Source organism: Ischnura elegans, chromosome 10 (genome assembly GCF_921293095.1).
Source record: "Ischnura elegans chromosome 10, ioIscEleg1.1, whole genome shotgun sequence".
NCBI lineage: Eukaryota > Metazoa > Arthropoda > Insecta > Odonata > Coenagrionidae > Ischnura > Ischnura elegans.
The window spans coordinates 39,096,065-39,168,153 of NC_060255.1; the positions used below are offsets into that span (position 1 = coordinate 39,096,065).

At 38.0% G+C, this 72,089-nt stretch overlaps 2 protein-coding genes and 1 non-coding gene across 4 annotated transcripts; all 3 read right to left on the reverse strand.

The window, feature by feature from the left end:
- Window positions 1–17,210: 17,210 nt before the first annotated feature.
- On the reverse strand, window positions 17,211–17,283 carry Trnap-ggg. Its single transcript has one exon. It is a non-coding gene; the product is annotated as a tRNA-Pro (tRNA).
- Window positions 17,284–33,544: 16,261 nt separating this feature from the next.
- Window positions 33,545–43,413, reverse strand: LOC124166742 (glycine-rich cell wall structural protein 1.8-like). 2 transcript variants are annotated; one of them, XM_046544411.1, is made up of 3 exons: window positions 43,271–43,413; window positions 39,262–40,158; window positions 33,545–35,253 (listed from the first exon to the last, which is right to left on the reverse strand). In XM_046544411.1, exons 1-3 carry the CDS (start codon window positions 43,286–43,288, stop codon window positions 34,255–34,257), a joined length of 1,914 nt encoding a protein of 637 aa, XP_046400367.1. In that variant the 5' UTR covers window positions 43,289–43,413; the 3' UTR covers window positions 33,545–34,254. The 2 variants fall into 2 exon arrangements, with proteins under 2 accessions (XP_046400367.1, XP_046400366.1); XM_046544410.1 differs by having other exon boundaries at window positions 33,545–35,469.
- Window positions 43,414–47,365: 3,952 nt separating this feature from the next.
- LOC124166419 (uncharacterized protein K02A2.6-like) lies at window positions 47,366–51,565 on the reverse strand. Its single transcript, XM_046543951.1, has one exon. The coding sequence runs from the start codon at window positions 51,563–51,565 to the stop codon at window positions 47,366–47,368; it is 4,200 nt and encodes a 1,399-aa protein (XP_046399907.1).
- Window positions 51,566–72,089: the final 20,524 nt, after the last annotated feature.

Sequence of the window (72,089 nt, forward strand, 5' to 3'; positions counted from 1 at the left end):
ATTATTATTCTGTGTCGAGAAATTTATGGTTGAGTTTTGTATCTAGTATTTTCTTCTACTTCAACTCTTGAGTGATAACTTATAGCGTTATATTTCCATGCAAACATTTTTGAATGATAAATAATCAGCGTTGCTAAAGAGTATACTTACTTACGCTCACCTGCGGCCTTTTCCAGTCCCTCTCTATGACAGAACACCGTACATCCCTCCGCTGATGAGTAAATAATTCACAAAATTGTAATGGAGATATTGCACGGTTTGCTCAAAATTAACGGTTTGCTTCGATCGGTCAGAAAAATTTTTTCTCGGCGTATCGCGTGGTCTAGATTCGAAAAATGACATTGAAAAATCGAACAAAGAAATAAGTCATGTTCCTGCGCGGTAAACTTATATCTTCTCCATGAACACCCCTTGATATTAAGAAATCTTCAGCCTTCACAATCGGAATCATGAAATTACTCATCTACGAACTGCAACTTTTTCATGATCGGAGGTGACTCATTTAAAAATGACAACAGAGGCTTTTTTCATTTAGCATTCATGCATTTGAGCATGCGTTCGTGCTATTCATATGATGGCAAAATGCACTATAATATGCTTATTCGCACTTCTTGGTCCGATGTCCTTTACATTTGACTAGCCCTGTAGGCCGGCCATTTTTTAAATTTTTACTCAGAAACTACAAGTATGCCATTTAAATCACACAACTCGAGAACTTAGGCATGTTTTTGGCATAAAAATATACACGTTTTTATAATGAACATATATTTTAATGCATATGTTTGTATTTATTCTATGCAAGAACAATAACTTGGTCAAACAGTGAAAATAATTCCGAAGAGGAGAGTGACAAATCATGGTACAAAAACACGTAAAAATACGTGATCGCACCACTACCGCTGGATGAGGAAACACGTAATTTTACGTGAACTGACCACAATGTTTTAAAACGTTGCATACGGATGGCGAGAATTTTCGCCATTTTTTTCCCGAGTGTTAAGGACGGTTGAAAAATATTTTTGTCATTTAGACGCGTCAACTTGAACAATTTTAAAGCATACTAAAAGTATTTGTTAGTGCGTTTTAGTAGTTTTTTGTTTAGTAGTTGCTCGTTACGTATTAAAATTGACCAATGGTACTGTTATTTCAGATAAATTATATTTTAAATTTTAGCTTTTTAACTATGTTTAGAGCAAAGGCAGTTTTCCCAAATCGACACATATTTTCAATCTCAACACTTCTACCCGGGTGCGTCGTTACTCTACATTTAAATGCCCCGGTACGGAATGTGTTAAGTGGCGTAATTTCGTGCTTCGTTTGATACGGGCTTTAGGAGGGAGCTAACGAATAGGGCATCTTATACATGCAACGTCGGCCGTTGAAGTCTTTTCCCTGGAGACTCCAACGCCTGAGGTGGTGACGGGTGCGCCCCCCTCGGCCGCCTCGTGGAATAATAGCGCGAACTCATCACGTAACAAGGAAGTGAAAGTGGATTACATTGTATTCCGGCGACCGCGGACAGCCTTGAGACTCTTCTTGAGGCAGCCACGGGGGCGGGGGAAGTGATGGGTGAGGTAGTGTGTTGAAGAGGCCCTTCCTCCGCGGCAGGAATGTGGGCGCCGCGAGTGGGGATCTAGCGGGCGGGACTTGTGCGTGGTGTAACTGCCAGGGCGGTCCGCTTTTCCGCTCTCCTCACGTGTGTAAGGACGCGAAGGAACGAGTCATACATTTGAAAGACACATTTCAGTCGAAAGTAATGATGCATCACCCACGTGTCACGTGAACACCATCCCATAGCGTGTAGGAAAGTAATACTTCGCAGAGTGAGATGAGGTATTAAGACTTGGTTACGCTGTATATTACTCCATACAAGCTAGTGTGTAAATGCGTCTAAAAGTCAAAAGAATAACGTCAAAAAGCACCGTGTAACCACTCTATTTAACAAAGTGCTTGAGCAGAAGATACCACTGTCCAAATTTAGTTCACACATCTGTGCCTCTAGGAGACCTTCAGGGAGACTATCATGGAATGACGTAAAGTTAAAAAGGGATCAACTCGTCAGAAAACTCAACATTTCAAGCGTTTCAGACGATTTTTGGCCTATTATCTGAAAAGGCGGCCTTCAATATGACCCATTTAAGTCGCTGATGTGTCAGGATCAAGTACTACGTTTAAAAGGCTATGTTTTCATCAGTTCGGTATATTAATGTTTAATACATCCTGATATATTTGATAGAATCAGCAACTTCAGTTCCTTATTAAATTCTATTCTGCGAAAAGGTCATTTTTCCATCTTTCTCCTTGACTACATTTGGAAATGAAGAGTTAAACAGTTTCATCTTTTTTTAAATCAGAATGCATAATTTTATGATTTAAATACAATTAGGTGACAAATAATTTTTATACAGCAAAAAGGTTTTGTTACGGTAATGCCTGACAAACTCTACATATTAAATTCTATACAAAATGTCTGTTTACATCACTACTGTCCAGTAGTATGCACAAAACTGGCAGAATGCATAATGATTTGCTAATAATGCAAAGGAAAATTTAAAGTACCTTAAAAACAGGCATTATGTTTTGAACGGCTAATTTTAATTCAATAAAGATTTCATGGGCTTTAATTAGGGCAGTGGTTCGATGAGTGTAAAATTTTCTTCAAGATATGACAAAGTCTTCAAGATATGACAAAGTCTTCAACACATATTTTATCACCTTGAACGCATTTTTCATCCCAAATTTACCCTTCAATACTTGGTGAGGACGAGTGGAAGGTGATGACGGGATGAAACCAATAATTTTGCAATTATTGATAAATGTAACTTCTCAAGAGGCTGCCTGGATTCTAAATTACACCCTAGGAATTATTGCTCTTGGCTCTCCAAGAACACAGAAACGAGGTGGCTCGAATTTATGGCCCTATAAATGCTAAGGCTCATTTCCCTTAAATTGTGAGGAAGATCTGCATTACCATGATTGCATATCGGGAAGCTGTAAAGCTATTACTGCCTCGTTAAAGCTTACCAGGTAAATGGAAGCACCCGAAGCCATGGTCACCCGAAACTTTCTAAATATTCCAATAACGCATTATTTCTCTCTCGGTTAGTTTATGTCGATTTCGTCGTCAATTACGCATGTGCCACATATTTTTCTCTCTAAAATGGCTATTTAAGGGATTTTACTCTTCAATCCATGTCTGTCTTATATAATGAGTTTAACAATGATAGCATGCCACAATGATTAATTATTATGAATAGAGGGAATGCAAAAATAGAAATTTATTAAGAGAGAAGTTTTTAAAGTGCAAAGAATAAACGAAAAAATGTCAGTTAAAATCACTATACGTTGAAAGGGGCTATTTTGTCATGATTCAGAGTGAGAAATTTGAGGAAAAATGAATAATCTGAATGAAAACTTTAGCATGTAACTACGTAAGAATAAAGAATTATGCAATGTTGCACATTACATCACTTGTTTTAAAACTAGATGTTAATTATGTTAACACGAAGGTTCCCGCGGTGATGGTTTGATCTCTGCAATTTCTCGGGTTTTCTTCCGCATCAGTCGGTTTGTGGGCAACAGCTTTATATCTGAACAATTTCCTTTATCTTAAAGGATGCTGATTAGGTCCTATTCTATTGTTTATTAGTACATTTTCAATTGGTGATTCTTTTGAGATATATATTTCATTAATTAAAACCCTGGTTGCATCAAAATTCGACAGGAAGAAAATATTTGCGCTTTCGGGATTCATCCACCTTTTGAATTGTGAAATTGTTATTTTTATCAATAATAAGTTCTTATAAAAAATTTTTTTTTTTAAACCAGCCTTTATATTTAGATTACAGGGGATGAGCAACGTTTATATATGACACAAAGCAAAAAAACTCAGTGACCCCGAAAAACCAAAAGTGACGTATTAAAAAAGTCACTATATTTATTACTACGAATCTGCAGGCGCTCGAAGGGAAGAAAAATTTTTTGACAATTTTCGAAAAAAATCTAAGTGCCGAAAAATTTCAGTCCAGAGTCCGGACCTGGGACGACGGAATTCGGACGAAATTTTTCCAAGTCCGAAGCCGGACCCGAGACGACGGAGGGACTTTGAAAAATTTTCGAAACCGGGGGTCTCGCCGAGTAAAGCAAGACGAATCCCCCAAGCTAGGGCTGAGTCGATGGGAAATTTTATGGTGGATAACTTTTACTGTGGTCGCAAAACACGAAAATCGACCATTTGGAACTTCTTTGATCAAAAACATGTTTTGGGTGGCTATAGGTTGAGTGGGGGGTGGTTAAAGGGGGGTTGGAGAGAAAAAGTTATATTTTCATGTATTGTCATCGGAAATGAAGAAGTGTGCAAAATTTCAGCGTTTTTGCTTCACAGGAAGTGAGTCAAATTTGAGTTACAAGATTTGTACCAGACAAACAGACAGGTTGGTGAGTTGATATAAAGGCTGGAAAAATAGGAAAGAATCTGTCTCATTATTATAATTCATTTTCGGGAATACGTCTGCGTGCTATTAATATTTAACTCAACGTTTCGTTCCACTTACTGGGAACGTCGTCAGGAGAATGAAAATATAAACACCTATCATACCGTTGGAAAAACTGGTCCATTGTTGTTAAGGTATTTAAAAAAGTAAATAAAAATAAAAATGAAATAAAAGCCAACTTCTTTAAAACATCTAATATAAAAAAAAAGGAAGATGAAAGGTGGAATATTGTAATTAATCTGTCTCATTACTTAATTTACACACCTCGTATTACCAGGGATGGCAAGGGAAACTAAACGAAAGCCAAAACAAGTAAAATTTCAATAGTTTCCGGGAGCGAATTGTATAATAGAAACTCTGGGATGAAACGAAACGCAGATAATCTTTTGCGCCGCAGGGAACACGTGCTTCACCTTCGTAATGATTAGTTTCGACCCACGCACCGAGTACTAGGTATGGTTGAATGAAGAAGAGGTTCACCCTACCGCCATTAGATGCAAGGGGCACTCATATTTTCTCATTAACCGGAGAATTGCGAGCGAAAACTGACCATTCAATTTTTAAGCTCAGTGTTTTAACCTCTCTAGATGCATACGTTGCAGTTGAAACTATTCCCTCTATTCCCCCTCCGGTCAACTTCTGCGTTCGAAACTTCACTATGAGCAGCGGAGCAGCACTCGATTAATTTCGTTCCGTTCCCGGGAATAAAGATTCGTCCCGGGCGACACTAAACTTCTTGATGATTTTAATTTCGTGCAGAAACGAAACTAAACCTAGTATTTTCGTATCCCTCCGGGTCGAAACGAAGTATTTTCGTTCGTTTCACTTGCCAACCCTGCGTAAATCAAGCTTTCACGTTACGAAATGAAGCATTCTTTATGTCGTTCCCTTGGTTTCTGTTTTCGGGTACTTCAAAGCCTTTTTGGGTGTGATTACTTTGTTGTTTCAATACGTTGATTTGCGGTGACTAATATAAATGGTGCGGAGGGTAGCATTTGGACGGTCAAACGACGATCTGAACGCACGACATCCCGGATTCTGCCAGTATCTGTTCCGCGACGAGTGGCTTCTAAAGGTAGTTAATTTGAAGTAAGCAATGTGAAAATGTAATTTTTTCAATAAAAAATTTGAAAAAATATTCTCATTACTTAATTTACACACCTTTTACGGGAGGTACTAGTTGTATACCTTAATTTCGTCCCCTTGGGCAGATTTTGGGGACTTTCGGACCCCCGTAAGTGAGAAATCGTGAGATTTCGCTCGACCCCCTAACCCTAATCTCACATGTGACTGTTCAAAATGCGTACGTATTTTCAGTTTAAATACGTACGCATTGGATTAACAAAAAGAAAACAATTGTTTAATTATTTAACATTTTCTTAAAAATAGATAACTAATATCGTAGTCTAGAATTATATTTTACCATAGAGTAAGAATTATAGAGAGAATTATATTTTACCATATACTTACTCTATGATTTTACATTGTTTCTTATGGAAAAAAATTACATGATTCTTGCCCCCTCCTCCACGTAAGATTAGGCGAGAGTCTACTTGACCCCATCGCTACACTCCCCCCCCCCCCTAAATGCCTCACGTAATTGATGGAAGTCTTGGTCTCGGTTTTTGGGTACTGCGAAGCCTCTTTGGATATGTTTACTTTGTTTCTTCAATACGTTGGTGTGCGGTGAGTAATGCAAGTGGCGCGGACGGTGGGCGACGGTTGAGTTACGGGTGACGCAACAGGGTGGAGGCGGTTGACGAACTGGGAAAGAGGAGAAGGATGTCAGCGAGGTACGAACGCCTTGAGCACCTCATCTTCTCATCAAACGCCTCAATGTCAAATTGCGGGTGACACCCGAGGTAATTTATCACCGATTGCTATTGAATTTTTTCGCGAGTGAACGAGAGGCATGGCTCACTTTCGATTCAAAGTACGACCGTCAAATGACGTCGGTGATCAAATCGGTAGTGCACAGGATGGGATTAACACCGCTGCTGGCATTAATATTTCATCGCTTCGAAAAAGGCGTGCGTAACATCCGTTTCGTCATGCAATAAAGGCAAATGTATGCTGGATTCGAAATAGGAGTGTTTATGAATCGTTTAGTGAGTGAATTAATGCCTCACTACCTATCATCAGCGTCTTCCCTGTAACTACATGCTGCAAGCGTGTGGGACTCTAATGAAGTACGGCAATGGAAAACGGCACAAGGCGGCCAGATTCGTGACGAGTTGTTATGAAAAAAGTGTGGTGTTTCCAATATTTTAAGCGAGTTAGGATGGGAATCTTTACAGGAGCTTAGAGCTAAGTATAGGCTAAATTAACTTAGTAAATTCGGAAAAGATTTTTTCTCGGATGACGTAGACGTGATCACTAGAAGATAAAAAAGAAAATATACTGAAAAACAGAGATTCGATGTATAGTTACTTCCTCGTAATATGAGAAAATTATTGAAAAATATGAGAAAAGTAATGATAGAAACGAGACCACGATTAATAATCCCAAAATAGGCGCAATCGTATTGCTGATACTCGCTCAAACCTCTCGTTTAATTAAGCCCAAAGATTAATTGCTTCAGACAATATTATAATCGCACATTTTCGCCCAACCATAATTATTTAATGCTCTTAAAAAGCTAGAGTATTCAATGTAATGTTAAAAAGGGCTGGATACCCATGAAAAACCGTTTCCATGGTAAGTGCAAAGTGCATACCAAAAATGTTAGCGCTGCCTTAGCTCAGTTGCTAAGGAGTTGCATTCCAATATTTATGGTCAAATAAATGCTAAAAATTGTCTCTCCAACAACCTCCTTAAGTAGTGCAAATTCCTCTTAAAACACCCTATATTCTTAACTACCATCTAATAGAAAATGAATGTTTATATGACTTAAATGAACCCATTTCAGCCCAGAAAACTTTCTACTTGCGATTTTGAAGATATATAGGCCCGTTTCTCATGCTCACGTGAGGCTAGGCCGAATATCACCATTCATTTAACGAATTCTTCAATGATTTCAGATAGCATTCCTTACTGCTCGCTTCCCCCTTTGCTGTTTCTGGATCATAGCACCGACACAAAATGCAGGATCAGATCTTACCCCAGCAATTTTAACCTTGCGCCTCCCACGGTGATATTTATTAATGCAGTGAAACACAAAACACATCAACTTGTTTCTTGGGGAACATCATGTTGCTACAGTGGGTTGTAACGAGGTCAGGATGTAATTTTGTTCAATTTCAAGGAGTAACCTTGATAGATAGGAAGAATCATCAGGGTAAGCATATTTTTCGTTCAACAAAAGTAAAAATAATCTATACGATGCCATCTCCTGTTTACTATTATGATACTTAGCATGTAATTTACAGGCAGTGAGCGTCCATTTTGAATTTTCGTTTCGCAGTCGTCTCTTTCCATCAGTGGGCTTATTTCTACCGGCTTAAAAAATAAATTAATTGTTGGATTAAGTTATTGCCAGCATCAACGACACATTTACGACAGATCGACGACAAAAAGGAGTCCGAGTTTTCTTCAAGAGCCTCATATGATCAGAATGGCAGGATGTAACCATATGCCTACGGTGGGCGGGAATGGGTTGAATAAATTCTTCAAAAAAACGCTATCTAGTAGTGCTCAGCACATACCATTCCTTAAGCCGGGTTTCTCTCAGCCTTTCCCGCATTGCCCAACAATTCTTCCCTTCCACGCCCCTAACCTTCCTTCCATGGAACAAATGAACTCAGATGTTAATAGCATTCCTCCATTCTCCAGTCAGCCAGCGAAGGTGGAGTCGCTTCACTCCTTTTGTAAACACATTCCAGAACGAATATTGTCAAATAAATTGAAAACATTACTGCATTCCTTATGCGCATTCTAATCATGATGTTCCAGTGATGATAGTTTATTTGAAAAAAGGGCCGTGTTGATAACAAAGACTGCGATGCATTCAGCCCAAGAGTGGAATTTATTTAACTCGACTATGTATTCATAGGTGTTGCCAGCCTTTTTCTTAGTTTCCTCTTTTCCTTATTGTATCTCTACCCAGGAAGGCAGTGGAATAGAAATTTATAAGCTAGAGTAATGGATTAAGAAAAAAATTGGTATGAATAGCTTCGCCACATTTTTCTAGCTGGGACATCTCAGTTTGTTTCCCATACAATAGCGCCATCTTCCTGCACAGCTTTGCTTCCCACCGAGCACAATTGGGGATGATTTCTTCTCTAAGAACACGGTTAATTATATCGTGCTTATAATTTATTCTTATTTGGTGAACTTTTTTGTCCTTGAAGTGTCTTAAAAAAGGAACTATTAAGATTCCTGTACAATCACTGGAGTCCGAATGCCCTAAGAGGATTTCTCACCTATATATCAACCAATTTGGAATTGTAATTTGAAAAACGTAGAGGAATTTAAACTAGGTATGAGATATATAACCTCAACTGGGACCCGAGATTCAACGTGGGCCAGAACTGGATATCTAAACTCTGGCAAATCGGAGAGGGAAGAAGCCGATAAAATAGCTCCTGACTCTGACGAAGGGATGTCGAGGAGTAGACGTCATGGAAACCTTAATCATTGGCCCTGTTGATGCTGGCAGATGTAGCCAGGTGTGATCCACGGAGTGATTTAACGTGCTATTTAGGCTATCAAGTATTATTACATGATTGTTATTTTACGAATGGATTTTCTAAGATCAGTGTTCTTCATTTTGATGAGTCATTTTGAAAATTATGCCATTGTTTTGCTTTATTATGTCATATAATCCTCCACTGATCAGTCGCCATAAATGCAAAAGCGGAAAGGCTGCATAGAGAGTCTCTAAACAAACAGCTACTGTGAACGTCAAGGATCCATGCTATTGGTGCGGGGAAATCAAAAAACACTCACGCTGTGCCTGTCAGACCATCAGGTTAATTTGTCGACAACAACAGGTTAATTTGTCCCCTACATTACATAGAATTACCTTCCTCAGCATAATATGAATAACTTAACATGCTCATCACGATGTGTCGCAATAAGATAAACATGAAATAGCAAAAACTATAGTGGATCCAAACTATTTTCAGATTTTTTGCAAACCCTTGGGGTATGTATATGCAGGCTACAGTCTTGGAATTATACCCCTAAAATTTACCTCTATGTAGACCTTATACTTGCATCGTCAGTCCAAGGGTGACGCAGTGGTTATATTGTGGAGAAGACTCAGCGACTGACGTGAATCATTTGGTCTGAATTGGAAGCGCCGGGAAGGTTCCCCAGCAGATAATTGCGAGTGAGAGGTCTGGAGCGAACTAGCAGCACCACTCTCTTCTCAGTAATTCGCGCCCCGTTAAAGTTCGAGGACGAACATCATCTCAATAGTGCATCCGGCATCATCCCAAACGGCCCTGTGACAGGTCCAATCGTCCTTCTAATGTCGCCCACCAAGGGCGCAAAAAGACGATGCGTTTGCTATCGAAAGTGTCAGTCAAACGCCCATGCTTTTTTATGCATCCCCAACACAACGCGATTGATTCGTCACGAAAGGAACAATGGTTCTAGCGCAAAGCTATTCGGAGTAGAACTGCTGAATTGAATAAGTCGACTCGAATTTGCTAACTTGAATGTCGAAGGTCGTTACGGTTTGACAGAATGATTGAGACCACGTACATGTCATCCACTGATCTAACGTGAATCTATTATTCTTTGGAAATCTTTGTATCTAATCTCATTGTCCCGTCTAGTCCCGGCATTCTCAAATTATTAATCTCTTTGTTGACGGGTTCGAAAATAGACCTCCACCATTTACAGCTGAATTGAGCCGAAGGATGTAGAAGGTTGACTTTTCCCCATCATGCATGTAGAGCAGTGTTTTCTGTTTGTTGCTGCTTCTTGAGTGGTTTGTTAGGTTTCAACTCTCTGAAAATAGTTTGATTTCTCTATTTTTTTTATTATTTCATGTTTAAATGCATCTTCCTATCGTATTACGAATCATTCCGGTGAGCAGGTAAAATTATTAAAAGTTATGACGAAAGGCAATTATATGCGATTTGGGGCAGGTGAGCAACAGATGGTAACATTTGCACTATGATTTCAAGGTGGAGAGGGAAATATGGTGCTTTGTTAAGTCTGATTTTAAAGAAAAAGTCTAACATGACGACGGGCTAAGGTTCCGACCGACGGACTGTACACTAGTGCCGTCCTGAAAGCGCAGGAGTAACAGTCTACAATTCCATCCTTCATTTTATTTCCTTTTTTATTTAACATGGCAGGGTAGTTGCCCGTCTTTGTATGCATGGAACAATTTTATAGTTGAAAATGTTCTGGGACAAGAATATACAAATGCCAATAAAAGTTCAAATATCTTTAATGATAATACTCCATTGATTTGGCTCGACTTCGACTTGAAAATAGGTGTTCGCCATCATCGCTAATCATTCGCCTCGGTGCTTAAACACCAATGTTTTTCCTCGTAGATGATTTCTAAGTCAATCAACATACCGGCTTCGGAGAAATATCTTTTTGCTATCTTTATTTTACACAAAAATTTTCCTGTCTCAACCTAGTAGTAGTTTAATTATTCTGGTTTTCTTATTGGTAAAAAAGATAATGCTTGTTTTTTTTTGCAAGGACGAGTTGGAATGTTGAATCCTCCTGGAGCTAATTCCACCTACTTGATACTCTAATAATGCTGGACTATCCTTCCAAATCTCGGATAATGGCCAAAGCTTTTAATAAAATATCCTTATGAAATACAGGGAAATACATTACTCATGTACTTATTAACAGTGATTCGCAGAGACCACTTTTGCTCCTTTCGAATCAGAGAAATGGACGTATTTTTTCATGGTCATTACAGCATAAATACTAAGGAATTTGTCTAATTGATGTGAACCTTTTTCAGCCAATCTCTAAGTAATACACTCTTTCCTAATAATAATAATAATAATTGTTAATTCATCCATCAAATAATGTACACAACTTCATTTACATCGAATATGAAAGATTTAGGAAGTCAGACCCAGACAAAAAATTGTGAAAAACACCATGCATACATGATATTATATAATACAGTCTCTCATGGACAGCAACATAAGATAAAAGTGCCACTATGCGTATAGCAGATTATATAATAGTCTTTAATGACAGAAGCAATTAATTTTCTTTTCTCCTTTTCTTAATTCTTTGGATATTAATATTTTTTGTTCAAACAGCCAAGTTTTAATTTTCAAAATTATACCGTTGATTACCTAGGTATACTCTTTTCCATGGATGCCATCTCAGCAAAATCAATCGTGATGAAGAGAAAAGTGCTTCTGTAGGGTAGTAGAATGTGCCACTTCATACAATTTTTAATGCTAAATACATTTTGAGATTTTTGGGAATTTATTCGGTAATTCTTTGCGAAATTAAGTTATTTAAAATTTATTTTCCACTATCTAATATTATTTACTTACCTTCTTACCTTATTCATGAAATTAAACGCTCAAATGTATTGGAACCTCCAGGTACCTTAGAAATTTTTTATGGGTTATTGTAATAGAATACTCATGGAGTGGCCTTCAGGATACCATTTACATACTAGTTATACAATTAAACTTAATTATATTCTGCATCGTAAACCTTAATTGCTAACTGCAGCATGAAATTCGATATTCCTGACCTATCGTTGTGATATTATCTCATGAATCCTTGTCCACTGTCATTAAAACAAGATGACTGCCTTAATTTCCATAATACTTAAGTCTGTAAGTGAAAGGTCTAGCTGTGTTTGATCGCGGTGCATTGCAATTACCACTGTATCGAACTTCCTCATAAATACCCCAGGAAGATCTTCATTAGAATAAACAACATTGTTTCGGTCTCATTTCCTCTCTCAATCTTGGCTCATATTTTCCATTGATGGATGCCATGTGATATTTATCTTAAGTTACATATTACTTTTTCCGTGGGTTAGGGTTAGTTATCTAGGAATAGTTCAGCTTAAGGTTGGAAGGTGATATTTGGTGGAACTTGTTGACAGGAAGCATAATGAAGATACACTTTTTTATGTTCCACAAGAGTTTTTAATACCTGTCATTATCAACCTTGATAATGACAGTGTGTACTGCCGAAACCTGGGTCGGTATTAAAAACTCTTGTGGAACATACAAAAGTGTATCTTCATTGTTTCCTATCTAGGAATAGGTTGCTTCTTTTTCCATTCCCGTAATTTTATTCCAAAATTGACTTCCCACGTAGTTTTTTTGTTGAATTCCGCAATTGTGATAGTAGTTATTATAATTCAATAATAACTTATATAAGAACTTAAGATCTCATATACCTCTGGTTAAAAACGGTAGCACATAAAGGAATTTTTTTAAATTTACTATTTAAACTGCATGGATTATGGCCATGAGGACAATAATATGTAAATGCAACAAAAACAGAGTAGCACTGCATGAAATTAGAATAAAATGAAAATGAACATTCTTACTTCTTCATTTTCCCCATTGATGGATATCAATCAGAAAAAAAATATATTTGATACATCGACTAAGAATCTCTCTAGCTTATGTTTATTATAAAAATACGGAGTCAAATGCTTGGTTAACATAGCCTTGCAAGGCATCCAAGCCATTAAGTAAACATAATATTATTATTATAAAATTTAAAAATGCAGTGTAACTTTATGTGAGGATAAACTTTATTTCTCTCATCTATATTGAGTGGAAATCAACTAACCATATTGAAATATGGCTTTCAATTTCAATGCATTATCAAACAGTGTAACAAGAGAGTGTTGCCAAAATGTATCATTTTTTATTTCGCCGCTCCATGTCACTTCCTAAAATCTTTTGCTTTCATGTCGCACATTTTGATCACGGTTTTTGAATGAATATAGTGTGGAAATCCAACCTTTATCCATCGTTAGTTGAACTGCAATAAGGCGAGCACACTTAAAAAATGGTCGGACTTATATTTCCTTAGATTCCATACAGTATATTTTTAGCAATTACGTTTAGTGAATTTTTGAGACATACCGACCATCTCAGTCATCTTTAGGAGGTACTTTTCCCAGGAACATTTGCATTCACGCATGTCAACTTTCGACTGAATATTTTTAGACTAGTATATTTAATCTATTTTTACGATGCATCGACCATCTACGCCATTTTTAGGTGGTACCTTTCCCAGGAACATTTGAATGCACATATCTTTGCCCATGTCCTTGAACTTTTCAGTGTTTTTTCACCTTTTCTTTCACATGGCTAAAGCCCTGATGTGCCTTTCTATTCGCTCCTGCACCATCACAAAAGATATCGCGCATGGCCAGTGAATCATCTTTTGGAGACGCAGTGGCGAATCGCATACAAAGGGACTTTATCTTGTGATTTCCATCTCCCTAAAGCCTCCCTATTCCAAGCGCGTAAGATCCAGAATTTTATATTCTATTGTTTCCCTGAAATCTGGTAGAGTTTCTGCGCTCCATAGACACTGCGAGCTACGGCAAAGCCTTGATTTTTATTGTCTTGTTTCCAAACGTTACTCTTTTGTAACCATGGTTCTATTAAATAATTCCTTTCATTTACGTCATTGGTTACGGCTCAAAAGTATCCTTACTCCATAGGTATTCAAAGACTAGCCTACAAGTCAACACTCGCAGTCCAGCATTCCGATTGGTTCCTACGGGCAAGAAACTAAGGATGCGGCACATGCATTTTGTTTGTAAAATAATAAAAATTTTCTTCGTAAAATTGTTTATTACTATGATAAAATTGCTTCCAACTCTCATGTTTGGTGGCACTTTCAAGGGTTTCACTCTAAGTCCAGTACAATTTCTTAATGATCTATGAGATCGTCAAGCATGAATAATGACTCTTTTATTTTAATACTGCATATAACGAAGATTATGTAAAGGATTAGTAGAGAAGGCACATAAGTTGCTAAGGGAAAAGGGATGATGCAATGTACACCAAATAAACGATATTTCAGCACTCTTTACCATAAAGACGATATTTAAATTGCGTTTCCTTAGATTTGCGTTGTATTGTAATTTATGTTATGTCCAATTATAATCATGCGTTGATGCAAGAAATGGAAAATATAAGTGGATATTATAACCGATGGCATCTATCTACTTTCTATATACTTAGATAGTAAGTATAGAAGGTAAATAATCTTAAGTAAAACGGCAAAATTTGTCCAATAGACAGACATTCGTTCTTGATCCTCCGCTTGAATTGCTGCTGTACATAACCTAAATTTGTGAAAAACACTTGCTCATGATAGGAGAGAATGCTTCAAAATCAAATAACATTTGGCAAAAACCCTATAAGAAAAATGAAAGGATGAGGAAAACAAATCAAATTAAATAGATGCATTTAATATAGTCCATACAAGGAGGTGCTGATCCATAAGAGCAGAGAAGGCGCAAAACGATTTTAAAAGTTAAGGATAAAATTGATCTGGTCGGGATCATTGAAATGTGTCAGCAGAGATAAAATTATGAGAATAAAATAAAATGGTAAATTTCATGAGAATAAAATAAAAATAAAATGGTAAACACACAATTTTATTTACAAAATACCGACCCGGTTTCGACACGTAGTGTATTTATCAAGGTGATAACCTTGATAATGTTACCAATTTATTTTATTCTCATGGATATAAAACATTTCCGCCAGATATCGCCGGACACTGTGAATTAGAGATAAAAGCCTGAGTAAAGTTGTACTATTATCTCTTCAAACTAATCGATGAGTTGAATCACTCACTCTATGAGTGGCTAGGGCTGGTGTGAGCTCTACCATGACATGCGTATTGTCTAAGCCATCCTTCGGATAGAATTCCCGGTGGGAGGATCAGAGATGATATCTATCATGCAATAAAAATATACACCTGTTTGATGTGTATATTTAAAAGATACCTCCCAAGTATTTAATGTGCTTGCTCAAGTAGGTTTCTGTTACAACAAATGAGGGAGTGAGAATACAAGGCGGCCAAGTGATATTTTTTCTAAACAGAGTTAGGTACAGAAAATATTTGAAGGAATATACGAAACTTTGCTGGCCAAGGGATACGAGTGAGTCTCTGTTCTGTGCTGACATCGAGTGATAAATCAGAAGCACTACTAAATGTCAAGTTGATCTCGTTAATCGATCTCTTAGCCTAATGTCAGTAGCTAACTCCGTTTTGAAAAATAATCACTTATACCCCCTGGCTTCTCAACCCCTCATATGTATAACTACCCGCTATGAGCTATGAAACAGAAAATAGGTTACCGTATAAGTAGCGATCCTCCGCACTTCACAAGCAGTCAACGAAAAGTTTATCCCGTTGTTTTATGCCTTCACCGCTAGATGTCGCATGCCTCACCGCTTCAAAGGCTGCCCAAGATATTTCCGATGCTTCTTTCTACGAATATTACGAAAGAGGATCCTCAAGTGTGCCTCTAAAAGTTTTGTCACCCACCGCCCATTTAAATGTGTTTACAAAAGTCGCCACTCGTGTCGCTGACGGACAGATTTATCCGATTTTGACGGGGAAATAAGGTATAACTTGGGGTCTTAACCGAAATGTATACGCTTGATGAAATATATCAATTTCATTACTTTTCCATGCTATTATATCCAATGACGAACATTTTACTGCAAAATATTGGGAAAAAATTGGATCACATTGCACTCATCACCGCGCCGTGGTCATTTTTGAAAACCGATTAAAATGAGACCGCAGTGGCAGTAGAAATCAGCCTTTTATGGGATGGAATTGGACCTCCTCTATGCAATCCCCTTGCTTCTCATAAGGAGCTTCTTTAGTTCGTGAATTTTTGTGGCCGTTGAAGGGGAAAACGTAGCCACAACCTTCTCCCATCCATGAATAACACACCCCGGTTATGCAATTCAATCTCCCTGGCACATTTCACGGGCAAAAAATTTGAACTTTATTTTTGCAAATCATTTCACGACTGAATTCTCGGTCGAACTTATTGAGCAAGTTTGATGCGAAATATTTTTCGCATGACATCAGGCCCGTTCAAAAGGGGTTTGATGCTGGGGCAAAAGGGGCCTGAGAGTTGATATGCTTCGGAAAGAACGTAGACGTCATCTGTGTGGTCCCAGATGAAAATTCGGGAATTCTTCGTGCCTTAGAGCAAAGGCCTGGTAATACGATGCAAACAGCTGTTGCAAGGGCGTAGCCAGGATAAAAACTAGAGAGGGGGCAAGCCGTGGTCGTTCAAGTGGTTACACAGAAATGGTTGTGAAAAAACGATTTTTTTTGTTACTATGCTATAAGTGCCGAGGCTGATTTAGGAAAAAAAAATTAGGTCTCATAAACAACTATAGGTATATATTCAAAAACTTCAGGAAATCTTTCTTATATGTGGTTTCATGGCTTTTTATGTATTATTTGACGAATTTTTGTTAGTTAATTTTAAGGAAATAGTCAACGTTAAAATGACATGAATATTGACTATATAATGATTAGTGAGCTATCAGCATCTAACATTAAGAGTGATATTGCAGGAGTGCTATCGCGCTTCTGGTACTTTCCGCGAAACATATCAAAAGTGCGATAGGAAAAGAGACGGCACTCTAAGGGTTAAAATTATTTGCTCGGAAAAATATTTTTATTTTAATTTACAAATAAATTCACAGGCAAGGAAGGAAAGGGATAGGAACATATAATGGAAAAAGGGCGAGGACAACGGTGCTGTGGCAGATGGAAAAAAGCCAGAAATCAGAGGGTAAAATGCGGCCTGGCTGGGACTCGAACCCAGAACCTTCTGGTTCCCGGCCAGGTGCACTACCAGTTGCGCTACCAGGACACTTAGATTTACTTTATTTATTTTAATTTATTATTTTATACTAATATCACTTTTCTTGGATTTAAAGAATATTTGTTCAATGATATCGTTTTGAACTATATTTACTTTTGCTTCTGGGATGGGCAGCTGCATTTTCTGCCCCCTGCTGGGTACGCCCATGAGCTGTGGTTATTTTTCACAATATTTTATTCTCCCTTATTAGATCGAATAAAATGGTGTGGAACATTACTACAGCTGCTTGTATCTTATTACTAACGGTAAATTTCCACAAAGTGAACTCGTCAACAATCGATATAGGTAAGGACCTGGTTTCACGGTATGTGCGAGTTGTTGTCTAAATGCATCTGAACACGTGAGTGAAGGAAAAATGCACCGTATAACCACCATAACATTTGCGAATAAATAAACAGTGAAAAGAACTGTTGAAATTTGATTAATTTAATCTTATATTTTCCGCTCCGGTTCACTAAAATCGTTCATGCATTTAGTCGTTAACTCTAACGGGTTAGTGAGTTGTGTAACCAGGACTTAAGAAAAGTTTTGTCCATAATAATTTATGATAATATTTCCACAATTACTTTTCGAATCACACTATGATTGCCAGATTGAGAGTCTTGTGCATTTTTCAATATTTTAGAGTTATTTTTTCTCAATGTAGGGGAAATGTGCTACGACAACTCTTTCGTGAGATTTAAATCTTGACGCATTTACAATCAGCCACTTTTAATTAGGTTTCCCCACGTCACTTAGCCACGTTAAATTTACCCTTTGAATCGACAATAAGCAAACGACCTGATAATCGTCTTTGGTGTGCCTGAACATAGCTGATAGACCAGCGCCTATTGTTGCAGACTGTTCGCTTGGGCGGGGACTTAGAGAGGAGGAACCAAGGTGGGTCATTCTCCCGTAATCGTACAAAATTAGGTCCATGGACTGCCATATAAATCAAAAACAGTTACATCAAGACTAAACTGGCGTATTATTTCATGTAGCACCCTTTTACTAATTTTAGTGACAAATTAGTCAAGATAAAAAAATTATATTCCCCAAATTTAATCTCCACAGACTATGATTCTTTACGTCCGTGGACAGTCCCACATAGATTTTTGAAGAGGTTTATTAACAAACTTTACTAAATAACTTATTATAAAATCTACCATTGAACAAGTTAAAACAATATAAACATTCCAAAATAGCCTTTTTGGGTTGGCTTTATTTCATAATATTTATTATAATATGAAAGAGCATTTGTCCTACCCATAAAAGCAATGCCTGTGAACATACAGGAAAAAGGATAAATTATTCATAGGAGATGTTGGCAGCCGTGAACAACCAGTGCGTAGAGAAAGATAATGTGAGCTATATCCAGTTTTTTGAGTTTACACTTGATTTAGTGAATGTTTTAACGATGGAAGAAAAATGTCAGTTGAGTTTTTTGAAAGAGCCAAGATCATCTGTCATGTCCGTAGACAAGTAAAAATTATTAAAAGTAAAATCTTTTACTAATTTTTGTCAGATGTCTTACGAATTTTTACGCATGTCTTTTACAGTTATAAGATGCAAGTACAATTTAGTAAGGACAGTGTCCTAAATTATTGTCAGTGCCAGCTATAACTTAATTTAGAGAAAAAAGATGTGTTCGTGAAAAGTCCGTGGACATGACAGATGGTAACGGACATGATGGCACTCTATGACTAGTTACAGAATGTCCAATGACAAATAAAACAAACTTTTTCTCGTGATTAAACGCAGCATTCCTCTCCTCCTTTATCCGTGTATCATGTCCGTAGAAAGCGCAAATAAAAATTTAAAAAAGTGTAAATATTACTAAAGATCTCTGCCACTTACGTCAATTTTGGTTATTATATAAACAAAATATAATTTATTTTTAATTTTCCAATAGAAAATGTGCGTTATTTGGAGATTGACCGAGGTACGCCAGATTCCGCGTATCATCTTTCCTCGCTGCTCTATGGGAAACTGATTTTACGAAGAGCCCTCCCATTTCGGTAGCTAAGTATTGGCGGTTTCCGCCGCTGCCCAGAGAAATGGGTCAAGTCAGAACAAAATTGTTATTACAAAATGTTCACCCGCGGTGACCCTTGCAATCCCTCAACGTGCGGTATCCGTCATCCATGTGGCGAAGTGAATCTGCGAAAGAGAAGGGCCTCCCACGAAGCAACAAGTCCATTTTTCATCCGTCGCGATGGAAATAATGCGATAATGCGGGAGGAGGCCTTCCCTTTCCCACTTATTATTTAAAAATCCTCCTTGAAGAAGTTCCATTGGAAGATACCCTCACCGATGAATCGTAGGCACGTAGAATTAGAGGTGTGTGTGTCACAGTGGTCTAGAATACTACTATCAGCGCAATAAAAGGTAGAACGCTGAACTTTAAGCTTTTGTGGGAAATTCTGCCGAAGCTCCACAGGGTTAAGTAATATATCGCTTTACTCATTGTTTATTTGACTACAACAATGATTCATTAAACATTGTTTTAAGGTAAAATTTTAGCTGCTACGGCCGAAAGAGTGAAGAAGAACACGCGAAAAACTACGAGAACGGCGAAACGGTCATCATCTTCATCTCGTAACGGGCAAAATGTTTGGTTCATGCAGTTATTTGTTTTTTTATTGAGAGAGCGACATCTTTGCATTAAGAATTGTTATTAAATATTAGAGTTTAAAATTAAATTTTACCCATTCTTTCATTTTTTAAATAGCCGAAAGGTATATTTCAATTCCCGAGGTGTAGAAAATTACATGAATATGAAGTTACGCATGCTGTATGGAAAATATATTTCCAAGCTTTTCATGCAGGGAAATGTTGGTGTTGCTCCTCTTACTTACGAAAATTGTCCCGCGGAAAGCACACTACCATAATGGCGATTTTCGTTGTTACTAAAATATTTAACTGAATGTAAATTTTAAAAACTCTCATAAAAAAAACTCTCTGGTCATATTGGCTACTAAGAAGCTACTTCAGGGACCGACAAGACTACTTCAGGGTTAACATACAATAATATCGCAATTTTTATTTCACTTTCAAAAATATTAATTCTTTTGCTTTCAGTTTACAGAACTCAAATACGCATTACGGCAGTAGCGATATAACCTCGATTACGCTCACTTTCAGACTCGCCTGTCTCAACTAGTGTATTCCCAGGCTTCTACTAGTATCATTAATGGAATTTGCAGGCATATTCATGATGCGCCTTACCCGACAATTTGTTCCTAAAGATATATCATTTTTATGTCTGTGTTATATTCGAGGTCCCTGGTCGCCACTGTGGCCACTGTGCGCCGCGGCGACGCGACCCCGGATCGGTATGGTAATAAGATCGTGAATCTTCCAGAATATTCCTCTGCAATAGGATGCGCACTCGATGTTTAATCTTTGTCTAGCATTTCGTAACTCTTAGAAATCAATTTTTAATTGTTTATGACCAATATGCTCCGCAGAAACCATCGGCTTGACGACGGTCCGCGCCGCACGGCACGAAAAATACGCTCGTACGCTGCCACAGTGGGTATGGTCAAGAAATGACCATGATAGCGGGCTCTCTGGTAAAAAATTAAAGTTACACAGCCAGCAATCGGCATCGAAATTTACAAGTATCAAATGACGCGCTCATAAATACTTTCAACGCTGCAATCATATTTTTAGTTTTGGCCAGTGGCTGAACTGAGATTTTTTCGTATTCAATCATATTTGTAGCCACCTTTCGTATTTTTTTGGAAAATAATCGGCAAAAAATTTATCACAGAATAATCTCAATTTTAAATATTAACATCGATCAATGTCTACAGTCGCTGGATTGGCTCCGGGGCTGATGTACGTGGTTAAAAAAGTCTGCGTTTTTCGGGACGAATCTCCAAATCCTTTCTTTTTTGCTATTTATTCTGAAAAAATTTTCACACTTGTTGCTTCCATGCAAGATCACTCTGCCATTTAATCATGTTTACGGTTGAAAATACAGGAAGATGGAGTAAAAAATACATGCACCCAAAAGATTTTATCAGCAACATTTTGATTTTCTTCGCAAAATCTAACTTTTTTTCTTTCAATCGTGAGGCTAGCTTCCACTTTTTAGGACGACCAAAAGGTAGTATGCTTATAGCACTAACTTAAAAATAAATAAATTCAAATGTTTTATACCAATATTTACTTTTGAAAAAGATTATAAAATTAAAGGCACATGTATTCATGCATGGAGGTGGAGATAATTATGTATAATTTTTAATCTTATAAAAAATTTTCAGAAAAAAAATTTTATATTATTAATTTTTATTTAAATTTTATAATTTCGGTATTTATTTAATATGAAACTAAGTTAAATATTATTCGACGATAGTGTATTTAATTTCTGGGGTAGTCTTCTTTATTATATTTAGTGTCCATTTATGCATATTTAAGGAAAGCGTCGGATGAATCGGTCAGTCCCTAAACTGGTGCAAATCTCCGGATGTCTTGTAAATTGCCAGAATCTAACGATAATATTTTTTATATAAGCTGTAGCATCACTGAAGATTTTCTAAAGGATTTTGGTGGAATATTAGAATTTTTCGTTGGCCCATAAACGTATTGTCGAACACAGAACTATGAGGTGCAGGTGTAGAAAATACCTAACACGTATTCCTACTGTCTCATTTTATGGGATCTTCAAATTGTCACAATAATTTGGCAATATGAAATGAGATGGATTAATATTTCTACACTAATTGATACTTACCATTCGATTCTATCGTAAATATATCTATTGCAAAGCCTGTAATTTAACACTTTGTTCTATAGCAGTTCAGACTCCAAGAAAAATAAATGAATATATTTATTTACATGAAGAATCGCCGGTAATGATTTTTTTACTCATATTGGGCCACATTTCGTATTCTTCACCAGAAAATGAGTTAAATTAAGTCTGCAACATCCGACGACAGAAATGGATGGCTGTGAGTGACAGGGAAGCATGTGTAAAATCCGAGGATTGGTGGCGTGACGCTTAAATATTTTCGGGGGAAAAAAGACCGGCGCTGAGGTCAACCCTCCAGGGCAAAAGGAAAGGAGCTTGGATTCGGGAGCCTCCATGGAGTATGAAATATCGCAAGGAGGACGAGCGAGAGAAGCGACACCTTTTAAGGTGAGCCAAACGCGATCGCCGTGGAAATTGAGACGAAGAATTCCTCGCCTACCTGTCAAGAATGCAGTGAAGATGGTCCACAGACTACCGTTTCATCGCCAAAATGGGCACAGGAAAAACTTACCCACCCGTATCGGCACAAATTACGTCTCAAAATGGCCATTTAAATGGAATGATTAAAATAAAACCCAAATGAAAGCTTTGAAATCGTAATTTCTCCTCCTTCGAGTTAAAATAATAATTATACCTGAGTTTACGAGGAAATACTTTATGTATAGGCCATATTACCTCTCGAAATTTCCTTAAAGACGAAATTTCTGATAAACGATGATTAGACATATTCTTCGAATCGTCTCAATATAAGTAATCAATTCTTAATTTTGCTGTGATTATCGCAAACCGCTTTCATTTTATTTAATTGGTGAAATTTCCTCCAGAAATATCATTCGTTGCGAAAAAAAATTGAAGTAGTTTTTAGTTTTCCTGTAAATGGCATCAAATTAAAAGTAATCATGAGGATTCATTTCAAAATATCTTTATTTCCAAACTGTTGTGTACTAAATCTAAAATGTCACACAAGTTGAATCTTTGATTAGAACAGATATTAGCAGGAGTACATTCCATACAATTCATCATCACTGGTCAATAATCCTAGGATTGGTTTGAGGCAGCTCTCCACTCAGTTCTCCTATCAGCTAATCTTTTCAAACCTACGTAGTTCTTCTCTTTCACATCCTTCTTCACTTGTTCCATATATTTTGTTCTAGGTCTTCCTTTTCCGTTCTTGCCTTTCACTTGTCTCTCGACGATTGTCATCATCAGGCCATAATGTCTCAATATGCCATATATAAGGTTGTTCCGTCTTCTTGTTAAGGTTTTCATGAGGCTTCTCTTCTCTCCTACTCTTCTTAGGACTTCCTCGTTACTAACTCGGTCGATCCATTTGATCTTCATCATTCTTCTGTAGCACCACATTTCGAGGGCCTCTATCCTTGCTTTCTCCGCTGCGGTCATTGTCCATGCCTCACTTCCGAATAGGAGCATACTCCAAATGTAGATTCTTATAAATTGCTTCTTTACTTCCATATTTAAGTTTCCCGCTGTAAGCAGGTCTTTCTTTTGATGGAACGCTCTCTTCGCCTGGGCTATTCTGCTGATAATTTCTTTCTTACTTCTCCCGTAACTAGTTATCTTGCTCCCCAAATATCCGAATTCGTACACCTCTATCAGTTATTGCTTCCCTATTTTAATGTTAGTCTTGACTTCTTCTCTTCTGCTGCATACTAATATCTTGGTTTTCTTCGTGCAAATTTTCAGTTGATAGTTACCGATTATACTACCCATATTAACCAGAATAATTTTCAAATCCTTCTCTGTTTCTGCTATAACGGCTGTCATCAGCAAATCTTACCATGCTAATTTTTTCTCCATGGATATTCACTCCCAATGCCCCGTAATTATACCAAAATATTTCCAGCTGTCTTCGGGGAAATTCGTTATCTCACTTGTAAAAAAGATAATGCGTTCTTTTCTGCGAGCGTCTATGATAGAATTGTACCAGAAAATACTCGAAGTGCCAAAATCATTTTTTTTCTATGGTCGAAAGTTTGGAAAAGGGCCCTCATACTTTGATTTTAAAGTACGCGTCTCATCTCATATCAGCGAGGTCACTGGAAATGTTATCTCTGCATCATATTTGCAAAATAGACTTGCTCACATAGATATGAGTTTTTTCTTACTTGTAAATTATTCAATGTGCCCTATGAAATCAAAGTCTCTTTTAAACATATTACAGCTCTTTATTCTGCGATCAAATATTTCAAATTCTTATTTTAATTTCCCCATTGGGCATCAAACTACATACTATGCAACTTTGACAGTTGTGGAAATAAATCTCAAAAGATAACTGTGTAAAGGGATGTAATAACTAGGAACTCTTTTTTCGAATCCAAAATGTAACAAAGCCTGATATACGCCGTTATTATTACGAAACGACGGGTCAAAATAAAACAAAAAAATAGCTGTTGAAGAGTTCTAGTTTGCGGAATCAAATATTCAAAGGGGTTTAGCGTTCTAAGCCTCCTTATGATTGCTTGGAATTATTTATGAGGGCATGTTCTCTGTGGAGAGTGCTTCGGGTACTCCATTTTCGTACAAAATGAAACATACTGCGAAATTTTAGCTGTTTTTTTTCCATGGAAAATCGGACTCAAGGAGTTAACTTGTCTCATGTTAGCAGTTCGTGCGTAACTGTTTTAGATTCAGCTTCAGTTATCGCTTGCAAGTCAGAACCTGTCAGCATGGTTCAACATTAATTATTAATAATAATAATATAACTTTATTCCATTTACATTCAAATATATTACATTAGAAAGCCCTTAAATAATTTATCTTAATAAATTATCTGCGTATATTCGACTCAATTCAGCTAATAGGTTTCATTGGAGTGGTGGGGTTAGAGCACATACCAGACTAAGCCATTGACGTGAGTTGTTCATGAATTTTGGCCACTTCACTCATTTGCCATCTGGGTGTCCTAAGGCTTCGCACGGATTTGAACCCATTGCCCACCGGTCAGTAGCCAAGTGCTCTACTAGGCAAATCACGACGAATTATAGCTATAAAGTAAATTCAATTCAATTCAATGTTGTTTTTCATCAAATGTAACAACTGAAATTAGATCGCAAGCTTGCACGGAAAAGCAGCTGAAGAAATTCTTCCCGGGTCATCCACCGAGTCAAATGATCCAAGATTAATTTTTTTTCATTGAAGGCCAGGCAGAGAATCCGATAAAAATGTCCTCAGCTAAGGTAACGCCACCTGTTTTGCAGTGGTTAAACAACACCTTTCTTCAATATATTGGGTAATTGTAATTATTATTATTATTTTTATATTTAACCATCAAGAGTGGTAATAATTCTAACTGATAACTTCAGGCTTAACTATGTGAAAACTTTCCACTGTGGAAAAGAAATAAAGCTTTGTTAGGTTCACCTGTATATTTAAGTAGGGTTTACCCGGGTTTCAAGGCATAGTTGAGTGTTGAAGTGCCAGATCATGCATGCATTTCCTTTTATAGCAAGTCGGATGCGACAGTAAGGACATCTAACTTGCATGATCAGTCGCTTTAAGATGTAACTATGTTATAAACCCTGGTCGTGCCCATATAAATATATAAGAAAGCCAAAAAAAGTTTTATTTATTTTCAATAGTGGAAATAATTGGACAATTTTAAGGTGTTATTATTATATAAGTATTCCACCAATTAAATATGTTGGCATTGGGTATTGAAGAAGTAGTCTGGAAGTCTCGCTTTCCTTAATGACTTACCTCGTCAATTCTTAACGAGAGCTCCTCACTTTCATCCTGTCTAAAATTCCTATTCTCTTCCTTCATCTCTCTCGCCTAGCCAATATTCTACCCTCAAACACTGTTTTCTACAACTCCTCCCCGCTAAGCAATCGCTCAATCCATACCTTCTGTCTCCTCCATATCTCATCTAAAATCTGCCTCTCATCTACCACCAGGTCGAGTAATTCGTCGTTCCTCTTCCTTTACGTCCACTTTACATTTTCCATTCTTCTCCGCACCTACATCTCGAACGCTATAGTATTATGCTAATTTTTTTTCCTAAATATCCATGGAAATCAAAAATCCAAGCGCATCAAAAAAGACATTAAATATGCGGTTCTGTATTTCGGAGACGTACCAAGCATCATTTCAATATTAGAATCCTTATTAGGGCACTACGTCACAATAGCGCTCCAAGCGGTCGATAGTCGGGAGCGCAAAGGAAAAAGTGGGCGGGCATCACGGATTTTATGAGTGCTTTAGAAGTTCCTGTTATATCCGCTAGCTGGCAGACAATGCCTGGCCGATGAGATCGAACTTTTCCGTTGCGAAAACCGCGCAGCAAAGAGTCACAGTGACTAATATTCGCGTGTTTTCAGTTTACTGGTAATATTGCGTAGAAATTTAATGAGACATTGTATAATATAAGACACGGTCTCCGACGTTACTTTGAGGAACTAATTCATCACAAAATAATAAAAAATACTTTGTTCTATTCCACACTTTATTTAAAATAGTACGACCCGGGTTTCTGCATATCATGCTATCACCTGATGATAGCATGATATGCAGAAACCCGGGTCGTACTATTTTAAATAAAGTGTGGAATTGAACAAAGTATTTTTATTTTATTTTATGAGACTTTGTATAGCTAAAATTTCAGAAAGTACAATTTACGGAAATTTGGTAACGTGATTTTTATTTGTATTATTAGTCAGGCCTATCGGACATAAGATGTAAGTGTATATTTATCCCTTGCAGGTATACATATTTATTTATACATGCATAATATTTTATCAATGCGAATGCATCGCATTCTTTTATTGCTCATGCAAAAATCGTCCATCAATGGGGTTGAGTTTACTCAATGTGCCAGTTTTATAATGCCTGGTTAACGCTTACGAGAAGATCATACAGCCTTTAAATTTATCTAGAGGTTGTTGAAAGTTCTGGTTAACTCCTGAATAAGAAAAGACTTGAAGCTAACCAGAACTTTTAGCCTCCACCAGGTAAAGTTGAAGGCTGTATAATCTTATGGTTATTGCTAATAAGACGCAATAAAATTGAGTACAGAGTTCAGTAACATGCAATGGTTTCCTGCTCAACTTTGTGGAAGTTGAAGTTCGCAGATGACAAAACGACTTCGTTTTCTTCCACGGGTTTATTTTTTGGTTCAACATGTTTCAACCTCAAGAGGCCATTTTCAAGTACAAAAATTTTTATTATGGCGTGTAAATTTCATTTCCTCCCTCCAACCTTCTCTAGTCGCTTCTGAGTATAAATTTTTACGACATTCTAAACATTTTTGTACTTGAAAATGACCTCTTGAGGTTGTAACATGTTGTACCACAAAAATAAATCCTTGGAAGAAAACGAAGAAGTTTTGTCATTTGTGTCCAGTAACATTCAAACGTAACTATCGCGCAGATTACACAACGTACGACATATTACCTAACCGGCTATAGTTTCAATAAACACAATATTCTAGCTCAGGGTACCTGGTATTTAATTCTTGGCCCAATTCGGTTTTGTTTCAGAAAATTTTATTTGGTGATTATACGCACCTTCAAATACATGCATGTTTCCATCCGGACAATCTGAGTGGAGAAGCTACGATCGTGTTTTCATCAGAATCGAGTATATGCATCAAAAAAAAACTTTGATGCTTGCATTTTTATAAAATTGACAAATGGTTTCATTTAGAATAATTTTATTGTTGAGATTGTTGCTACTGTGAATGTCATTGCAGCGAGTCAAAATGTATCATTTTTCAAATCGACTGACGGTAATATTCCTCTACGGTTTTGCATTTTTTAAAATAAAATCTTACAATCTTTACTCCACCTTAGGTTAGCGTTAACATTTATTTTTTAGACAATTTATTCACCAAATCCTTGCAAAATAGATACAAACCCATCTGAAACATAACGGGTTTCTGGTTTTTATAACAATGCTTGGAATGAAAAGATACCATGATGAAATTCTTGATTAAAATAACCGTGGGCAATATTTAATATTATTTTTCCTGTATTTTTTGTTGTAATCCCTATGTGTGAACTAACTTTTTATGGATAATAAACTTTTCAACTACTAACCACTCACTTCTTTGGCTATCCAATGAAGCGTATCTTTAATCCTGTGCTGCGAGGAGCAATACATCCTTAATGGTAGCTCCTTGCACCAGCTTATATTTGTTCATGTTATATGTTTATTTCGAGAACCGTATACTGCAAAACTAGCTAAATCTTTACTCGTGCAAGGTCACCTTCTGCCAAAAACCTTTTACGAGGCTAAAAGGGTATTATTTAAATTCCGTTGTTCATGAGGGTGCCTGTTTCAAATTTTCATAAACACCTTTGTTATTGGATTCATAAATACATGCCATGATGTGATTAAAAATGGACACTCCTATCAGAGAAACCATAAATAATATTCAACCTCGCTTGTTTGAAAAAAAAATCGGAATATGCCCATGATCACCGAAGAATGACGCCAAAAAGGACTTAATGAAGGCTGGAAAAGGGTGAAAAAAACGAACAGAAAAGTTGGATTGGATTTTTCCCGTCAGACACTACATCCTGAATACTAACCATTGCTTGATCTTTTCATCTCCCGCGTCATAATTCCGGAAGTGCGACCGTTCATTGTTTTTGGGCGCCGCGGGAAGACTTCCGCCCGCAACTCACCTCACGACGCCATGATGCGCTATGCCGCTTCAGTTTTCACGCGGAGCCGAAGAGATTTTCTTTTAACACCACGGAAGCGTGACTGAAGGCAGCCGATGATGGTTGAGAGTGTGTGATTTTAGTTATAGACTATAGAGGCAGCCACAACAAGTTCTGAGTTCAGATTTCAAGCTTTCACTCCGCCTCTTTGGGAAATCCTTTACATTGCCTCAGAATCTATGAGTGGAGTGGGGATTTGAAAGAGGATATATGAATTAAGGTGACAGTTTACATGAGAATATACTATAATAATGCAATCAGCATCATTAGTCAACAATCCTAGGCAGTGGCGCAGCGAGGGGTTGGTTTTGGGGGATAAACCCTCCCCCAGAGCTCAGAGAAATTTTTAAGTTTTATCCATTCCCCTTAATTGGATCAGTATTACTTATAGAATGGTGTTAATGATTAATTAAATATCCCTCAGAAAGCCGTAAAACTCGCCAATTTGAACCATTAGTCCTAAAATTTTTCTCGAGGTGGGCCCACGCAACTCCTGCTTACCCTGGCGGGTATGCAATTGCAATTACCCTGCGGGTACCCACACTCGTAAGTATTAGTTGCGCCTGAAACCCCCCCTAACCTTAATTCTTAGCTGCGCCCCTGATCCTAAGATTGGTTTGACGCAGCTCTCAATTCCTCTCTCCTATCCGCTAGCCTTTTCAAAGCAATATATTTCTTCTTTTCATTCGGAGCCGTCCCTTGCCCTTCTTCCCTTCCACCTGTCCTTCTACGTTCGTTTTCATCGGGCCATCATGTCTCATAATGTGGCCAACTAAGTTCTAAGGTCTTCTGCGTAAGGGTTTTATAAAAAATCCTTTTTTCCCCACTTTTCTCAGCAATAATGCGATCACTCATTTTTTAATGTAATGGTCCTTTTCCATACGGTTTTTCCTTCATAAAAAAACCATTTACAAAATCACGTTTTTTCCAAAAACGGTATAACATTCAATATGAATTTTACAATCTCCTTCTCTATACACTGGTTGTTCATGGCTACCACCATCTCCTATTCCTAATTCCCCCCTATTTCCTGAGTTCCACGGACATTGCTTTTTTGGGTAGGACAGACGTTTTTTTTTAAATTTCTAATAAATTTATGAAATAAAAGCAACCCAAAAAAACTATTTTTGAATTTTGATATGGTTTTAACTTGTTAAATAATAGATATTATGATAAATTATTTAGTAAAGGATGTTAATACAATAAATATATCTTCGAAAATTTGTGTGGGACTGTCCTCTGACATGACGAATCATGGTCTGTGGACATAACATTTGGGGAATATGTAATTTTTTTTCTTTAATAATTTTTCGCTAAAATAAGTAAAAGGGTACATGAAATAATATGCCAGTTTAGTTTTGATTTAACAGTTTTGGTTTTTTTTGTGACTGTCAATGAACATAATTTTGTACGATTATGGGAGTATGACCCTTCTTTTACTTTCAAGAACCGCGATTTCCACCAATGTAGTTTTGCCCCTTACTGGATGAATCGGTCCCCCGTTCAATGCCCGCATCGCAGCGAAATAAGAAAGGTTCGATCGTGGCGCATCGCCCTGCCAAGGTCATCAGTCAATGTCAGTAACGCCCGCGAGAGGTCATCGGGGCTGCCGGGCGCGAGAGGGCAACACAATAGCCGTGCGCATCGCCAATGGAGGGAAAGGAAGCCGTCCCTTTTGCGGTTTTAATACTTCCTTTGTCTTTGCTCCTAAAATATGCCCCGCGATAAAAGCATCTGTTAATGGTAGGGCTAATTTCCATGAATGAATATGTTTCCGTTTGGCTTTTTTTCTCTCCATCATACGCACGCCGTTTGAATCCATATGTTTCTGGAGTCTCCATTCCGCTATCTTGCCCCCGCGTCTCACCTTCATCGGGAAAAACAAATGGCTCTCGCCGATGCGAAGACTATCCATAGGTTTCATAGCCCTCTCATTTCCATTCCACGTCACCGACCCCATAGCATGCTTTAGCATTTGTCTTTCCCATTTCCATCGTCCAAGTAGATTAAAACAAACACGATTGCTATTTACTCAGTAGGTAACTGATGATTTCATGCCTGTGTGAAACCTTTCCTTTATGGAAAATTAAAGAATAAACTTTGGTTGTTGCATTCACTAATATATTTGAAAACCCACAACCTGGGTTTCAACTTTCATAGCATGATTACATTTTCAGGTTTAACTGAACCAAATCAAATTAGTGAACCTAAAAAAATTTGTTCTTTCATTTTCCATAGCTATTTACTTTGTTTTAATGTCTTCTCCGATTTTATGAAACGCAGAACCACCGTAACACCTAACGCAGTACATATCGTTGCGCAAAGCCCAAACTTCTAGTTAAAGAGCCATACCTACAATTTTTTAAAATTTATCCGAGGGTAAATTTGATATGATGGAAATTATGATTTTGGTATTTCATAAAGGAGCGATTTAAGTTGGATTTAACAGATGTCAAATAAAAATGATGCAAATGGAGTGACATTATATAGCGATAGGGTTTAGGATTGATATTTTTCCGCATAGAATCACACATTTTCTGAATGGCTCAGCAAAGTGCGGAATTGGCGATGTTGGTGTATTTGATGCTGCAGGTAGCCTAAGTTCGACTCCTAAATGTAAATTCAAAGTGACGCAATCCTTAACCTGGTTTCGAATCCATACACCACCTATCCCGCTCAAGGCGATCTCAAAAACAGTCCTGATACTCGCAAGGCATTGAGGTCGAAGACTGACGGCTGTTTTCTGTGTGACCGCATTTCAATATGCTTGCGTCTTGTAATCGTGACTTCAGGCTCGCACTAATAGTTCCATGCCGTCTATTTCATGCCTCAGCGTGTTCACCTGGATTTGATTATTGTCTCTTAGTATGTTGCTACTTCTCTTTCATGAGTCACCGTATTCTCTGAGGCAGTGTTTGTCTTAGAGCGGATTTTAGCCCATTCTGTAAAGGCGTGGGAAAACTTCCCAGATTCCTCACTCGCCACACCTCCATGACTCTGGTCGTTTTGGAATCTTCGGGATTATTTTTCCATGCAATCTTTGACCAAATTAACTCTTTTTTGGCTCACCTAATTATTTGATTTTTTTGCTATTCCGCAAAATAAATTCATTCTCATCCTACCCTTTCCTTCTTTTCCTTCATCTACGTCAAAGTTAATCCTGAAAAGCCTTATCATCGCAATCTGTTTATATAAAATTTTGTGTTCCTATTGTTTCATTCTCCTATCTTTCACCGCAATCAAGCCACAGGATTATAATTTCATCGTTCTAACCCCTTTATTCTCGCTATTTTTATCATGATTTCTAGTATTTAATCCTCTCCTGAGGTAAAATGGTTCTAAATTTGACATTCACTCCTCCCCTCACCTGATTAATGGAGTTCTTAAGGTTTTTCCACCAAAAAAAGAAACTATTCTCGGAATCATTGTCCTTTCCCACTAAAACCGTGGGAAAATGTCATTCTTTTCCAATGATTTAGCTAGATGTATCCGTTATGACGCGTTACCTAGTCTATTCCATGGAATTTTTTCAACTTTTTTGTCGCCATTTTGCTCGCTGAAAATGACTTACACCACGGAGAAATAGAAGGTTAGCGATATAGCTGCAACAGCCATCGGGTAAATAATAGTCCTATTAAGTCGGGTAAATAAGAGTTCTTTCCTTGAGGAGATTGGTGGCCTATTTGATATAGGCAAATTTGATAGCTGACGGAAAAGTTCAAATCCCTGGAGAAGGTTTGTAGACGCTCCTAACCAGAATAATTATTCACGATGTGGCTCAGAGCAATGAACTGGGTATCGTGGCCTGAGTGTTCATATCACACAGTTGTACCTTGTTCTGATGTAAGCTATGCTGCAACTTGTCAAAATAAAGTGGAGATTGGACCTAGTTTGCGGCTAGTGAGTAGGCTTTTCACTTACAATTAGTTAAATCCCGGGCGTGGAGGAGATTTATTAGATAAAGTATCTGATTGCTTTAGATTTCCCTTCGTAGGAGTAGATACTAATTCATTTTATAATATATTTCGTAGTCTTCCACAATGGTATCAGAAAAACTATATTATAAAATTAATTCTATTAGAGATTTCTCGATTCCTACTAGAGTACTGTGTGGAGGACATGACGGAAAATTAAAAGGAGGAGATAGGTTTGATGAGATCACTAGAGTGCTGTCTTCCCATCCAGTCGGTTTGACTTCAAATCCCAGTGGTGGCAGAAATTTTTCAGAGACTAAGAGTTTTTGGATAGTAAACTTTTACTTATACTGCTACTTCTCCACATAATGCGACCCGGGTTACGATGAGTGATCATCATATTCAGGCGTAAATTATTATATATTTATCATGTTATTGTTACCTAATTACCTAACGAAGGAAGAGATAAATTTTAAAACGAACGCCAGAATAGGGGAAACGGATGGTTAACGAAATCTCAATGGGTAAATGGTAATGGGTAAATCAATGGGTATTTTTACCGATCCTTTTCCCCTATTCTGGCGTCCGTCTTAAAAGTCATCTTTTCCTCCATTAGGTAGGTAACTTGGTAACAACAATGAACAATACTCCAAGAATAAATACCAATAATACTGTTATTTGACCTATATTCCGAGACTTATTTTATCATTGGTAACAACAATAAGATAAATACATAATAATTTACGCACAGAATATGGTGACTACTCATCGAAACCCGGGTCGCTTTATGTAAAAAAAGCTAGTGGTATAAGTAAAAGTGAAATATCCGAGACATCTTAATAATAAAACTAATAGTAGCTCCAGGGGTAGAGAAAGAGCTTAGGTGTTGAATAAATAATAAGCAAGAGTGGATTTTTTTTCATTAAATTCATTTTATTCGGTATCATTCCGAACACAACATGTATGGATATAAATACAAACATTCATTTAAAGTTGGCAGTTACATGCGCACACTCAGTTAACAAGAGGATGTGATAACTATTCAATAAAAAGCGGCTCATTTGGCTTGATAAAATAAAGAGAACTCTTTCGTCTTTTACCTCAGTGACCATCATCTTGTCCCCTACGTGGCCTAAGTTTTTAAATGCTAATTTTTTTACTGTGAAAGACATGATTCCTTAAACTTCAATTAAAGCTTAGATTAGCTAGAGAATTCCCCAAATTTTAACTAACCTATGGCCATAGAGAGGTAAGATACGTAAAAGAACACCGCTTTGGGTGTGATACTTGGGAATCGTTATTGAACAACAGTAGTAATATACCCAAAAAGGTGTCGGAAGAATTGTATTCGCAAACCTCATGCGATATCCATTTGCACTTAAGCAGAGGCACTCACATCTACATAACTCACTTAAAACATCTATTAAAACTTACATCTGTTAGTAACAAATACTTCTCGGAATAATAGCTTTAGAAGTACGACAACAAGAGATTGATTAATTACTTATACGATTAAATAAATTCAATTAAGCGCGTATTTGCATTTCATGTAAAAAAATCGATTTCCGTTCCTCTCTCCACAACATTCCGTTACAGTGCTGTCTACTCGAGCGCTGATACGATCCTACTTCCCTGGGGGCAGATAGGTGTTCGACGGGTCAGCGCCACCGGATGACCCTGGATAACCTCCAGCTCCTGTTCCAGAGGGGCCTCCAGAAGGATAGCCGCCGGCACCTCCTGCTCCGCCACCGCGGCCGCCGCCGAAGCCTCCCCCGAAGCCGCCGCCCTGACCTCCGCTGCCCCCTGCGCTCGGAGCGCCGTACTCGGATGATGGCCTTCCGCCCTGGAAGCCTCCGTTGCCGCCGAACCCGCCGCTTCCTCCTGAACCTCTACCTGGAGCTCCGTACTCTGACGAAGGTCTTCCACCTTGAGAACCGCCGGCACCTCCGAAGCCAGGAGCACCGTACTCTGAGGATGGCCTTCCACCAGAACCTCCCCTTCCTCCAGAACCACCGCCGAAACCTGGAGCACCGTATTCGGATGATGGCCTGCCTCCAGCGCCACCTCTTCCAGAACCGCTGCCTCCGAAGCCTGGAGCTCCGTACTCCGAGGAAGGTCTCCCTCCAGCCCCTCCAGAACCACCGCTACCAAATCCGGGAGCACCGTATTCGGAAGAGGGTCTACCACCAGCGCCTCCTCTGCCGCCGCCGGAACCGCTGCCGCCAAAACCGGGTGCTCCGTATTCTGAGGAGGGACGTCCTCCGGATCCACCCCTGCCGGAACCGCTACCTCCGAAGCCTCCTGAGCCGAAACCTCCTGCACCTGGTGCCCCGTATTCGGACGAGGGCCTTCCGCCATCTGAGCCACCGCCGAAGCCCCTACCGCCGCCGCTACCGCCTGGTCCACCGGGAGCTCCATATAGTCCAGATGGTCTGCCACCCGATCCGCTACCGCCTCTGCCGGAGCCGCCACCGGGAGCCCCATATTCCGAAGAAGGAGTCCGCCCGCCGGAGAACCCTCCGTCAGATCCGCCAAATCCTCCGGAACCGGGAGCTCCGTACTCGCCCGAGGGGGAGGAAGAGGAGTATCCGCCCGCGCCGCCTGCTCCTCCGCGTCCGCCTCCCTGCAAGTCACCACCAGCGGCCTGGCCGTCATACTTGACGTCGGCGTTGAAGCCGCCTTCGTCCGCCGTGTACGAGACCACCTGGTTGCGGCCGTCGGGCAGGAGGACGCGGTATTCCCCGGTCACCCGACCTTCCGCGTCCGAGCTCTCGCGTTGCTCAAAGTCCGTACCGGTCTCAGGGTCACTGACTTCGTACTGGAACTCGTAAGGGGTGGGCTGTTGGGGGTTGGGTTATCGTGTTCCGGTTGTGGTGGGGAGAGGAGACGTGAAGAGGTAGAGGAAGAGGATGTAAAAGAGAGAGATTGAAAGGAGAAGGAAGAGAAGAAGAGAAAGAAAATGGAGGAAGAGAGTCGAAAGAGGCAGGCGAAAAGCAGAATTTGCTTTCGACAAGCAGACAGTTAATCCCGTCATCGTATTTCAACAACCCAGTGTATACTGCTAGGTGAGTGTGAGCTTACCGTCATAGAGTTTTCATGCATTATTTACTGTCTTGATAAGTTTATTTTTTTAGGGTTCCATGCTCGCGAAAGTGACTTTTCAGCATGGCCACGTTTCTATACTTAAATTTACGGTATGGTAAGATAATTCAAATGCAACTCCGCAGCCTTCAATGCACATTCTTGACTTTTTCGCTCATAGTGGAAACGAACTCTTTGAGGGCATGAAAGAGAATTAATGCGCTTAAAGTTGAATTAGTAAAGTTTATTGAAGGAAACTTTTTAGGAAAGATGTACGCCTTATCTATTTGTGTGCCGTAATATCCATTGCCTGATATAAGGTTCGGCCTTTGTTTTCTCCATTTCCTATGCTACAAGACTACCCATGCTGGGAAGTAAGATTTGGATATTTGATGAATGAAAAGTAGTTAATTAAAGTTTTTGCGATCGTTATTGGTCACATATTTAATCAAATAGTCATTATATGTCATCTGCGAATATGCAAGTTTAGATTTATAATACCACTGTGAAAATCAAAATTATCATCAGTCATTACAATCCTTTCTACCCTACCATCTAGCTTTGACTAGTTTATTAGTAGCCATATTATGGAAATTTTAGTAAATGAATTAAGCCCCATCTGAATGCAACATGTGATAATAAAACTAGGAGCATAATCTATGTGATATGGAGTTAAAATTTGGGTATGTATTAAATTTTATTAATAACTGTGAAATAAGTCTTTCTTTTGTGGTGTTTCTTTTTAGGCTTGATCTCCTCGTGCTATAATTCTATTTAACTAATTAAAGAGAAGCTATGGGCCACATACTAACAATAATGCAAGGAAATCCATTTTCTTATGTTTCTACCTTTTATATTATCTTCGGATACCTCAACGCTAATTACCTCTTGAATGAAGCTAACGTTAATTTCCTTTCTATTTTCTTCAATTTTTTTTATTTTGGATGCTGTTTGTTGTTTGACGGCGGTATATTGTATATTGTTGTATCATTTTTTCAAAAAAGAATTAGCTAAAACTGTAGCCTTGAAAATAGCTTTATGCAAAAAATTAGTTTTAGAATTCACTGCTATTCTTTCCTTTTAACATTCTTTCACTATAGTATTCCTTGACATTCCACAAAACTTTAGCGTGACTCTATATTAATTTGTATTTATTTATCTTAGGAAAGAAACGGAAATTCTCCCATCAACTTGGAAAGTAATGAATGAATCCATGTTTGCCTTATATTAATTTGGTGGTCATACTGAGCTACCTCTGCTCAAAGATTGAAAGAAGAATTTTTTTGAAAGATTGCTATTCGTTTAAATCACCTCCTCGAAAAGCTACGAAGTTTTAAATTAAGGAATGCTTTAATTCTATGCAAGCTGACAGAATTTAAAAAAAACTTAAATGCAAGAGGAAAATTCATGTAAAAGTAAGGCAACAGAGCAATGATTAAAAGCTGAGATATTCTTAAGGAATGAAATAGGTGTAGTATGAAGATTAAGCTCCTAAGCTTGAAAGAAAAGTTCAGGGAAGGTGGTTCAGGAGATCGCAAACAAATATTTTCCATTTTGGGATCCCTAGTATCTTTGGTATGATTATTACCTTGGATATTTTATTTCCACTATTCGCATACTAAGTGTATTCGTGGCAAATATTTCTCGTTACTTTATTTGGTAGCTAATGAATGATGAAATCAATCTATTACAGTTAGCTAATAAACACCTCCTAATAATTTCACCAGGTTGAGTATGACTTTCCTATTCTAATTCTCTCTTTTGAGTGTAATAAATTCCACTATTTATTTGAATTATTCATTGAACAGAAATAAAATTTATTCGAGACGTATTAACGGGATTAAATTTATTAAGGTCTTGATCACCCAATATCTTGCGAAATAGCACATTCAATATACTTAAAGCACATCCATCGCATGTTAATGAGTGTCACTTTAATTTATGCTCCTGAAGCAAGGGGTGCATTTAACCCGCTTGAATGCATTTCTTTGAGTAATTCGATATAATATTTTACAATTCTTATGAAGTCATTTAGCCGAACATCAGAATTTTTCTCGCATCGGACTGAATTTACTTATTAATGTGAAGGATTTTTTTTATTTTTCATTACTTAAATTATTGAGTTCGTAGAAACGCTTGGATATTTTTCTCTGAGTTTATTATATTTCTTTGTTTTAATTATTATATCTTGAGATTTACCACATGATATTGGCAAAAATGTTTATTGTGCTTGCAAGGTCCTTCATCCAAGCCATTCTTTCCGGGATTTTCCGCCAAGTTTAGTCTACATGGTGCTGACCAATGACCATAACCCATGTAGCTTTCAACTGCATGTTTTAAATGTTAGCTGTAGACCTGAAGATTTTGCTTTAGTCTCGGAAATGAAATGAGTCCAAAATATCGCCCATAGAATTGAGACTCAACGTGATGGAATATCCTGAAATTCAAACTTTACTAAAATAGCATTGCTATGAAGATATCTTAAACTTTTACTATTAGTTGGAACCCATGAAAGCAACTACACCTGAGCACAAGGCTGTGTCTTTTACTCGTTTTAGAAGCAGTCGCCTAGCCTATTTGAGCGGTCATATAGGTATCAACGTTAGGCGGATAGGATTCTTTCAGGGTGCTACTAAGGCCGTTCTTACTTTTCTGATTCAAATGTCTAACTTTGAAACTTTTATTTTTAGCTATCCACGCTCCAAGTGTGACACGCTTCTATGTTGCAATTTTTGTTGCCGTGAGCAGAGGCCAGTTGCGATCTTAATTCAGGCTTTTGTCCTTGCCCCAGAAATCTTACTTCCTGTAAATTCTGCGTGAATGTACATTTGAAAATTTCTCTTTGAGTACATGATCCCAAGATGACGTCACAAAATATTTGCAGATTCATTTTAACCCTTTCTAACCCAGAGCTGAGTGTGGGAGAAATCAAATTTGAAGATTTTTTATTCTGAAAACTTGAAAATTTAACACTCAATTCTAATTATTGTGGCAGCTAAATATTTCCTCATTAAATTTTACTCTACAAAATAATGGGTAGTTTAGATACTTCCTAAATAGAGCTGAAAGTTTAAACATTTTTGATGTTGCTTAGAAGCAACATTGGGTTATAAAGGGTTAAGATCACCCGACTGTGCTTTGGTGTAATTACTGATGGGCACAAGAAACTTTCCATTGCCATTCAAAATATTATTTCTTTAAACCATGACTTCACTTTAATATCAGTCGTCTATACTGAGGTGTAGTTACTATGTGGAACCAGATTCTTCCCATTGTCATTCAAAATATTATTTCTTTAAACCATGACCTCAGTTTAAGATCAACCGTCTATGCTTTGGTGTAGTCACTGTTGGGAACCATATGCTTTCCATTTCCATGCAACATATTATTTCTTGAAACCATGGCTTCAGTTTAAGATAAGGCGTCTGTGCTATAGTGCAGTTACTGTTGGAAACCAGCTGCTTCCCACTTTCATGCAAAATAATGTTTCTTAAAACCATGGCTAAATTATGTTGTGGTTGTATTAATTTAAATTTTGCAATGATCTTACCTGTGAGTGTGAATCCCCTCCGCTACCACCAAACCCTCCCTGTCCGCCTCCGCGACCACCGTCATAGCCTCCAGCAGATCCCCCAGACGAATAACCTCCGGCGCCACCACCTCCAGCAGGCCCACTAGGATAGCCATCGGAACCACCTCCCCTGCCATCTGAGTACCCTGATCCTCGTCCTGATCCTGCTCCTCCTCGTCCACCGCTTGGTCCGCCTCTTGGGTAACCTTCCGACCCTGAGCCTCCAGAAAACCCGCCCGCGCCAGACCCTCCGCTGTATCCTCCAGCTCCAGAACCGCTACCACCAGAGTAGCCACCGCTACCGGAGCCTCCAGGATATCCATTTCCACTTCCCGATCCTCCGGGGTAACCAGCACTTCCAGCACCACCTCTGGAGCCTCCAGCACCCCTTCCACCATTAGGACCCCTAGGGTAGCCTTGGCCATTGCTTCCGGAACCACCGTTGCGTCCAGGATAACCGCTTCCTGAGCCTCCGGCGTATCCTCCTGCAGCCCCAGATGAGCCTCCAGGGTATCCTCCTCCAGATGAGCTTCCAGGATAGCCTCCGCCAGTTCCAGATGAACCACCGGGGTACCCTCCTCCAGAAGATCCACCCGAATATCCGCCCGCTCCGGAACCGCTGGAGCCTCCGGGATATCCCGAGCCGCTAGATCCTCCAGATGAGCCTCCGGGATAGCCGCCTCCACCACCTGATGGGTAGCCCCCGCTGCTGCCCCCTGGATATCCGTCCCCACTGCCTCCGTTACGCCCCCGTGGACCGCTTGCTGGAGCTCCGTACAGGCCGCCTCCAGACAGTCCGCCCCCGGTGCTGGGAGGCAGATCACCGTGAACAGCCTGGCCTAGGAGGCTGGCCGCCAGCAAGACGAATGCGATCTTCTGGAGTTGGGAAATACAGGGAGAAGGAAGTGGAGCATTTGAAAATATACCAATGTGTTTTGCTCAGCAACCCTTTCCAAAGCTAAGAAGCATGCTATACAGGGGCGTAGTCAGGACGATGCGTTGGGGGGGCACAACCCGGGGAGTTGGAGAGGTGGCAACCTCCCTCCGAAGAAAATATGAGCATTTTTATCTCTAGAAAAAAAAAATAATATTTATGCTATTTTCGCAAGTAAAATTGCACAATTTTCTGAAACATTTTGGAGTAGAATGAATCTGTTTTAAAGATTAATCATTTTCTGCTAAAAGTAATTGCTTTGGAAAGGAAGGAGGGACATGCCCCCTGAGTCCACACCCTGGTTATATCACTGATGGTATGGTGCGGTCTTTGGAGAAGGCGACCGACATCTAAGGTCATTCGAGCCGTATGGAAGGAAGGGTGGAAAGAAAGCCGCCGCGTCGCAGAGGCGCGCCCTCTATTAAGAAAAGACGTCTAGGGGACCACGGCTTAACGTCCCATCCGACGGACGGAGTGTTGCGCTTTAAATGTTCTCCACACAACATACAAGCAGGGATCGGGCAGTCTCCGAAATTTATCTGCCGCCGCCGGGATTTGAACCCGAGCTTGCGGGGTGCGAAGCCAACACTATAGTCACCACAGCAACCCGATCCCCGCTAAGGAATATTAATTCTGAGCAGTTCACTAACTTAATATTATCAAACTGGGTTACTAAAATTATTTCCAATTTTATGCCTCCATCGAATTGCTTTAGGATAAAGACTTCTATGATGCCGGGATAGTGAGTAAAAAATGAAGTGAAAATTTCGTATTATCATCTTTTCAAATGGTAAAGTATTGCTAAAAACAATTTTAATACTTATTTGATTTTTTCATGGAAAACATTTTTTTTTCGAAATATGCGACGCATTTTTCACGTTTACTTTTCGTTCCTGAGTGAAAACCCCTTTTCTAAGAACGAAAAATATTTCTTCATCCAGCAACCGATATCAATAAATGTTTTCTACTATCATAGGCCATGATAAGGGCTCATTGAATTGGAATTTTTATGGCGAAAATATTCTATTCAGTAGCTTCTGTAGTATATTAATTCCATAAAATCGAAAGATGCACTTTGCGTGGCCTGAAAGTTGTCAACCTACGGCGATTAACGCTTTTGAAATTTTGAACACCACATATCATATATGTAATGGTTTTTATACTATCGAAAATTGTTTGCCTACAAGGTAATCTATGACTACATTTTGAAGACGTTTATCACCCTCAAGGGATAATTACGTCATGCTAATTTCCAACAACCTTAAGGAACTTAAATTAACTTTTCATCTGCATGTCTTATAATTACAAAATTACTTGCATGACCTCTTCTTAACAAACTAGCATTTATATTTAATAAAAAGAGAGAAATCTTTTTGAGAATGACACGACGATCGAAACGCGTTGTACATTATTTAATAAATTTGTGGAAAATGGTCTCTCTTTTTCATCAAATCAGAATGTCACTCCGCCACCTATCACCTCCCTCAGTTACTTTTAAACTAGCTAGTTCTTGCGAGATAAGAATTTAAGGCAAATGGCGTCTATTGATGGAAGTATGGAAAAATCAGGCATCTCTGTAATCCCTGGAAAGTTGGACATACATCATTTGACCTTTCATAGCATATCTTGCTGTTTAAGATTAAATGCTCCATTCTGTTCGAATAAGCATAATCATCGAAGTAAATAGAGTCAATGTTGACTTAATGGCACAATTCTTCAAACACTCAGTTTATTAGCGCGATAGAGAGATATGCGCAAAAAAATATATGCGAGTCGCTCTCCAAGTTATTCAGTAAAGTTCTGAAGATCTTTGTTGGATGTTCAGAAGCCTTTACTAAGCTATTTGGTTAGACCAATTCATTGCCTCATCTAAACTTATTTATCCTAAATACGTTTTGCTATTCTTATTTTCAGGTATAAATAAACTCTTACAGACAGAGGTTCATAACGGCTTCCCAAGTTACTCAGTGACGTTTTGGAAATACATCCTTAGTAGGATGCATAGAAATATCTATTGAATCAATGGAATAGACCCAGAAAAGCCCCCTCTAAGCCTTTATTTTCGAAGTACTCTGCCATAATCTTATTTTCAATTAGAAATAAACTTTAGTAAAAAAATATATTTGCATCGGCTTCCCAAGTTTTCCGGTACGTTTTCCTAACCTTATTTTCAATTTAAAATATACTGTGGTGAAATATCCTTAGTGGGATTTATGTAAAGCAGTAATGAATCATTTGAATAGACCTATGCAAAGCCTCTACTAAACCTATATTGCCTTATAAATATGTTGTGATGAAGATCAGTGGTGTCATACAAAAGACAGAAGTCAAATAAAACTTTTATCAATGTTGTTACCTCAAAATTTCTAATATGTATATTCGTAACCAAAGCAAAAAATTGAGTTTAAATGTAAATTATAACTTGTAATAAAAAAACCCACAGACTAATATTTCACTTCTAAAATAATTTAAGGAAAGGGCATTCCGGTACTGCTAATTTTGCCATGACGTCATAAATATTATAATAAACGTAAGTTGTATTCCCCAAAATTATAAAAAATAATAGATACGATATGAATAAACTGTGATGAAGAAAAATATTTGTTCCGGCTTCCCAAGTTATCCCCTAACTTTGTGGAGATATATTAAGTTGGACGCATAGAAGGACTACTGAATCATTTGGATAGAACAATGCGAAGTCTCTACTAAACCTACATTCCCGTATATTTTGCCGTACTTATATTTTCAATTGGAAATAAACTGTGTTAAAATATTTATTTGAGCCGGCTTCCCAAGTTTTGCTGAACGTTTCCCTAACCGTATTTTCAGTCATGATTGTGATGAAATATCCTTTGTAGGATGTATATAAAACTCTATCGAATCATTTGGATAAACCTATGCAAAGCGTCTACTAAATCTACATTCCCATAGTACTTTTCAGTGCTCGTATTTTCAATTGGAAATAAAGTGTGATAAAAAAGTATATTTTTGCCGGCTTCCCAAGTTTTCCCCTAAAGCTTAGGAGGTATATCCTTGGTTTGGCTCCGTCCTTACCTCTCTGGTGTGACACATGTTGAATTTGCTGAGCCTCGGAATCTCCGGCCAGAGGCGGTACCTGTCCTCCTGTATCTATCTCTCCTCGGCTCTTCCTCCTGTTGTGCTGTCTTTTGAGGACGACTTCACTTGATGGGAACGAGAGTCCGACAACTGATGCTACTGCTTACCGGAGACCAGCTTATATACTCATTCGGATGGGGACGAAAGTCGTGCAGCACTGTGGGGGCATCCCGGGTGCGGGAAGGGGATATGGTACTGCACCCCTCATTCCCCACAACCTCCAGTTTTTCCTTGGAATAGAAATATTCTTTCATTCTTTTCGATCACCTCAACCCCTTGTGGACAAGATGCAGCAGTCCTCCAAGACGCTCTGCTTTCCTCCCTGTAGGTAGAGGGAAGGGGAGTTGTCATGGGAATGACAGGTGAGACATGGCTCAGGAGAATGGGCAATGGGTATACGTACATCCCCTTGAGCTCCAGTTGCAAAGATAGAGAAGGCGGAGGATGGGTTCATTGGGGTGAGGTGGCATCATCCTTCTCTAGTATGGGATGCATCCTCGTTTCCTAGTTAGGCACATCGGAAAGCGAAAGTTTATTTCGGTCGGGGCTCGGAGCGTGGTGTGGGTGAAAAATAGATTGAGGTTGTGTCGGAGAAACCTGGCGAAGGGGGTTGAGAACCCATCTGGGGGAGAGGTGGCTTCTTTTTTTCGAGAACTAAGGTACGGAGTGATCGCGGAAATGGGGAGATATGGGGTCTCTTCAAAGGCATTTTCGTGTCCTTGCGAGATCGTTCGTTTGTCACCGCGTCATTTTTTCAAAAAATTGCGGGGAAGGACGATGGTTTTTTTTTTGCGTTGGGGTGTGGGTGGGATTGAGAGAATTGTCGTCTCCATGGTGAGGATTCTCATCGGAGTTCTTGGAATAATGATATTTTCGCAGGGCCGTTTGCTCTTAATGTTCGAGCGTAAGGCTGATAGTAGAGATTGTTTAAGATGAAAAATGGAATTGCTATAAACTTGAAATGGAAACTTTAGTCTATATTATATATTCATTTAAACTAGAAGGAGCTACTTTAAAGGGGGATAGTTTAATTTATTGCTCTCCAAATGCTTCAGGTCGAATAATGCTCTTCATTCTTCTCAAACCATAGGTACCTCTTGTGTCAGAGACTATATTTTCCTCTGTATGAAGATGAAAGATGGGATAGCTAAAAACTTGAAATAGAAACCTTGATGGACATTACGTATTCATTTAAGGTGAAAGGAGATTTTATAAAGTAAGATAGATTATTTGTTATTCTCCAAATGCTTAAGTGAAAATTATGCTCTATATTCATCATTTACCATACTTTTTGTGTCAGAGCCTACATTTTCTGAATTATTTTTCTTTTTAGTGGGATTTAATTGCGTATAACCGTTTTCGTGACTTTTTCGCGTATTATTATTTAAATATGTTCTTCATTTATTAGATTTTCGACGTTATAACAGGTATAATTTTATCAAAAGGATGACCACTCCAAGATAAATAAAAACTTAGCATAACCAAAATAAAAGTTGTGAGTAAATTATTAATATCCCATTATTGGGACTCACTCCCTTCTATAAAAAAGGAAACACCTCCTGAATAATTCATTTTAATTACCAACTTGAAATTAAGAAATTAATTCTCAACCATTTGTAACATTGCAGTTTTCCAGATGCATTCACATTGAGCACCCTTATCAGGAATATTTTAGCTTCATCTCCGCACTGATTTGAATACAGCACCCAACATTTCGTAAGATCCATTTTGCACCTTCTTTATTACGGAAAGACATCATTTTTAAGAAACGATTTAGGGGAAAATTAATATTTATCACGCACAAATTATGGGGAAATTCGTAGTAGTAGGATTCAGAAGGACTTTAGCTATGAGTAACTTCCTCAATTATTCTTAAATAAAAAATAATAACACGTTATTAGGTATTTCTAACACATTACGACATTGGGTGTACATTTTCATCCGAAGTTTTAGCTGAAGATGTAATACTTAGTACTGTCACTCATTTAAAAAGCGTTCGTGATATATATCCACGTCAAAAAACGCAAAAGTTAAAGAGTATACTGGGTAAAAATCATCATATCACCAGTTGAGTGATAATTTAAATGGACAGTTACAATACTTTACAATACTGAATTCAGATGTAGCTCCTATATAGCTATGTTTACAGGAATACGCGTCACCGAACGAGTTTCAGATGGAATCACATTCATAATATTTTTAAGGAAAATTTTTGTTAAAACAATGCCATGGTTTGATTACTGCATCCAACGCTAACATAAGATCCGCTTTGCGCCTTCTGAAAAAAAAATTAATTCGAGATATTGAAGCAAAAATCTTAAGAAATTTGAATTTAAAATTTTTTATCACAACTTCATTAAGCTCAAAATATATTGTCTCAAATGAATAGAATCATTTCGGAAATTTGGAAATGTATTCTAATAAATATTTTCAGGCTGTATAGTAATTAGTAAATTGCAATGATAAAAAAATCATGATCTAAGGATTGAGGGTCTATAAACTAGTAGCATATAATATTCAATGAATATCGTGGACGTAGCGGAACATATTTTTGCCTGAAGATGAATCAGTTTATACTCTTTGTAAAAGCTAAAACCATTGAGAAACTGGATTCGGCACATAATTTGACTTATATACCTAGATGAGCCTACATGACAGAATAATCAAGGAAAGGGTACACGCAGCGATAGCTGAATTTAATTTATTTAGATTTATTTTAGTACTCAAAATACGTGTACTGAATGATGACTATTCTTATGGTTCAATAGTTTTGGATAGATTCCATTCACTGGTATGGGTATGCTAAGGCAACCATTTTTATGGCATATGCGCGCCACCAGTTGATTTTCTTTGAACGATGAGTGACAGGTCAGGAAGGCAGGGAAAAGAAGGCGCACACAACTCTTTAATGAATACAAAGCAATTACTCTCCCCACCTGAAAAATCCATGAGAACACACCCAGCCGGAAAAATGAAGAATTAGATCGAGTAGAAAAACTTAGGCAACACTTCTCCATCATCGTAGTTACTCCTTTAATTTCTTGCTATCTCGTTAAGCATGTTCAAAGGTATTAACATTTTTAAATAGATATTTTTTTATAAATTAGTAAGTAGAAGAACAGTCGTCGCCAAGTCATTCTTTTGAATAATTAGGAGAAATTAAGAATGAAATCCTTTGAATTGTCATATTCACTCAGTGTCGCATTTATGCACATGCTACATAACCGTAGGTTGAGGCCCAAGTACAATTTAAAATTAGGATACATTTCATACTCCAATGACTCAGCATTAATGTGTAAACAGTCGGTATATTATTTTTCCTGCATATGTTCCTCACTATTATTATTGTTATATGCTATTAGTTTAATTGATTTCCATTAGCCATTCATCACTACGAATATGTGTTTAGAATAAACTTTAAGTAGTTTCATTTTTGTATTGTGCCATTTCTTAGCTATCTTCAAGGTTAATAATGTCTTTTTAAAAATTGGACGCTTACAGACCGTTGGGGGTCGATGAGAGCTTTTCGGATTAGCATACAAATCAATTAAATGAGATGCTGCTTGCCAAAAAGTTGTAATCCTCCTCTATGAGAAGGGTTCATTCCACAAAGTATTCAACGCATTTTCATTTTCTGATGGTAAATAATACGTCTCCATAAAATCATTCCAATTTATTGCAAAACTCTATGAAAGAAAACATTCAAAGGTCAATGAATTTTTGAGACTAAGTTCTCCAATGTATCTGGATTCTTCGTCTTGGCATACAGGGTTTGTCCCAAAAGTAATGAGCTTCATTTTTTTTGCCACGTGACTGTACAACGCTGTTGTGACTGATGGCCGGTAAATAATAAAGATATCTCTCGCATCGATCACCATTTGATACTCGAATTTATTAGCAGAGATAAACAACAACAACAATACTCATCTCTATGTAAATATAGGTATTGAATCATCCATAAACATAAACATTAATATAAACATTATTATACACATTTAATATAAACATTTAATCACATTAGTTCTCCCCCACTTATTTGAAGACAACATAGTCTTTAAGATAGGTCGGCTTTTGCCGGTTCCTGGGAAGGTGCGGTAGGAGGCTACTGGCCGAAGGAGACGGGGTTGGTCGAACGACTTGCGGAGGAGAAGGTGCCAGCGGCGATTGGTGGGTTGGCGGCAATTGATAATCAGGAGGCACCCCTGCAGCTCCTGCTGAGGATGGCACACCCATTGTGTGTTGTGGAAACAAAGGCGAGAATGTGACTTGTTTCTTCGGAACCAAGGTGGCTATCAGCTGATTGATGTGACGTTTTATGATTCGACCGTTATCCAACTTTACGATGTAATGGCAATTGCCGAGCTTCTTTAATACGATGCCAAACTGCCAACTGTGATGAATTCCTGCATAAATCTTCACCTGTACTCTCTCCCCCAACTGGAGACTGCGAATTCGTGAGTTAGTATGTTTTGTTGGGACAAAAGCTTTGCAGTTGGGAAGCAGGGCATCGAGACGAGTGCGGATCCTCCTCTTTAAGTACAGCTCTGCAGGAGTCCGACCTGAGGCCAAAGGTGTTGCCCTATAGCGGAACATAATGTCCCGTAACTTGGTGGTTAGTGGAGTAGGATCATCAGCAGCAGCTATAAGCCTCCTCTTCAATGTCTGGATGCTGCGTTCCGCAAGTCCATTTGTGGCTGGGTGATTAGGTGCGCTGAACTTCTGGAATATTCCACGCTCTTTGCAGTATTTTAGGAACTCTTCGCTCCTGAAGATGCTTGCATTGTCTGACACCATTACGGAAGGGTAGCCATGTACTGAAAAGATGCCTTCCAGCGTAGCGATTGTTGTGGCAGAGGATGGAGCGTCACGGATCATGCGGACTTCTGCCCACTTCGACCTTGCATCCACACACATTAGGAAGAATTGGCTATCAAATGGCCCTGCAAAATCAATATGCACCCTCTCCCAATTCTCATCAGGCTGATTCCAGGGATGAATTGGCGCTTTTGGCGGACTGTGACGGACCTTAGCACAGGACTCGCAACTCTTCACAAGACGTTCTATATCTTTGTCTAAGCCTTCCCAGTACACGTATCTCCTGGCAAGTTGCTTCATCTTCGTTACTCCCAAATGCGACATATGAAGCTCTTTAAGAATTTGTGCTTGGAGTGACTTCGGAATTACTGCACGATCAGAGCGGAACAACATGTCACCAGAGACAGTGTACGGGCTATCCTTGCGGCTGGTCTTGAGCTCCTGTAGAAGCGCTTGCAACTCTGGATCCTTGGCGGTTTCCTCAGCAACAATATCTGCAGTGATTGATGCGCTCGAGATTTGTAGCAGGGTTTCAGCATGCAAAGCGTTGATTTCTTGATCGATAGAGATTTCTAGAGAAGGACTAGATGTAGAGGCTGGGGCGCGAGATAAACAGTCAACATTCTCATTCTCTCTCCCCTTCTTGCATCGAACTGTGTAATCAAGACCACTGAGAAAAGATGCATACCTCAGTAAACGCGAAGAGGTCATCTGTGGTAGTGGACGATCTGGGTGAAAAATCCTTGAGAGTGGCTCATTATCTGTGACGAGAACGAAACGCTTTCCGAAAATGTAGTTGAAGAAGTGCGTTGTTGCATATATAATGGCCAAGGCCTCTCTGTCAAGCTGACTATAATTAGACTCAGCCTGCGTCAGAGCTCGTGAGGCATAAGCAATTGGGCGCTCATGACCATCAATATCATGGCTAAGTACTGCAGCTATCCCAGTTGGTGAGGCATCAGTTGTGAGTATGACTTGCTTTGATGGATCGAATGGAATGAGTAGTCTATCTGAGCACAACTCTGATTTGAGATTTACGAAGGCAGCTTCTTCAGCAGCAGACCAAACGAAGCGTTCACCCGTTCTTAGCAAGCGGCGTAGTGGATAAGACTTTGAAGAGAAGTCTGGAATAAACCTGGAATAATATGTTACTAAGCCCAGGAATCTCCTCAACTCACCTAAATCCTTTGGTCGTGGCATTTGAGAAACTGCTTGAATTTTAACTGGGCACTTTTGAATCTGATTATGCGACACTACATGACCTAGATAACTGATGCTTTCCTTGAAGAATGAACATTTGGCACGATTGAGATGAAGATCATTCTCTCTGAGGCGTTCCAAACATGCAGTAAGATTTCTGGTACATTCTTCAAGATCTGAACCATGACAGATAATGTCATCGAAGTATGCCTCCACCTTTGGTAAGCCATTCAACAATTGACCTAGAATGCGATTGAATTCCGCTGGAGCAGTCTTAATCCCGAAGCTGAGGCGATTCATTCGGAACGTGCCTTTGTGTGTTGAAATAGTTTGAATCTTGCTCCCTTCTTCATCGACCCGTAAATGCAGGTAAGCCTTGTACAAGTCCAATTTGCAAAAATACTTGGAACCTCTGAGGCTGTGGAGAACCTCGTCTATTCTGCGGATGGGGTAATTTGATGCAACGAGTCTAGAATTCACCCCACATTTGTAGTCTACGCATAGCCTCACTCCTCCATCGGGCTTAGGTATTACCACGAGTGGCGATCCCCAGTCACTTGATATAATGGGAGTGATGACACCTTGTTTTTCCAATGTGGATAACTCTCTTTCAACTCTCTCTCTCAATGCAAAAGGAACATCTCGTTCACGGTTAAAAATGGGTGTCACGCCTTCTCTAAGTTGAAGATGTACTTCGACGTTTGGAACACACCCGATTCTTTCTTCAAAAATTTGTTCATATTTCTTGAAGATGTCTTCTAGTGAGGTAACTACTTTCACATTGACAGTGCGAAGACCTGATTCATGGTTATCTATTTCTTTTAGACTAATTCCGAGTCCACGAATCCACATTCGTCCGAGTAGAGCATCATGCCCTGCTGGTACTATAAATAGATCGGCGTCCATTGACTTCCTATTATAGGTAACCGAGACAGTAACTTTGCCTTTGGGTTTGATAACGTGGTCTGAGTATGAGCGGAAAGAAATTGATGTCGGTTGAAGCGGTATACTAAGTCCAAGTTTGTTGAAATCGGGTTCTGAGATTAAAGAGAAACGCGCACCTGAATCCACTTCGAACGACTGCGGCTTGTTATTGAGAGTGACTGTTACGATGTATTTATCGGTGTCTGGTCCAACTTCATACAAATCCTCAGTGTCTTCGATGCGAGTGATGCCATAATCATTGTTTGAATGACGATCTTCTTCTTGTTCTTGAGACCGCTGAGACGACAGGGTGTTGGTCTTCGATTTACGGAGCAGGGTGGTGATGCAGACTTTGGAAATGTGACCGATTTTCCCACAGGAAATGCACTTTAGAGATTCGCGCATTGTTCTGCAATCTCGCGATTTATGGTTTGTGCGACCACATTTGAGGCAAATACCATCGAGACCTAATGACCGATAATTAATATGCCCTCTAGAATTGCGGGAATGGGAAAAATGACGCGGATGAGAGTTGGACTGACGGCGATTATCTTGAGACTCGGAACTCCGGCGACTGCGACGTTTTCCTTCTTGACGACGATAAATCTTATTTGTATCTGCGGCTTGATCCGATGTCTTCTCAGGCGATTTACTCAACTGTCCCGATTCGAAGCGAGATGCTTCTAGTGCTGTGGCTTTCGTCAGGATTCCGTCGAAATCCTTGAGATTTGTCTCTTGCAGTATCGCTTCTCGTATCCAGCTATCCTTCAGGCCTCTGATAAACTGAGCACGGAGGAATATATCAGCTATTGAGAACTTCTTTTTGCACGTGGTAGTAGGACAAGTAGCGTAGAAATCACAGTCTTTAAGCTTTCCCTTCAGCGATGCGACGAAATCCGAAATTGATTGATGCGGCTGTTGAGTAATGCTGAGAAAATAATGCTGTGAGACGACCGTTGAGACTGATGGTGACAGCATTTTCTCGAAATGAGCCTTCAAGGTTTCGAAATCGATTTCTTTAATAGGATCATCTGGTCCCAGAAATGCAGCAAGATTATTGTAGTGATCTTTTCCGATCGATGAACGCAGGAGTTGAGCCTTTTTTATATCATCGCTGACGTTCTTGAGATCGCAGTAATTATTGAAGCGTTCCATATACGAAGAAAACTTTTCAGTTTTTGCGTCGTAGGCTTCAAATGGAATTATCTGCGGAGCTGGTGTGGTTTGCTGATTTTGCTGTTTGATGACGGAAGTCAGCGCAGAAAGTAATTCTTTGAGCTGTTTTGAGTCCATTATATCCGGGTTAAATTTACGTAAATAAGCGTCGACAAGGTTTTTTCTGGTCTTTGAACTTCACAATCTTTCTTTTTTAATCCTCGTCGCCAACTTGTTGTGACTGATGGCCGGTAAATAATAAAGATATCTCTCGCATCGATCACCATTTGATACTCGAATTTATTAGCAGAGATAAACAACAACAACAATACTCATCTCTATGTAAATATAGGTATTGAATCATCCATAAACATAAACATTAATATAAACATTATTATACACATTTAATATAAACATTTAATCACATTAAACGCCACCTGTGCGACCGGTTGGAAGTGGTGGGAGGGACTCTAAGCTTGTCAGCGACGCCTCTTTCAGTTGCATACGAGCTTTCAGAACGGTAGGACTTCATTTTTAGTAAACCTCCGCGCAGTGCCTCGTCGTGGTTAGGATGGAGAGAACTTCGGAGCAACGCTATGCGATAAAGTTTTGCGTCGAACTTCAAAAGACGGCGAAGGAAAGATTTTATTTGCTCACTGAGGCTTTCAAGGATGATTGCTTGTCGTACTCGCAGGTCAAAAAGTGGCATAAGTCGTTCAAGGGAGGCCGGGAAGAAGTGGCCGATGAGGCCCGTTCTGGGCGTCCATCAACATCGCGAACGGACGATAATGTCACTCGTGTGCGAGATTTTCTGAACAAAGACCACCGAATGAGTGTTCGTTTGATGGTAGAACAATTAAATTTGCCGAAAACAGATGTTCATCGAATTGTTCACTGAGTTACCGCGTCCGGCCACAGATCCGGTCGTCATGGAGACTCCACCATGACAACGCGCAGTCACACCGCCTTCGTAGTCAGCTACTATCTGACCCGGATCGGTGTTTTAACGGTGCCACAGCCCCCCTATAGCCAGGCAGACTCTTCCTTGTTTCCTAGGGTAAAAAGGGAACTGAAAGGAAATCATCTGGAGACCCTAGACAACATTTTAAAAACCACGACGAGGTGTCTTAACAGCATTCCGCAAAGCGAGTTCCAGAGGGCCTACAATGCATGGAAAACACGTTGGCAAAGGCGTATAGACGCGGGAGGAGACTATTTTGAAGAGGATTAAGTTGTATTATATGTTTGATCAATAAATCTATATTTTTGAAAAAAGGCTCATTACTTTTGGGACAAACCCTGTAGACATGCATTGTTTAGGAGTCTTGCCGATTCGTTTGATATCGCTAGAAAATTTTAACTTGGCATCATTAATTCCTATGCGAGGTATACGTTTATTTTGTTTCTCGGCAAGAGCTTTTCAGATATTGGAAGTCCGGGTGCTTGCTTGTCCATGATACCAGTTGAACAGGGCTTGCAAATAATATTCATGAATATGTCATGTGCTAACCTTGAGATCCCATACCTTTGCTAAGAGTTCAAAATAGGACAATGGCTTCATCTTTATGGGAAGTAACTAATAATGTTCAGCTTTTTATCCTCTTTGTAAATCAATCAAAATAATTGTGGTGTTGTGAGAAAATTGATTGTTCAGTCAGAGAAAGCTGGTTTATTAATTATAAGAGTGTATCGTCTCTAATATTCCTGTAATTCCTACTTGCAACAGAAAAAATTTAAGCATCAATTCTAATAATTTAGAAGGCAGCTCTGAGATTTTCTTGAAGGGGACTAAAATCAAGGCGATTTTAACTGACCTATTCTTCATCTCTATCTCTTCATTTTTTTGTTCAGACGTAGTTAAATAGCTTTGGAAGTTGCTACGCCAAATTATGCACTCATTTTATGATTTCATCTCATCAAAGAGATCTTTAAAGTAAACAATTCTTATCGTACGCTGGGTGACGGGCCAGAATAATATATTTCGCATGATACTTAAATATTTTTGTTAGTCGTCATAACCGTTCTAAGCAGCATAACTTAAAAGAAAGGAAATTGAATTTTTCAAAGCTAATAAACGTGGATGAGTCCTCGGTTAATCATTAATGAAAATTTATCTTTCGTTTTCTATTTTCTTTGTTCTATCTGGTACCTATGTATTCATTTAATTACGCCTCGAGCATAGCATTTGTGTATTTGATTTTGCTCGACATATATTCATTCTCTGAGCCCGTGCTTGAATTATGCGTAATTATCTCATGGGAATTTTATTAGCCATAATATAAGCAAATAACAGTGTCTTTCTCCTCGCGTATATTCTTCAAGTAACACTCCTCGTAACTTTCATTTGTCATGCAAGATGAAAGTAAAAATAGTCGTCTTTATAAATCCTGCGAAAAACTATTGGGGCCTTAATTGCAAGCATGCTTCTTCGTTAGTGGATCTTCTTCGCCTTGTCTAGATAGACAGGAGGATGTGATTGACGGCTGGAAAGCTGGCCTGCAAGATATTTGGTTACTATCTTGCATCCTACTTGCATGCTTCTGAAGCCCATAAATTACACCCGAAGGTAATCTCCAGCAAAAATTTGAGAATGTGATTTCACGTCTGACTGATTTTGCTGTTTCAGCTAATTGCTGGAATTAGTTAAGGGTTAAATTTTCGAATATTCTCCGCAATTTGTCGTCAATAAGCAAGAAACTAAAGTCTGAATCAAATGAGAAAATCGTTTAGCATTAAACCGACTAGCATTAATTTTACAAACTGAAAATTAATTGTTTGATACGTTAAGACTAATGGAATTGACTTTGTGACCCCTACGAATTTTAGGCTTCTAATTCCAGGAGGTGGTCGTGGAGGCTGAAATAATCATAGGCAGACATAGGGGGGGCACGTCCCCCCCCCCCCCAGACGCATATAAAATAGACAAGATTTTTAATACGGTCATCATTACGTTCGTTTTATTTAGTGTATTTCGGAGCCTCGATCATTTAATTTAACACTGATAACTTTCATATCACAATAAAGAGAATGTCTTTATAGTAAATTTTGTATTTTGTTTTTAGTCTCAAATATGAGAAGATCAGTCAGACCCTTGTGCCCCCCTGAAAAAATCCTGGATCCACCCCTCGAAGTAATTTATCTATTAGCAATCAATAATTAAAATTTTTTCAGCAAATATCTTCAATTTCAAGGAGAAGAATCTTAAATACCATGAAATATTTATTTCAGGCTAGCTGTTCCAGAGCCGAATTCCACCAAGATATCAAAAATATATATTTCCAAGTTACTTCTATGAGCAAAATAATACGGAAGGGATTTTTGCTCAATTATCTCAGCATAAAACTGTTCAATATAGCTTTCCTCTGGTACATATTTTACTTGACAACAATTTTTATTTTCTTTTGGTGGATTGGAAGCAGTTAATTTTCTTACGCGGTTTTGGTTTCTGTACTTGCAAAATCCTCCTGAGGCTTGTTCCATACATTACCTACCAGTCTTTCTGAGTAGTTTCGTCAAGTATGTAGTTACACCATTTTTCACTCGCTAATTTTAGGTTGTACTCTGTTTAGCGTAGAAATAATAATTTAATTGTGAAGGAGCTTGTAGATCCTGTAATCCCATTATTATGGAAAATAATAATAAGATCACTGGAGTTACAATACAGGATTTGTATGCTTGTATTTGTTTCTTAAAAGTTTTCTTCGGAACATATTTGATTTTTATGCTTGTATTTGCTTCTTAAAAATTTTCCCCTGATCATATTTGAGCATTTTTCACGATGAGTGTGAAATTTATGGCTTTTCAAATAATGAAAATAAAAAATATTTTGTTTACCATCAATGAAATAATGACGCTGTAAACATTAATAGTGACTTGGGAACCGATTGTAAATATCCTCATTTTAATTATAATGGCCCCATTGTTCACGAGCCCGAAAAGCTAATACAACGAACCATTAATAAACTACCGCGAAATAGTAATATTCAAACCCCCGAAGCATGAGTGGCGATTTTATGGGTATTAATGAATAGATTCCAGATAATAGGCTATATGCCCTGGGCGATTTTATACCATAGAGAGTTATACTGGCATTGGTGCCTGAAAGATCGTGACATCCGTATAAATTATTGCCCTTCTCTCACCTATTTCCATTCACCTGCATTTTGCTGATAAGAACCGTCTGATTTCACGCCCAGGAGACATACGTAAGGGTGATACATTTTCCAAGCTGCAAATACCTACGCATTTCGTGGGATGTGCATTCGATGAGACTTAAGCTCATCCATTTTCACACGAATGGTCTTTCTTTCCCATCGGAACAATGCACTTCGAGTCCCGTAGGCGTAAAAAGATATTAGGCCAATGATAATAATAATTTATTCCGCTTTTCTCTTCTTACTAAGACGTCATGTGAGTCTGAAATGTAATCAGGAGGTATTTCGCAACTAAGAATATAAATTAAATATAACTACACGCGGTCTTTACTGGTAGTAAATATGCCAATATAAAATAATGCACGAGTTTTATACGGATATATTGAAAATACAGGATGCATCATTTCAACAGTAGAAGGTATAAATGGTGATAATGAGTACTTATTTTTAACTTAGTCTATCATCATATAGTTATTATTTATCCAAATAAGTTATAGCTATGCCTTGGATATTGTTCATTAGGTAAATGTTATCAAATTTCCATCTATTTATTATAACTTTTGTATTCTTTTGGTTGCTGACTAGTGACATAGTGTATAAATAAATTTGTATGTTAACATGGGTCATTTAGGGTAATATCATTTTTTCATGTAGATAAAATGTTGCTGAATAGAATCACCGTTGAGAAAAAGCCTATAACAGCGTTTTTTTATAATTTAGCGTCTATTTGTTAACGTGTGACGCGGATAGTTTGGCGAAATTTTGCCAGTGCGAAAGTTTTTTATTGTGCCTTCCTGAACTTAGTCGCAAAAGTAAGTACAATAAGGCTTGGGATGGAGCTTATTTCTGATCCATAGGAAAAACAGTCGGAATATTTGATGCTCCAATATGCCTAAAGTACGAAATAATACTTTTTAAGTGTATTCTTTGCATAATATTTATCTCGCATTATTATATGGTGTTACGGGAAAACCTCGTGTTATCTTATGAATACATGATAACATGAAAATTCCCGAAAAAAGCGAATAACTGCGGTTGCATTCATGTATAAATTGTAAGAAGGTATGAATTGTATGAAATGCTTTCAAGAATCATCCCTCCCATCAAACTGTTTTAACTGTTTATAAAAATCTCTCGTTAATTTATGTTAATTTTTTGTGCATAACGTTTAAGGAGAACACTCTCCAATCGTCATCAGAGCAATTATGTTTGCAGGGATATATTCCTGTTTATTTGTATCCGTCTTATCCGGGGGCATTGTTATCTCATTTTTTCCGTTTTATTTTTTGATAAACGATGTCTACTCCCGGCTGAAGAAATTTCTAGAGCATTGATTCATTTTGTTCTTCTCCAGCCTTTTTTCAATGACTTTTTTTAAAGAGACGATTCCTATTTTCATAGGCCTTATGTACTCTTGATACAGTTTTCAGCCATGCTAAATTTCTCTGGGTGAAACAGCCTTATCATTTCCTGTGCTCTTCAATTCGGATCTTTACTTACCGCATAATAGTTCTGCCAGAATAAATATAATGAAGTCTTTTCTGGGGGAAATAATATTTCTGTATTTGAATAAGTTACTAATTATTTAAATAGCAGTTAGTAATTTTTCAGATATTTAAGTAATATTCAGATAATTATTTTATAATAAAAAATAAATGTTAACTGCGTATACTTTTCTGCAATTCCCTCTGTGCAAATCCGAAAGGTATCTATAGAATTTTCCCTCATAAATTTTGTTGCATGTTGATGAAATCATTATTGCAAATATCTACATTTTTCCTGGATATTTCCCCGTTAGAGCTGTATGTGAAGTAAAAAGTGAAATTTATTTTGATGAATAAATTTAAAATTTGTTTTTTCGTAGAATTTTTATTAAAAAAACTACCATGATTTTTAGAGTTCTACAGGCAAAATTTAAAAAAATTAAATTTTGTTTATATAAGAACCAAATTGCGTAATTTTAGTTTGTCAATCATTGAATTTAATAACGTAAGTGGCAGATATCGTTAGTAATATTTACTCTGTTTTTAATTTTTACTCTTGTTCTGTCTACGGACATGATATTTATGTCTACGGACATTATATTTATATCCACGGACACAGCAGAAGAGGAATATTGTGTATACTCACGAGAAAAAGTTTATTCTTTTTGCCATTGGACATCATTTAACAATTCATTGTGTATCATTATGTCCGTCACCATCCGTCATGTCTATGGATTGCAGAGTTCACGAACATGATGTCCGCGGGCATGACGTCCACGGACATGACGATTTCCTCTAAATTAACTTATATTTCGGCCTGACAATAAATTAGGACACTCTCCTAATTACATTGAATTGCATCTTATAGCTGTAAAAGACGTCTCAATTGTAATTCACAAAAGATTTTAATTTTGCTTGTCCACCGACATGACTGGTGATCTTGGCTCTTTCAAAAAATTGAACAAAATTTTTCTTCCAGCGTTTAAACATTTACTAAAACAAGTATGAACTCAAAAACCAATTTAGCGGACAGTCTCCTTCTTTAAACACTGTTTGTTCAGGGTTTCCACCATCTCCTATGAATAATTCCCCCAATTCCCTGTGTTCACGGACAATGCTTTTTTGGGTAGGATATTTTTTTTTTATAATAAATATTATGAAATAAAAACAACCCGAAATGACTATTTTGGAAATGTTTGAAAAACTGTTTGAGATTAATTCTATCACGGATCAATCGTTACTTTATTGATGAGTGTGTCCTTGGTTACAAAACACATACATCTCGTAGGTTCAACCCCTTAGGAGTATTTGACTCGCGGTCCGAAGAAGTTTCCTTGGGTCTGCCTAACTATTAGATACCAAGGGCATAAAATTATGAGATTACGTTGTAATAGTGTATTTTATGGAAGTTAATTTTTCATTTAATTGTGGTTATAAATATCCGGTGGCAATATTAGCTCCATCGACCCACGTAGCTTTGCCAGCTTTAAAATACGGCCCACTGGTACATTCCGAAATCAATATAGTACAGGTAGTAATAAAAAGATTACTTACCCCTTGCATGCACCATTTTTTTATCATCCTTAGAAGATACAGAGACTCAATTTGAATATGCGACGCCTATTATTAAAAATGTTTTCTGATCCCTTTTATTTACAATATGTTATCATCACCTGTAGTTACAATAATCTACATCTATATAATACCCCGCAAGCCGCCTAAAAGGAGTGTGGCAGGGGGTGTTAGGACGCCAGCCGTTTACAAATAAATAGGAAGTGCTCTATGGAAATTAAGACTAGCATTTATTAAAGTCCTTTATGGTTCGGGGGAAAACGTATTCCCATATCTATCCGTTCGGCAAAACATCTCTCTTAATTTATCGCTTCTATCGGACCTGGAAATATAGAGTGGCTCTAATATTATGTTCTCTGTGTCGCTCTTAAAGATATCCATTCTCAATTGTTCAAGCAATCTAAGCCTAGCGCGCAGCCTCCGAGTCTCCAATGGCTCCAATTAATAATCCAATTAATAATAATCGTCTAGTTTTAAGCAGGACGTTGGCAGGTAATAAAGCCTTGTGGTATTATCCATTAATTTTTCTGTTATTCCATCCCATTTCCATTTCCTCAATAATTCTGGTATTTCTTTTCATTAATGAATATTCTGCTAAGATGTACTAATTCTATTCTTTACATTTGTCACAGTATGAGCCGACTTCCCCGCCGAAACAGTGGTGCAGAAAAGAAATTCCGAGTAGGTGACTTTACTCACGTGCATCGCTCACGGGCATTCCGGCTCCGACGAGAGGAGACAAAAAAACGCAATTGTGAGACCCAACCGGAAAACACTGACGCTAGTGGCATTACATTTGTTTTTGGGCGGTAATCAAGTGGGGCTCCCTAACTCCCGCAATGATGAAAGTAATGAATATTTTAGTACCAACATTTTTATCTCCAGTGAAATCTTTACGTCTGCGGCCAAGTCCAGAGTGGCATCTACCCTAGCGCATCCACCATTGGGTGGAAACACCCAGTGAGTGATGAGAATACACGCCGAATACTGTCTTGTATGTATACTTCGTACACTACTTGAGTTTTGTAGCGATATCTCTAATAATTTTCTTTAAATAAATTCTATCTCGGTTCTTATAAAATCACACCCTCTATATTTCTATTCATAAATAAAACTCATCATCATATTCACATTGTATTTTAAAAATATATGGGTTCACTGGGAAAACATAGGATAACTGGAGTGCCCTCATGCCTGTGTTTTTCCCAACGACCCAACGTGTTTCACGACTACCCTGATCAAGATCGATTTACGCAAGTGATGCGTTATATGCATAAATTGGGATGCCGACGAACCTAGAATCTCCACGATGAGAGATATAGTTTCCCAGTATCGTGTGTAAACGGGATTGTTCATCATGAGCAGAAAGGGAAACAAATGATCTATTGTCTATCTGTGAAAGTGAGTTGACATGGATTTTCAACTATTAAGCTTCTTTATTTCCTCATTGCACATGCGTTTAGTCACACAATTCTTGCCATTGACACCTCATCCGGCGTGTAATCTCATCACTCACCCAATGCTTCCACTTAATGGTAGATACGCTAGGGAAAATTTCACTCTGGACTTGGATGCAGACGTAAATATTTCACTGGAGATTCCACTGAATAACAAGTGAATTTTCTATCCATGGCAATCGGAAAATTATTTACCTTCTCTTCCGGTTATTGCTGACGTTTAAGAAACTGTATTTCCTCGTTCCGTACCGATAAGTGGCCCTTCTGCGATAGATTAATGTTCTTATTTATACTTTCAGGTATTGATTTCATTATATATCAATAGTAAACTGTTCAGTAATAGGGATGTGAGGGGGAAAATAGTTTTTCTCTCGTTAGGTACATATGATTCGCAATCAAACTTTGCGTTGATTTAAAGAAAAATGACAATTTCATGGGTCGTTTGTGCATGCCTAAAATTTCGATTCATATAAAGAAGAAGAGCATACCCGTTTAATAGGGGCATTCAAATTTGCGGAAAAATATTTTTTGACTTGCTAACGACGGCAACCCTAATCCGGAACGGGTCCTATGTTGAAATCAATTGTGCAAACTGTCTAGATAGAAGTTCAAGAAAGAAAATGAAAAATTCAGTAAATTGGCAATAATTTTCCATTTATTAACGACATTATGTTAGGGATAGTTATATTCCATTTGGTTTACAAAACTAAATGTACCGCACTTGTATGCATGATAAGCAGCTAGATATGAACTTTTTCGACCCAAAAATTAATTTCACGAATCCTTTTGGTCCGAAAATATTCCGGTAACCCACCTTCGCCTTAAGAACAAGCATTTCAAATATTCAAAGGAATAAAAGTGATATTTCAAGAGTAGCATTTCCAATATTTACGATTCATGGCTGAATTGATATTCATCGATAGGATAAGAGGCGCTTCTTCGATGGATGAAGGTTCTTATTTATAGTTTCATCCGCTTTACTTCCACGGCACAAGCCAAAAGTGCTCTCGCCCGAGGGTTTGTCTCCCCCGCGTTGTGCCTCCACCGGTGGAGATTGAGAGCGTGATAAAATGCACGCTAGGCTCTCACGCTCTGCGTGGATGGTGTCAGGCCATGCAAACGCCATTACGCCTTCTTCTTTTTGCATACTTGATGAAAATTTCATCGATCCATGATCATCTCCTCTTTTGTCACCAAGGTGCATGGTTAGTGAACTGTACGAGGTCGAGAGCAATGGAAAGTGTCAAAGCTATTTTAAATGGCTCAGTAATTTTGAGATATTTGATTTTTTGCTGTTTTTCTTTAAAAATAACATAAATATATTGTCGTGGGTTGATTTTCTGTTTAGATGGAAGTTAATTAATTTCTTCAGACTGAAGAGAACATGTATTCTCCCCTTCAAAGATTCACACACAAACTCTTATATTATAAATCAACAACCAACAATGCATTTATGGTATCTCGGAGAAATAAACATAGAAATTTCTCACTCTTTTACACCAACAAAATACCTGATTAAATCTTCTCTGATTTGGCGCCAGGTGAGGCTATTTAAGGCCAACGTTTCGACGAGCAACTCCCTGACTTAGCCTTAATGATGATAAGGTAGTTTCTCATCGAAATGTTAGCCTTTAACAGTCTTCCCCTGGGCCAAACCCGAGAAGATTTTATCAACGGTATTCACCGGGAAACCCTACGGTTTCTTAGCACAAATAAATTTTAGATTTGAATTCTTTTCTTAAATATTAGATTTTATAAGACTATAGTTATCCAGATACTTGTATTCATTACATTTTTCCATGACGTTCATTTAATTGGTATTTTTTCTCAATTAATAAACTGCTAAACCGTGTGAAGTACTTTAATTTAACCAAGCAATCCTAAGTTTCCTCTATCGCAGCTCTCTACTTCAGTAAAAATTATGAAACTTTACGTTTCCTATTCACTCTCTGAAAATATACATAAGAATTTTTGTACAAAGCAATTTGCAAATTCGTTAACAAGTCCACCGTCAAATATAAAATAAATGTTGTGTTAGTAGCAGAGTATCTTTTAAAAAATTGCGCTCCTCACAATTCAGGCATTTATTATGTCAATATTTGTTAAGTATTAAAAATAAATGGCTGTTGCTATTTCTGATGGAAATCTTTTGATTTTTTCAAATGGGGAGAAGAATGTATATCCGTATCCTCGTTAACGCAATATCCATGGATAGACAGCAGGCTCGCTAATTGTCTTCTTAGAGAGAATAATCTCAAACTTAAAAGATTTTGCATCTGGAGAGCAAGTTTCTGCCCTTAAAAGAGCACTAAATATTTACTTGAGCAAAAGAGTTGTGAATACCCGTGCTGCAGTTTGCCATATTCTGGCACAGAATAAGCGGAGAATCTCTCTTATATAGGGATGTGAAAGGTGTTGGTGGGGGTGCCTCTATTGGGTGAGCTAGTTTATCACCATTGGCTGAAGCAGTGAGTTCGCGAAGGAGGGGAAGTTACTTCTGGTTACTAAAGCACACTGTAGGTACTGAATACTGTCGTGGTTACTATAACTACAAAATAAAGAACGATTGTTTGCACTCTTTTATTGTCAAAGTCTCTTACTTATGAATAGACTAAACATTTTTCTGTTTCATAAGGGATACTTATTTCCATATCATGTGTTACTCGGGGAAATTAACGTCATTTTACTACCAATTAATCATATCACAAAATTTTCAAGTGATAAATTCGGATCTGAAAGTGAGGGTTTTACTGCATCTTATGTAATAACTTCTGTATGGTAATGGGATATTTTTATATGAATTTTGTAAAAATTAAGATTTTATTTATAAACAGCATAAAAACGATTATTATTTAAATTCAATTTTTCGGCAGATAAAATAAACGACTAAATCAATTGCGATGGTTCTAAAAATCAAAATAATTTTTTATATCGGACGCCAAAAAATATAAAGTTGTGATCAGGAAGCAGGATGAAGTAGGCAAGTAGAAAAGTATAGATGTTTGAGGATCAAAGATATGCACGCTTTTAGAGGTTGATTGCGAGTATTTTGTGGATGCATTTATATTACTGAACTATATTAAAAGAAACCAGTGGCTTCGTTGAACGTGTTGCTTTATCGGAAAGTGTGCAGTGATGCACTCTATTAGTGTGTGTTAACATCTACTTAATTGATGAGGATGATTGCGTATAATTAGTCGTTTTATTCCAAGGATTTTCATGACACCTCACCTACTCCGTCGACACCTTTATCGGAGATTATTTTAATGCGGTATGCTCGCATGAACTGAAAGCAGTTTCATGTTCGGAGGATAGAAGAGATCGATGGAATGAGGGGTATTCGCGTCTCAGCGTGCTGCCATCACCTCGTTCGTGACGATCGCGCGGCGCTCCTCGCTTGTCAATTTTTTTTCGTCCCGACTTCCTTTCTTGGATTCACCACGTGACATGAAAATTGCCTTGATCTCTTTTTAAGCACCCTCACTGCCAATTTATCACACATATTTCTTTGGTTAGATCCTCATTTTTTGAATCGGAAGGTCATATACTTGCAGTACCATCCCTTTCCCGCCCTCAGGTCAAACTTTTTAGGTTTAGATTCCATTTATGGTCCTTGTTGCATGACGGTGGTCGGTTTAAAATTCATGGTGGACAGGATTCCGGGCAAAAATGGATTTAGGCGCGCTACCCTAAAGCATTTTCACTTTTATTCAGAACCTACGTGATATTTTCATATTTTGTGATAGCAACTGTATGAATAGATGTTGTACAACCGAGGAATGACGTTATTTTTTAGTTTCTTTCCCTTATTTACTAATCTCAAAGGAAGAATGTCCCGTGATGACTGCATTAGATCATCTTCATACTTGAATATACTGAGAAATTTGGGAGTACCTTGCCAGTAATGAAATGGGAAATAGAGATCATTTTCAGCATCGCTTTTCGACGACTTTTCTTATGGATAAGCAATCTGAGCATTTTACAATTGGTTGCGTAGGTATATACTTTGTAAACGACATTACGAAATGTGTCCTTTCATTCTAAAATCAAATTATACGTGTCCACATATCTCAACCGCGAGTGTCTATCATTGATAGAAATGCAAGTTAAATAATTCAAACATCAATCATCAGCTATTGCGGACATAGCTAAGTATATACATAAATTTTGTTTCGATACACTTTAGAGAAATGTTGATAAAAACTATCCTATGTAATTTATTAAATTAACCAACATGTTGCTATTGCAGTTTGATTGTAGTTTTTTAAAATATCATCAATATTTGTTGAGATGGTGGTTTTAAATAGGCCTTAGCTGAAAAATGCTAACATTTTGACGTAACTTTTTTAGCTTTCTAAAATGTTCAACTCCACATCAAACTATCGCATTAAATTTAAAATATTTTTATCTGTCGACTGCTTCTGTAAACTTTTTCTTCTTCATATGTTTGATGATCTGGTAACTACATTGCGATAATTAAATTTTTTTAATGGCTAATACCACTTTAAATATAAATATAAAGTTTCAAAATTAGTATCTGTATTCCGTTTTAAACGCATAAACCTTTCAGAACAAATCCAATTTCCGTATGAGGTGAGATTATGTTGTACATAGAACAAAAAGTGGTTCTAAATATAAAATTCATAATATTAGATGTCTCCCAAAGATAATTTCTACAGAAAAAATTAAGTCCTTACTCTGTTTAAGGAAACGTTTTTCAGAAAATATTGTATCGGCGCCTGTGTGTGAGGTGGGCGCCGCTGGGGTGACGGGCTGTTGTTGATATTGATTCGTTGCATTGAAGTTAATGAGTTCTTGTAGGATATGGTACGTTAAAGAGTTTTAAATTAGGTGCTGTCATTAATCACGAGTGCCGACAACTTATTTCAGCGTGAACCCGTAGCAATATAATTTTTCCTATTATTAATGAAATTAATATCCTCCTACACATTCCGAATTAATAATAATCATATTAATGGACCTAATTTTGGTAGTGAAATGATCTCAGAACTTGAGAATTTATTGCCTTTATTTGCATATACAAACTTGGTCCTTCTAAGCCATATGGCTTTTCAGAAGGTTCCAGCTATTCAATACAACATGTGGCACATTGAGATCATAGCATTTATATTACAAGTTTCAACTTAAGGGGCTTTTAAACATAACTATGATAATTTATTATATTTTGTACATTTCAGATTAGAATAAAGAAATTACAAGTTTACAATATCACTTATTAAACAATCTTTCACTTTTTTTTAATGTCGGCCAAAGACTTGAGATTACATAAAGCCTTTGGCATACAATTAAAGGTATGAGGTACAACATACTTCAGCAACCTTTTACCGTACATTTATCTATATATATATAAAAGAAAGTCGAAAATCGTGTTAGTTAGAACACTTATAACTCGAGAACGGCTGCACCGATTTCAATGAGATTTGGTTCTTTGGATTAGTCTCAGGCGGGGTTAACATGTAGGCCATTAAAAAAAGGATAATTTCACACAAAAAATTCATCTCTTTCCTATGGGCATGCTTTTAGGAGTTATAGTAACACAACAATTGATAAGTCGGTCAAAACTACAAATTAAATAATTTATTTTGTTTTTACAACTTTAATAACTGAATTTAGTAACAATATAACATTTTAATTACTAAATATATTCAAAATATTAATAAAATTGAAATTACATTTTAAAAATTTAATTCGAGCTGGGGCCGTATTCTGTAACTCCAAACCGATCGGTGCGGCACCTATTCGTCGGGTGCGACGTCACACCGACTCCCGGTAAGAAGTCGTGCGATTCTGTACGAACCCGGTCGGTGCGGCACCGACGAGAGGACGGGAGATCGTCGGTAGCCGTACCGACAGCAAAGAGGTGTCGGTACGGCCACCGACTAGTGGGTTTCATGAATTCCCCGGTGCGCATTGTACGTTTTATTTTGTTTTTACCTCATCACCGAGTAAATAATGAGGTTTTCTCCAATGTTATCTTTTTCTGCCCCTTCGAATACGCCTCTATAATTCACTGTGTCATCATCTATATTAATTACCTTGACAGAAATATAAGATAATGGTTAATAAAAATGAGGTTTGCTAACATATAATGACTTTCTCTCATTTATGTTACCGCACTTTCACTCGCTTGTAATAGGCTTTATTTCTCTCTATCATCATTTATTTGCTCCTTTGACATAAAAAAGATATTTTTGATTAAATATGATTTTTGCCGCAACTTTATATCACTCTGAATAGGCGACTGTATTTTCACTCGATCATCAATTTGGCGTTTCTCTCGGCATAGAAATAAGATCTTTTTATTTAAGTTTGAAGTTTGCCACAACGGTATCAGTTTCTTTCATTTGTAACGGCCAACTATATTTCATTTCATCGTCAGCCATTGATTCCCTTGACGATAAAAGAAGATATTTGTTAATAAGTATGAGGTTTACCGCAATATTATCATTTTCTCTCACTTGGAATGCGCAACTTATACATATGTATTTCACCCAATCACAATTTATTTACTTCCTCGTCATTACACTTCTTTTAATTGCACCCAGCTCCATATTTTTATAACAATTTCCTAACTTGTTCCTCTAATATTACATTTGCATTTGAATCCTACGTTCACGTTCCATGGTATGCTATTTTCGTCTGCTACGGTGCCAATGGCATAACCTTCCGTTGATAACATTTATACGGAACTTACTTAATGACAATTATATTACCAAATCATGAATAAATAACATTATACGGAACCAATATTTAAAAAAAGAAACTACGATCTCAAGGATAGTTTCAATAATTCATTCCAGCAACAACAATCTCCATCACATACAAACTTTATTGTGATGTTGTAATATTGTTTCCTTCGATTCTGTAGGTACAGCATTACTACCACACATTATATAAGCATTGTTAACAACTTATCCAATATCGTTTATTCTTAATCTAGCAATAAGTCGTAATTTCCGCAAATAAAAAGATTGAGAATGACGACAACAAACTTTGCCAATGAGTCTTCTCTTGTTTTTACCCTTCTTTCATTGGTGGAGACACGTGAAACTTCGGATATAGTCGGATTTTCCCTGTTTGGGAAGGAGAGGGAATCGTACCGACTGGTTTGAAACCGACGACCTTACAGAATCGCTGAAAGTGTCGTCGTCGGTGCGGAATCCGTTGTCGGTACGGTTTGATGTTCAGTCGGTGGGCTTGAAAGGGAAACCGACCGGTGCGGCACCGACGAAATACAGAATACGGCCCCTGATTGTAAGCCCAGCCGTGGCCCAGCTCGAGTTGACACTTCACTACCGTGTTTGTAAACAAATCTCCAAGCAATTGTTGACAAACGGTAATGTCCGTGTTCCTGTCGAGGAATCGAGTAGTTTTAACTCATTTCCTTGGGATGATTGCAAATTAGTTTCAGCGGAAGGTGAGCTCATCAACAAAGAGTTCCAGAATATGATTGATCACCAAAAGAATCAAAGATGGTTGATTTAGCGAGCAAGAACGAAGATGTGGATGACTAAAACGAGGTAAATTCAAATAGTTCGTACGCTGCATGGATTCGAATCTTTTAAATGTGTCACAAACGAAGACGAAATCACCAACTCTCTATCTGAATATTTTAAGTCCTTGGACGTACCTGGCTTACCAAGGCACGATTTACAGAGAAATGTAGTTTCTGTGCTCATGATCTTTCGAAGCCTAAACCAACCATAACTATCCAACGGAACGTGTTTGATCATTAAAAAAATTGGTGATGAATGTGATTCACGCAACTTTACTCAAAGGAAAATTCAAAGGTTAGGAAGTCCTCATTCCGTAGATTCCATGATCTCAACTCATATGCCCTTTTGAGCTTAAACGTATTCAATTTACAATTCGTGTTGCATTCGTGATAACGATTAAAAAATCGCATGGTCATTCTTTCAGTTTTTGTGTTGTTTGTGCTCATGTGCTAATGAAAACCCATGATTTTCTCATGGTCAATTCAGCGTGCTATGTTCACGAGTCGATAAACCATCCTCTGTATTTCTTCCTTCGCTTCAAGTGCGTAGCTAGGATAGGGGGTTTTGGGCGCAGCTAATACCACGGGTCTGTAGGGTATAGAAAACTCGCTAAGGTAAGCGGGAAGTGTGGGGGCACTTCCCCCAGACATTTTTTAAGATAAATGGTTCAAAATAGTGGGTTTTGTGGCTGTGTGAATAGTTAAATATGTTTTGTTTGTTAGTCATCCGTCCCCCAAATATTAATAACAAAATCTTTCATAAAAAAATTCTCTAAGCTCTTGGGGGGGGGGTTTATCCCCCAAAACCTCCCCTCGCTGCGTCACTGCTTTGCTTCGCTATATTTATTTAGCTTCATTCGCTTCATCTTGCGCCTGATAACAAAACAAAAACTGTTGTTTCTCAGAAGGTGCTTGACGCAAGATATTAAACCCGAATGTGTAGGGCTCACCGTGGTGCGTTTACGCATGCAGTACGTTTACGCATGCAGTACGTTTACGCAGTGCATTTTTTCCAAACAGAGATACTATAATTGGCGCGCCTTAAGTCATTTAATGCGAATGCTGCTTCCTAGGGGCTTTTCTTGCACGATTTTGAGCATCAGTCAAGCGTCGGTCTGGGGTCGTGTCAACCTGCCCCCTGAATGGGCCAAGTGTATGCAACAGACTTGGACCTAAAAACATTTTTTTACAGCTAATAACGCAAATAGTCAACAACTGAATGCGCATAATTTTTATTTCATGAACTGCTTTATTAAACCACAATGCCCAAAATTTCTTAAGCTAAAACGTAAGAAAATTTGTTGAAAAAAATCCGCGTAAACGTGCTCCGATTCACCCTATGTAGATTCAATAAAGAAAATGCCTTTCTGACAAGCAATTTTGGTACTCATTTACGTAGTTTTATTGAATTTGTATCCTTATTTTATTATAATAAATTAAACATGATTAAAAACGATACAGCCGCTCTTGATTTATAAATGGTGTAAGTAAACTGTAAATTCATTGATTGTTAGGCGGTACGAAGTTCGCCGGGTCAGCTAGTGTTATTATAAAGATAAGTTTTCAACAAAGGACTGTTGCATTTGTCCATAGAATGTGTATTATTGCATTTAATTTTGTGCTCATTTTGAAATAGTTCTCTACAGTTATGAGCCAACTCAGCATTTATTCACAGTTAATTTATTATATTTAGTACCCAGTGATTTTAGGTCAGAATTACAAAAATAGTTCAAACCATATATATCCATTAACTTCAATATTCTCTTTTGGTTCTTTATTGTATTTAACAGAATATTTGACGCCATTCCCCAGACAGTGATCCCATATCTTAATTTACTCTCCACCATTGCAAAATTAATCATTAATTTTATGCTAGCAGGTACTATGTGAGCTACAATTCCAATTTTTTTATTATTTTTTTCAATGTGGAGGGTGTAGGAAGGGATATAATTGAAGATTTATGAATCCTTTGTCAAAATTTGGTTTGGATTAACACAATTTTAACATTATCTGGCGTCAGTTTTGCACACCATTTTCAAGTGCAGAAGTAATTTTATTTAAACCTATCATTTTTAATAATATTCGCTGTACTATAGTTTTTATCTGTTCACATTTTTATCCTTGATTTTATCTTTAGCATTAAATAACATGAATATATCGTCATTATTCTAAGATAAGGAAGCACCATAAGTATGACTTTATATGAAATTTATTCGTAGGGAAATTGTACTACTGGGAAATTCTGTACGGAAACAATTCAAACAACAAAAGTCAATCCTCATCTTTTTTTCATGTGAATCTGAACTTTAATGTGACCTGTGCTCCCAGTATGAGTGGGTGAGGCTTTTGAAAAAAGGTTCATTTCATCTAGTGTTGAGGTTTGTGTTTCACTGAACTTTATGTACCTTTTCCCATAAATCATGTTTTCATTTCCACATTTCCATCTTTTCTTGCACAAACGAATCAAATTTAGAAAAGAATCGATTTTCTCTCCAATAATGAACTGAAAATTTTAATTTCAATATGCTGTGACATATAACAATTTTTCCCTTTCTCGCACGCCGTAAAAGTTATCTAAAAAATGGTAGAAACTTGCTAAGGCTTTTACGATAAAATATGGGCCCTCTTTTCTTCCTCGTAAGTGAAAGTAATCAGATTCATGTTATTCTCTCGAACTGTCATACTAAATTTCCTCAATGAACCTATATTACGTTGAAATATATGGGCGCTGTTTCCGCATAGAGGTCATAAGACTCCTCCGTCTGTTAAAGGAACTTAAGCAATAGGGTGGTTTCCTATTATTTTTATTGTTTAAATCGAAAGATTATTACTGCTGGAGTAAGTATTTCAATCTTTTAGATTTTTAAATGACGATATCTATTTTTTGCGATTAAATGAAAAGAGAAAATTTTAAAGCACACAAAAACGCGACGGCTAAGTATGAATGCTGGGAAAAGTCCGTTTGACGCTATTCTGGTTCCCGCTACCGCGCTACCCGCCACCGTGAGGTGACCTTGGGGCGAGGGTATGTGCTTCGCCGCGATGCAGGCTGCTAGCAGGAAGCAGAGTACCCTGCTAGCAGGTAGCGCTTGGCTTAAATAAGGATGATTAATACTCAATCAAACGAAGGAAACTTTCCAACCTTAGGCAATTTTAATAAGTGATTATTGAGAGATGTTTCCCTGAGCTATGTGCCTAATGCATGTATCGGTAATCTCAGACGATGTAAAAATCCTATCTACTCGTATAGAAACTAGGTCCCTGTGACGTCACGTGGAGTGGCATCGTATGGGCGCCAATCTGGCCTTTTTTTAATGATGTTAAAAATGACCATTAAAATTCGTATGGGATTTCTAAAACCAAATAATTTGTCTATTGTAAATACACTAATGGTGGGAAACGAATCGCAATCAATGCCTTTCGTTTTCTTTCGTGAAGGAAACTACCCTATTTTAAACAACAGAATCTTTGAACCAAGCGCTCCGATTCGCCGTGAGTTTAGCCTATTCCCAAATGCTTTGAAAACATGGGCGTACCCAGCGAGGGGCAAGGGGGGGGGCCAGCTGCCCTCCCCCCCCCCTAGAAGCAAAAATCGCAAAAGTCTTTAATTAAAATCAGTACTGAATTGAAACGAAAGTATTCAACAAATTTTCTTCAAACCCACGAAAAATGATATGCATTGCTAGATATAAGATATGTAAGAAAAATTAAAGCTATTTTTTCAAGAAAATAATCTAATAAACTAATAAAGCGCTGTTATAATTTTCTTAAAATGTTTTTTTCATTCACCTTTTCCATGCTAAAATGTCACAACTTGGCTTGCCCCCCTAGACAGTGGCTTACCCCCCCCCCCCCCTAGTTATGATCCTGGGTACGTTCATGCTTGGATACATATTAATATCCGTCAGGCAAAGCATTCAAAGCCATCTGTTGCCCAGAGGATCTGGCAACAAGGCAAAATCGCTGAAAATCGGAGCGCTTTGCTTTCTGTAGTTTAAAAATGATGCGTTATCGGCATAAAAATCATCAGTAACTTTGATTCCTACTGGTATCAGCTATCCTGGGTTAAAATTTCGTGACAGAACTTTTCTCCGCTATATATATCCTCAATTTTCCTGTACTCTTCACCTTGAAAATGTTATGCTGTAACGAAATCATGGTCGAACAAAATAAATTACCATGCAGAAAAAGCAAAGTTATCATTCTTTAAATTCGATAAACGACCGATATTTCCACCAAGTCATGCCCGCTACTTTTATTTATCTTTCAGCCATTTGCTATTGATATACTCGTCCATAGACATTACCTCTTTAAGGCGTAGTTACACGATACAATAACACGTACGACTTGAAGTCTAAATGTATGAACGCGTGAACGAACACGAAAATGCACCGTGTAACCACCCAACTTGTGCGAAGGCATGAGCAGAAAATAGAACCTGTTCTACTTTGGTTCATACATTCGTACATGTTCCGTTCC

Bases quoted from the DNA above. Each gene is read 5' to 3' on its own strand.
- LOC124166419 (XM_046543951.1), bottom strand. From the start codon at position 51,565: ATGGACTCAAAACAGCTCAAAGAATTACTTTCTGCGCTGACTTCCGTC.
- LOC124166742 (XM_046544410.1), bottom strand. The intron at 35,470-39,261 runs GTAAGATCATTG...AACCCCCAACAG, and splicing joins GAGGGGATTCACACTCACAG to CCCACCCCTTACGAGTTCCA.